At 43.7% G+C, this 72,089-nt stretch overlaps 3 protein-coding genes across 3 annotated transcripts; 2 read left to right on the top strand and 1 right to left on the bottom strand.

Annotated features, from left to right (window-relative positions):
• Window positions 1–10,176: 10,176 nt before the first annotated feature.
• LOC308169037 (cilia- and flagella-associated protein 45-like) lies at window positions 10,177–14,257 on the top strand (the record flags this gene model as incomplete). Its single annotated transcript, XM_080543672.1, has 12 exons — window positions 10,177–10,197; window positions 10,599–10,718; window positions 11,140–11,283; window positions 11,461–11,592; window positions 11,926–12,096; window positions 12,279–12,457; window positions 12,570–12,699; window positions 12,873–13,019; window positions 13,147–13,260; window positions 13,502–13,695; window positions 13,834–14,058; window positions 14,182–14,257. 12 exons carry the CDS (start codon window positions 10,177–10,179, stop codon window positions 14,255–14,257), a joined length of 1,653 nt encoding a protein of 550 aa, XP_080399798.1.
• A 1,267-nt stretch (window positions 14,258–15,524) lies between these two features.
• Window positions 15,525–22,906, bottom strand: LOC308168299 (uncharacterized protein). The gene is made up of 3 exons (XM_080542831.1): window positions 22,428–22,906; window positions 17,074–17,149; window positions 15,525–16,877 (listed from the first exon to the last, which is right to left on the bottom strand). The coding sequence occupies exons 1-3, from the start codon at window positions 22,647–22,649 to the stop codon at window positions 16,744–16,746; spliced, it is 432 nt and encodes a 143-aa protein (XP_080398957.1). The 5' UTR covers window positions 22,650–22,906; the 3' UTR covers window positions 15,525–16,743.
• A 1,394-nt stretch (window positions 22,907–24,300) lies between these two features.
• LOC308169035 (cilia- and flagella-associated protein 45-like) lies at window positions 24,301–28,265 on the top strand (the record flags this gene model as incomplete). The annotated part of the gene is made up of 12 exons (XM_080543669.1): window positions 24,301–24,321; window positions 24,576–24,695; window positions 25,119–25,262; window positions 25,440–25,571; window positions 25,929–26,099; window positions 26,284–26,462; window positions 26,577–26,706; window positions 26,880–27,026; window positions 27,155–27,268; window positions 27,510–27,703; window positions 27,842–28,066; window positions 28,190–28,265. The coding sequence occupies 12 exons, from the start codon at window positions 24,301–24,303 to the stop codon at window positions 28,263–28,265; spliced, it is 1,653 nt and encodes a 550-aa protein (XP_080399795.1).
• Between the last annotated feature and the right edge of the window lie 43,824 nt (window positions 28,266–72,089).

Raw genomic sequence — 72,089 nt, 5'->3', positions numbered from 1 at the left:
AGGTTGAGCAGGTGCCCACAAAATCCTTTATCTCTGCCTGCATGTTCGGCCAGTACAATGTCTCTCGAGCATGTCGGTAGCATGCGTCTCCTCCTGTGTGACTTGAATGAATGCGCGTAAGCATCTCTGGGCGTAGTGATTTTGGGATGATGACTTTCTGCCCCCGGAATAGAACACCATTCTGTACACTGACTTCATCTCTGTAAGGCCAGTATTCTCTGGTAATGAGAGGTGCTTCTTCTCTCACATCTGGCCAGCCTATGAGAACTGTGGACTTAAGTGCCTGCAGGCATTCATCTCGGTCAGTGTGCAGCCTGATTTGTTCGAGACGCTGGTCACTTACATTCAAGTAGTCTGCCTGGTTCACATGCTGTATCTCCTCTTGCTCTTGTTGCAGGGAGCAGATAGCGTGCCGCTGGTAGGTTGTTCCTCTGCCGGTGCATCCTGCTGTTGCTCTGCTGAGCGTGTCGCTGATGAACATTTCAGGCCCTGGTTTGTAGATGACCGTCAGACTGTAGTTCTGTAAGGTCATGAGCATGCTCTGAAGCCTCTTGGGAGCGTTGAGGAGAGGTTTGCTGAAAATGGAGATTAGGGGCTTATGGTCTGTCTCCGCTGTGATCAGGTCGCGGCCATATAGATAGTAGTGAAACCTCTGACAGGCGAAGACGATGCTGAGACTCTCTTTCTCAATCTGTGCGTAGTTCTTTTCTGTGGGGGTAAGAGCTCTCGAAGCGAACGCGATGGGCTGTCCTTCCTGCATGAGGCAGCATCCGAGACCATTCTGGCTGGCGTCGCTCTGGACTGTGATTGGCTTGGTCACATCATAGTAGCGCAGGACAGGCATGGTTGTAGCTAGAGACTTGAGTTCTTGAACTGCCGCCTCGTGTTTGGGTAGCCAATGCCAGGGGGTTTCCTTGTCCAGCAAGCGTCGCAACGGCTCACAGACACTTGATAAGTGTGGCATGAATTTGGCCAAGTAGTTGGCAAAGCCAATCAGACGCTGCACCCCTTTTGCGTCAGTTGGATTGGGCATTTCGATGATGGCCCTCACCTTCTCTGGGTCAGGCTTCAGCCCTGTGGATGAGAGGATGTGGCCGTGAAACTGGACCTCAGCTACTTTGAACTGCAGCTTCTTCAACCCTAGCCGCAGCTTGACCTCACGGCAGCGTTCCATCAGTGCCAAAAGCTTGACATCATGGTCACTCTCAGCCTCTTTGTCTGTGTCCCCACAACCCACAACCAGGATGTCGTCCGCAATGGGCTCGATGCCCTTGAGTCCAGCCAGGAGCTCGTGTTGTTTTCGCTGATACACCTTGGGTGCCACAGACACTCCGAATGGTAGCTTAAGCCAGCGTTTCCTCCCCCAGGGGGTCCAGAATGTGGTCATGAGGCTGCTCTCGTAGTCAAGTCTGCATTGTAGAAATGCATCTCGGGCATCCACTAAGGTGAATACTCTTGCCTTCGGTAGTTTGTACAGGACATCATCCAGAGTAGGCATGATGTAATGAGAGCGCTTTAGGGCCTTGTTCAGGAACTTAGGATCTATACATAGTCTGAGCTTGTCTGTTTTTTTTACAATAACCATGTTGCTGATCCAATCAGTTGGGTCTGTGACCGGCGCCATGTGGCCGTCAGCCTCGTACTTGTCCAGCTGGGCTTTGACTGCTGCTTTCATTGCAATGGGAACATTGCGAGTGGCACATTGAACTGTAGGAACCCTGGGATCTAGGTCAAAGTGGACCTCCCCGGGTAGAGATTCCACAGGTGAGTTGAATACATCACTGTATTTGTTAGTCAGCTGCTCCTTGGTTAGGGCTCCAGGCTGTGCATGTTCCACTTTGAGCACATCCTCAGGGATTGTGAACTGCATGAGACCTAGGCGTTCACAGGTAGAGCCTGACAGGAGAGGATTTTGCCTAGACTTAACTATTTCAAATGAGAGCTTGTATGTTTGACCTCTTACTCTACATTCTGTCTCAAAGATGCCTATGGAACTCAGTGTTTCCCCGGAGTACAGCTTTAGTCTAGCCTCACTTGGGCAGAGTGGTGCGTTGGGTGCCAGCCTTTTCTTGTCATGAAGGCTCATGACATTGCATGTCGCTCCAGAGTCCAACTGACATTGCTGTGGCTTGTTGTGAAAACGTAATGTTACAAACCATTTCTTCCCTTTGGCTTGCACTGCACCAATTGACTCATGCATGTATATGTCTTCCTCACTGTTTTGTTCTGAGCTCTCAGCTGTATTTTCCATGCAGTGTATCTGTCCCTCAGTGGGTCTTTTGCTTTTTTGACACACTTTAGCAAAGTGATTATTTACTCCACATGATTTGCATTGTTTTCCGAATGCTGGGCAGTGATCTCTGCCCCTTGCATGCGAGTTGCCACAGTATTTACATGCATAGCCTGCGTCTACAGCTCTGGGTGAATTGCTCTGCCTCCATTGGTTTTGCCTGGATTGTTGTTGCCTAGATTGTTGCCTAGCAACGGCGAGCACCGCTTCTACGTGCGGAGGACTCGCTATCTCCATCGCTCTCATACGAATGTCTGTCTGCTCCGTTGCACGGCACATGTCAATTGCTGTGATCAACGTCAGTTGCTTTTCTCTAAGCAATCTGCGCCTTATGCTCTCGTTACCAACACCCAGTACAATTTTGTCACGAATCATCTCATCTCTTAACTGTCCGTACTCACAGGTTGCTGCCCTTTCTCTCAGCCTGGTCACAAAACCGTCTATAGATTCTCCTTCCTCCTGTTTGCAGCTCCCGAAGACGTACCTTTCATATATTGTGTTCTTGGTAGGTTTGAAATACTTCTCCAACGCGGCCAGTATGATCGCAGCATCCCCCTGATCCTCTTCGGAAAGATTTAAGTTGTGACGGTATATATGTCTGCATTCACTTCCCATCACGGTCCTCAGAGTTGCAGCCTGGATTTTCTTGTCCTTTTCAGTTATGCCAGTAACGATGACATAGTCCTCATATTCGGCCCGGAATATGTCCCAATTGACGCTCCAATCGCCCGTGAAGCTCATGGGTGAAGGGGGTGGAAAAGTAATGGCTGCCATGCTAGCTATCGTTGCTCGCTGACTTGTCTCGTCTTCTAAAGTATCCGAATCACTTGATTCCGATCCAGACATAGGCTACTCTACCTGTACTCACTTCATATTATCTAATATTCCGCTAACGTGAGTTCAGCAGCTTCTGACACCATGTTTGTGTATGGTATGATGCAGCAATGATGACAGAGACGTGTATCAAGTTCAGCCATGTAATATCAAGATGGAGGGAACAGGAACCTACACACGGGTCATGCAGAAACAAGCAAACAAGTCGATAGCCGATGGCATCGATCTAAGTAGACCCGTAACAATGTAGTTGTCTCTTATTGTAATTATCATACAATTCTGCATTGACTCAGCAAACGTAACATTTGAATTTACTTAGTGAACAGAGATATAGAACATGCATTGATGACTAGTTGATGTTCACACAAGCAAGGAGGAATATGTGACATTTGATTGGAAGGTAGTCCCAAACAGACAGAACCAAGAACATTGTGACAACTCTTGCCAATTCTATCTCCTGACAGAACCAAGAAAATGCAGAGAAACTGAGCGACGGACTAAAAAAACGGGGGCGTTGCTGAGGGCCAATCTAACAGAAGTGGGGGCTGAAATGACAGTGAACGATTGACGGATGAGAGAAAGGGGAAACCACAAATAATAATTCTCTGTGTAACTGTAAATGAAAATGTTGTTTTTCTGTTTGGAAGCGGAAACATGATAATGACATGACAGACTACAGACTTTGATAAAGCAATTACACATACGAATATGACAGTACTTCACAATCAACAGTGTTAATCGGCCAACAGCTGAATGCACGAGCATTACACATTAAAGCAACATTTATGATAGAAAACCATTCACACTGACTCAAGAATGTCTCTGATAAATCTACTAAAACCAACGGGTGATTGACTGAGAAATATTTGATTATAAGAGAGGGATAGAACATTTAAATGTTCACAGCAAATTTAAACCTTAATGCAAAATAAGCTTATACTGTACATAGACCAACGGGGAAGTATTCAAGCCATCAGTTATGATTGTGATCAGAATTTTTTAACATACGGGTAGAATAGAACCTATCTACCTCATTAAAAGTATGCTTATGGGAATTGACTCAGATTGCACATTGACAGTGAATAAACTAAGTATTGAAGACTGATTTGGATATTAAAGGGACGGTTCACGGTTTTTCGCAACACACGTCCTAGTTTGATACCCATGGCATGAACCTCAAATGACATCCTTTTGTTTCCTCTAGGAGCATTGATGAAGGACGAGTTAACCATTTTGAGAGAAACTAAATGTCTGTCTACCTGTACTTAACAATTGTGCAATCCCTGTATCTAAAAATGTCTCAGCAGGCAAGTGCATAACTCACTAGATGGGGGGGACCACAGGGAGCCCAACCCACACTCGACTCTGACGATGAGACCCAAGCAAAGGGGAAAACACGTATTATGACAAACGATTACTGATTCCAGTACCATAATGATGACTATCTCTGCTATTAACAATTATTCTTGATGTTGTTATGAATTACGATTGAAACTAGGACAAGAGATACCGGACAGACGATGCGTGCCGAGAGAAACCGTGTGATCCTGGCCTCGTTGTGGATAAGATGGATGGCCACAATTTTATCGGTTCTGTATACGCTCTGGGTGTTAACTAACGAAACAGACTTTACTTTAACTGAAGACTCTGACACTAATCTTGTTCGCATGCGTCGTGACATCCAGGGAGTTAAACCGAATAGCGCACTAGACTCAGTTGCAGGAGTTTGCCAGTTTGTTGACAATTGTTGTACGTATTCACCACAACAGGATTAAACCTTTAAGATCAGACAATGGGGACATAGAACAATAGGGGAGAGAAAAGTAGGGGGTAAGGATTTAGAGTTTCAATAACACTGTTAAAACATTTGAGCAAGCATCATGATGGTGAATGAAATAATTTCTACTGTGAGTCTCTCAATAACACAGCAACAATACAAGAGGACAACAAGGCGAAAGCAGACAACAATGGAAGAATGTTCCACCAGCATCTCAGATAGTGCCTCATTGCGACCGGAAAAGCATGATGGTCCCTCTGTTGAAGATCGACCTAGGATATCGAAGAACCAAGACACCTAAAGAAACTGATTGACGATATCCCTATTTGTTAAAAATGTATAATTATGTAACAAACTATGAAAAAACATTTGATTTGACTTAATGATGGAAATGATACCTACTTCATTTGTAATGAGTAGTTAGACATAGTAATGAGAAACCTATTTGGATATTTTCTCCTTTAAACAACAAAAGGTTTTTATCCAAAGAAGGTGATTATTAATCAGAGTAGTTAACCACAAAGTGACCTTTTACTCATGCCAAGTCAATTGTGGAATGAGATGTTTGTTCACTTTGTCAGGCCACATGACTGAGGAATTGTATTTGTCTATGGGGAAAGTCCTTTGATGACAATTCCGGGGGAGGAATGCAAGATCTCAGCCATGTGGAAAGAAAGAGAAATAATTAAAGTTACTATCCATTAGAGAAGAAAAAAAAGAGTGGGCTGATAGGATGTGTTTTATCATTGTGCTTAGGTAAACCCTAAATACTTTAATCATTGGTGATTATCAGCAAGTTGTAATATCTAAAGTGCTGACACAGGCTGCAAACTCTCTGTCTGTAACTGGACCTGAGCCAAATATAGAGACCACGGGACCAGTTTGGCTCTAAGGACATTGGAGCCTTGTGGTGGTCAGCAAGGTGGTACGACAGGGACACAGGATGGAGACTTATATGGGTACTGATGTCAATAGGTCAGTTGACCAGAGTCAAGTAACTTAGTTGCCATAATCGGCCAACCCGTTATGGTAGGGAAGCAGAGGCAAGCTGGCTTCTAACTTTAGTATGTAAACAACATGTATGACTGGTGACTGGTGATTGGCAAGGTACAGCGGTTTCCGGTGTCAGCGGAAATCTACGATATAAGCCCGCTGCAAAGTATCATTCGGGGCGTGCCTCTCCTCGTTGCTTGCCGTGTGTTGAGAGGCTGCCCAGCGCTGTATGGAATAAATCTATCTTAGTTGTCTACTTGAGCAAATCTATTAATTATTCACTTAACGGGGAAGGAACAAATCTAGGCCGCCGCCTATCATCTGACATTCACCTACTATCAGCGTGTGTTGTACAGCTCTTCCAGAGAGGGGAGGGGGGCGCCGGTGATCTTCTGTGCTGTTCTCACGACTCTCTGTAGCGCGTTTCTCTCCGCTGTTGTGCAGCTGTAGAACCAGTTGCAGATGCCGTAGGTGAGGATGCTCTCCACTGCGCCGCGGTAGAAGGCCACCAGTATCTCCTGCTTGTTGTGTTCTTTCCTGAGGCATCTCAGGGTGTATAGCCGCTGTTGTGCCCTCTTGATGGTGCCTTTTGTGTTGTCCTTCCAGGCCAGGTCATCCCGCATGTGATGTCCCAGGAATCGGAGGGTTGAGACTCTCTCCACGCTCTCTCCGTCGATGAGCAGGGGCTGGATCTCAGACTTTTGAAGTCCTCCTGAAGTCTACGATGAATTCCTGGGTCTTTGACTTGTTTAGCAGCAGGTTGTTAACCTTGCACAGCTTGCTCAGTTGCTCTACCTCATCCCTGTACGCCGCCTCGTCCCCCCCCCGAGATACATCCCACCACGGTGGTGTCGTCTGCAAACTTTACGATGTAGTTGCTGGGGTGGACGGGGGTGAAGTCGTGGGTGTAGAGGTTGTAGAGGATGGGGCTTAGCACGCAGCCCTGGGGGGACCCAGTGCTGAGGCTGAGGGCTGTGGAGGTGTGGGGGCCCACCCGCACCCTCGGGGGGCGGTCGGTCAGGAAGTCCTTGATCCACGCACATATAGAGTGTGATAGACCCAGGTCTAGTAGTTTGGTCACTAGCCTGTCTGGAAGGATGGTGTTGAAGGCGGAGCTGAAGTCCACGAAGAGCAGTCTCGCGTAGCTGTTTCCCCTCTCCAGGTGGGATAGAGTGGCGTGGAGAGTCGTCGCTATGGCGTCCTCTGTGGACCTGTGGGCTCTGTAGGTGAACTGGTATGGATCCAGGTTGGGCGGGAGGCGTGTGAGTATGTGGGCCCGGACTAGTTTCTCGAAGCACTTCATGATGATTGGTGTGAGTGCCACCGGGCGGTAGTCGTTTAGGCAGCTCACCGTGCTTTTCTTCGGGACTGGGATGATAGTTGAGGTTTTCAGGCAGGGTGGGACGGTGGCCTGGGACAGGGACTGGTTAAAGATGTTGGTGAAAACCCCGGCCAGCTGGTCGGCGCAGTCTCTCAGCACCCGTCCCAGGACGCCATCCGGGCCCGAGGCTTTCCTGGGGTCCACCGCCTTCAGTACGCGTCTCACCTCATGCTCTGTGAGGGTGAGGCTGCTGAGAGCTGGAGAGAGTGGTGTTTGTGTTGCGGTTACCTCCGTTCGCCCCTCGTCGAACCGGGCGTAGAAGGTGTTCAGCTTTCCCGCCAGCAGGGGGTCGTCCTCTGCGGCTGTGAGCCTGTTGGCTCTGAAGTTTGTCATCTGCTGAACCCCCTGCCACATCCGCCTGGAGTCGTTGCTCAGGAGGCATTCCTCAATCTTCTCTCTGTGCTCTGCCTTGGCCGCTTTGATGCCGCGCTTTAGGTTGGCCCTGGTGGAGCTGTACAGCGGTGTGCTCTTCCCTGCGAAGAAGGCGTTGTCCCTCTCGTTGATCAGTTTTTGGACCTTCCCAGTCATCCATGGCTTCGTGTTGGGGTAGACCCGGACCCGTTTGTCCACGGTGACTGAGTTGGTGCAGTTCACTATGTGGTTCAGAACCGACGACGTGTACTGTTCCAGGTCCTCATGCTCATATTCCTGCCATAGGGTGTCATTTAGGCAGATCTGCAGTGGAGCGGACCCTTCTGGCCAGGTTCTGACAGTCTTAGTGGTGATGGGAGCACTTTTCCCCATTGTAGTGTATGCAGGAATCAGGAGGATTGACACATGGTCAGACATGCCTAGATGAGCTAGCGGACTAGCCTTGTAAGCACGTTTGATGTTGGTGTATACCTTATCCAGTGTTTTTTCTCCTCTCGTTGCACATTTCACATGCTGATAGAACTTGGGTAGTACTGCCTTCAGGTCGACATGATTAAAGTCCCCCGCTATGATGTGAATAGCCTGTGGATCAGTGCTTTGTTGGCTACTGATGACTTCATATAGTCGCGCCAATGCTACTCTGCTGTCTGCGCTAGGCGCTATATACACACATGTAATTAGCACCGCGTTAAACTCCCTAGGGAGGTATGTGGGTCGGCATTTAACTGTCAAGTATTCCAGGTCTGGGGAGCAGTGGCTACTTACAGTTTTCGTGTTTAAGCACCAGCTGTCCTTCGTAGATATAATGAGGCCGCCTCCGCGGGTCTTCTCACTAAGCAGCGTTCGGTCAGCGCGGTGCAGCGTTCGTCCCTCCAAGCTAACAGTAGCGTCCACAATGTTGTCATTTAGCCAGGTTTCGGTCAGAATAATCACACAGCTATCCCCTACGATGTTGTTTTTGGCCACCTGTAGTCTCAGTTCATCCATCTTGTTCGTCAGGGATCTGACGTTAGAGAGGAAAATGCTTGGCAAAGCTGGTTTGTTTGGGCTGCGTCTCAATCTTGCTAGCAGGCCTCACCGGCGGCCTCGCCGTTTCCTACGGTCTCGCCGCCGGCGTTTCCGCCTCAGGGAGGGGACTGTGAACCAGGGCTCTCCCGGTAGCCTTGCGATGTCCTTGTCAATCCTGTATTGCTCCAGGAAATCCGCCGTAACTATCTTGTCGTTTTGCGTGCCGACTTCTAATAAGTCGAGCCTGCTGTAGGTACTATATACACAACTGTTCCCTATAAGTACTACAAAAAAAAAGTGAACATACAAATGTAATTAAAAACACAATGAAACACCAGTGTGGTAGCCCCCCGAGCTGCAGCGTCTAAGCGCGCGGCCATCTTGGACTTACTTATATTACTAGCCCAAGCTTCCATAAGAGGGTCAAAGATACCTGCATGCATCTGATCTGGATGAAGTTGCTGTCCTCTATGCACAGTTGATGGAGGGATCAGTGTCTGCAGAGAAGGCTTGCAATGCTGATGTGATACTCAGAATAAAGGAACAACTCAAAAGCAAAAGTGAATACTTAAAATCCTGTAGCAGGACAGCTGCCCTCTGGTTGCAGTACATGGATATGGTGGACATACTTCGCAAGTTTCTGAGAGCTGAACGTACTGGCAATTGGGCACTGCACCTTGAGGCAATATCAGAAATGCTTCCTTTCATGGCAGCATCATTTTTTGGTATTTAGCAGACACCTTATTCCAAAGCGACTTACAATCAATACATTTGACTAAGCAAATGAATCATCAATCCACCAGTGACCAGTCGTAGCAGGAAGAATAATCCAGCTCAGGTTGTTGTTTTTTATTTATATATCTGGAGAAACAGAGAAACAGTACAACGGGGTCAATAGAAGTTTTTAGGGGACACAGTAGAGGGGAAAAGCGGGTGTCTTCAGGAGACGCAGTTCTGGGGTGCAGTAGATGTCTCAGGAGGAGCAGTCTCAGGGTATGACTTCTCAGGGTATGATTCTCTGAAAGATGCATGCCTTGTATAATTGTAACGGCGAAGATTGTATCGTTTTTCAACAACTACCGTTTCAGTGCAGATGAGGCATAGCCTACAGGTTTTGCTTTACTAAATGTTGGCCAGATGAATGCGTACTTGTCAGTCCATTCCTCATTAAAACTGCGGTTTTCCACGTGAATTTTACGCTTCAGGTTGTTTGAGAGTGACATTTTGCATGATTGATAACTGAAAATGATTACAATGTGTAATAACAAAGTGAAGCCAAAATATCTTGATCGCCCCCTGGTGGCTGGCTGCAGTATAGGTGTCAGGAGTCTGTTAACACTGATAATAAGCCATTAATAACATACATTTGGAAAGAAAGTTAAAATATTAAACAATAATATGCTAATTATGCCTAAATAAAATAAATAAATATAAGTCCGGCCCCCTACAGTTATACATGCCATCTGTAGGCTAGTAGTAATATGTCCATAATATTTGTTTTTTGTTTTGTTTTTGTTCTAGATGGCGTGCCGCGGTAGCAGCGTGAGACACGGTTGAGACGCGCGCCTGACGCTGCTGGGGTTGACGCGTGCGTGCAGCGCAGTAGTTTCCATGGAGACGCAACAACAACAAAACACCTTCGTGCAAACGTCCCACAGCCTACAATGATACAGGCGAAGGAACTGGTACCTGCTTCATACACCGACCGGACTGCTGTTTCATAATACTATCTCGTATTATAATAATGGTGTTCTGTTGATCTTCTGTTCAATGTTTTAATGATTATGTCATGTTGGTTGGCGAGAGAGAACAATTTGAAAGACCATGGTAGCTAACGTTTTGAATCGTGGGACACACTTCCCTGACATTCGTTGCATCATTAGTAGCTAAGTGGAGGTTTGTACATGACTCATGTCCTGTCTCATGTCCTGTCTCGCCTCCAGACACGGAGTGCCTCTGGCTCTTCATCTAAACGAGGCTTGGGCAGCTCCCATCCACGCCGCTATCGCACCCATGCCCTCACCTCCCATGTGGATGAAAGTCTCTTTGGAACCCCAAAACAGGTGAGCCACAGGTCAGGTGGGTCATGGGAGGTTAATAGCAGAGTATGAATGAATGAATGAATGAATGGACTTTATTGTCATTGCTACAGTACAGGTACCAAACAACGAAATTTAGGAGGGGTGGCTCCCCTGGTGTTAGGAAAAAAAAAAAAAAAAACTTTTAGAAAAAGAATAAAATCACAAGAAGGTAAGGAGCTGGTTTACATAAATAAAGGCTATGTACACAATCCACTGTACTATACTGCACAGATAGTCAACTAGGGTTGTCATATTGCACAATAGTATTTTTTCACGTTATTTAAAGTGTCACAGTTTGCAGGCTTGAAATGTACATGTTTGTGCCTCAGCACTACACCTCAAAGTAGGTGAGTATCAGAGAGATATGGTGGAAATTTATGTTGGATTTTTTTTCCCACCCAAGCTGTCAACCTGTGATGTGAAAGACTCTGAGAGAAGGGGCTGCTCATTACCCAGGGTCCAGCCCTGCTCTGCTACAAGTCAGAAGGCTCAGAAACCAGAGACAGTTCGCATTATTACCATGGACCTCATCCGTGACCTGAAGCAAGTATCCAGTTACTAACATGCACTGCAATTATCTGATGAACATTAAGAAAAGCCTATCCTAAAGTATTTGACTTGGCAAAAGCAGCATTGTAGCAGTAAACATGTACAACGACTTTACCAGTGGTCAAATACAAATTCGGAACAAATTTACTGTCATTTTGCCAGGATCTCAAGTAAGGATCCACCTGGTCTGTCCATAATCTTCCGGCCGACTGAGTTTAAGCGTATTGCATTAGCATCTCAAGTTCCAACCAAGGAAGAGAGGGACGCCATGTTGGGAGCCCAGAAGAAGGAAAGGGAAGACGCCATGGTGAGGAATGTTGCTCTGTGAGGGTGTGTGTGTGTGTGTGTGTGTGTGTGTGTGTGTGTGTGTGTGTGTGTGTGTGTGTGTGTGTGTGTGTGTTTGTGTTTGTATCTGTGTATATGTGTGTGTGTGTGTGTATCTGTGTATGTTTGTGTGTTCTGTTGCTCTTCTGCGAGCAACCCTTCATACATGACACAGCTGTATGACGAACTATGTCATATATCTGCTTCAACACCTACAACACAGATCTATGATCAGCTCAGCTTACCACAGTCCTGTCCTTAACAATTAGGTGTAGGCCTAAACTGACCTAAGTTTACTATGGTTAACTCTGGCTAGGATGCTGCTGAGGAGAGGAAGGCTAATATCCGTCAGGCCGACCTGTCGCGTCAGAAGAACCAGGGTCTGAGTGAGCTGGAGGCCGAGGCCAAGGACAAGGCTCAGTACCTGTTGGAGAGAGCCAACGCCATGAGGATGGAGCAGGAGGATGAAGTCAAGAAACTCAATGAGGTAGGAAATTAACTGGTCACTCTTTCACTTGTGTGGTTCATACCTCCTTTATAATATATATATTTTAAATTACTTAACTAACACATTCCTGCAGTATCTTACCTACTCACTGACCATACTCTCCCACCTCTGTGTAAGCGTGTGTGTCCTATTGTCCATGTGGGTACCTTTCTGGTCCTCAGCTGATCCTAGGTGCCCAATGCCACGCAGTGCGTGATGCTCAGATACTGGAGAAGCAGCAGATCCTGACTGAGCTGCAAGAGGAGGAGACGCATCTGGATGCCATGATGGAGCTGGACCGCAGGAGAGCCCTGGAGGCCCAGGACCAGATCGTCGAGCAACGCAAACATCAGAGGATCCAGTGAGGCCTCGTTATGACACACACACACAGACGCGCACACACACACACCAGACGTCAGTCTGTCTCTACCATACAACACCTCAACTCTTTCCTCTGTTTTGTGAGTGTCCAGGGGAAAGCAGCTGATTGTGAATCAGATGCAGGAGCGTCTGGAGGACCGGATGCTGCAGGATGAGGTGAAGGAGCAGGAGGGGCAGCAGATGCTGGAGAACCTAGAGAGGATGCAGGTGGAGGAGCTGGAGGTATTTTAGTGCAGCACAGCAATTCTATAATCATTCTGGAACAAACTAGTTGAAAACTCAGAGTGGTGTGTATGGACGTAGGCTGCGTGTGGTATATGCACTGTATGTCTGTGTGTGTGTGTGTGTGTGTGTGTGTGTGGCTGACTGATCAATCTGTGGTTGTGTGGGTACAGGCTTTGGAGAGGAAGAAGGAGGAGCAGCGGAGGCTGCAACTGGAGATCCTCCGCATCAATGAGGACAGCTTGCTGGCCAAGGAACACAAGAAGGAAGAGGAGAGACTGGCTAACCTCAGAGCCATGGAGTACACCCGCAAGAAAATGGTGAGAATACAGTACAAAATGTGTGTACTGTGTGGATCAGTGCAGTACCCCCCCCCCTCCAACACACACAAACCAATAGATTAGTCTTTGAGGTGGACAAAGACTCATTTCTGTATGACCTCTACAGGAGCGGGAGGCTGAGTATGAGGCTGAACAGAGACGCATCAAGAGAGAGAAGGAGAAGGAGGTGGCCAGACTGAGAGCCCTGCAGGAGAGAGACAGAGACTTCAAAGCTGAGCAGGTTAGCATCAAGTTCACTTATTTATCCCCTTAACACACACAACCATAACAGCCATCCTGAACTCATTTTCAGCTCAAGACATTTTGCTTGCCCAGTTGCACCAAACCCTTTGTTCTATTAGCCAACACCTATTTCTTTTGTTGTGGCGACCAGGCAAACAAGTTGCTATTCTAGTATGATACCTAATTGGCTGTAGAGGACATGGAGACATTAACAGGGAGTGTTTCTATGTGACTGTCAGGATGAGCTTCGAGCCCGGAGGAACCAGGAGGCTGCAGAGAGGGAGTGGAGGAGAAAAGAGAAAGAGCAGCTCAAAAAGAAAGTAGAGGAGGAGGAGAGATTGAAGGCAGCGCGCTTGGAGCAGGTCACCCACAAAGAGCACCTCCTTTCCATTGAGGCCGGGCGAGAGAGGGCTGAATTTGAGAGGGTGTTGAGGTATGTCCGCAATGTCACACTTTCTTCGGAAGACAAACACTGCCTTTTGAGCTCGTAAGTAAATATTACACACAGTACTAACTATAGTTGTAACTATAGTTCCAAACAGTCTCTTTGCCCTGCTTCCTCTTCCACCAGAGCCCAGCAGGTGTCCATCTCTAAGGAGAAGGACAAGGAGGACAGTCACAGGCAGAAGGTCCTTCGCCATGCGGACGGGATACGTCAGCAGGTGAGGGAGCGTGAGCTACAGGCCGTCACACAGCGCAGGGAGGTCTTCAAAGAGGGAGACCGTCTGGACGAAGAGGCCCGCCAGCGTCGCATACGCCTGGATGAGATCAAGGAGAAGAAGCTGAAGGAACTCAAGTTAGTGAATTGCAATAGAAAAGACAGAGCATTTACATTAAGCTTTCTACAGTGTGTAAACTACAGTAAGAGGCCATTTTCGATACGCCGAATCAATTCATGTTTACTCGTTTTTTCTTTCAGGGCTGCTGGACTTCCAGAAAAATACTGCAATGAAGTGGAGAGGAAGGTACATGCCTTACCTACTCTGGAACACTAGCATTATTAATGCAAATCCTAAACTTAAAAAAACAGGTGGGAAAAGTCCTAGATCCTACTTTTTGAAAAGAGAAACTGTCACTCTTTTTAACATTGACTAAAGCTACTAACAGTTGACTAAACAGAAAATCAATTGCACAGGCTGGAAACTAGTATAGCATAATCATTAGATCATTTCTGAATAAAGATGTCTGTATACATTGCACATTATGATTCATGAATGTTTTTGAAAAGTGTAAATGTAACTGTATGAATGTAAATGTAAATGTGTTCACCTGAACGTTCCAACTATTGATAGTACCAGATGACGAATTGTGGCTTAATATCTACTCATAATAAGTTACATTATCAAATCGTTTGTTTGTACAATTGTTGACTGTCCCTCACACTGATCCATTAAAAGTACCCAAGACCAACTGAACACAATTTTATTTAGACTATATTTATCTTTCAGCCAGGTCATAAAGGTCATGATCATAAAGAAAGTTATAATTTAACTAGTTTGATTGATTTGCTAATTAAAAGTAGTCAGTACATAGTACATGACATCAGCACACACAACTGGTGGATTTGTGAGGGGACAGATTTCTCATCTGTTATGATATTCCCTATGATGGTGATCAGAAGGTCATGAGTTAAAATCCCAACTGGACACTGAACACCACCACTAGTGTAGCCTGGGGTAACTTGGGAACGCCACTAGGGCATTTAGCCCTATTTCACTCCAGGGAGACTGTCCCTGTAATCTCTAGTAGTTGAGGATAAAACCATCTGCTAGATGGTTCAAATGTAAATGTAACAAGTATAAGTCAGTATAACCATGTCATGATGATTATATTTTGTTCAATCGTGATTCTGTTATGATCAGTATTATACTCATTTAGGATGTTATGTAGTAATGGTACAAATGAGTCAGCCAGTCACTATGGTGTCAGTTATATCCATCTCCTGGGCCCTGTTGTTCAAAACCTTTAATCTGGATCAGATCGAGCTAGCTGATTTCCCCTATACGGCTCGAAATCAACCAAATAGACCCTATATATATCCTAAATGATCCTGGATAGCAAAACAGAATCAGGATCATTCTGATCCAGATGAAACGTTTTGAACAACTGGGCCCTGGGTTCTATCTGTTGGTAGGTACTTAGGTGCAAGGCCACTTCTTTAAAGTATTCAAGTTGGGCCCGAGGGATTTCCCTGCACTCTAACAGATTAGGACTCTACGCAATTGAAAGCATTGAGAGAATACATCAAGGTAAATACAGGCTTTTATTTCAGACCATTCTTGACAAAGAACTGTATTATGTACTGAGATCTAATTATTCATAATAACCATCTAAATATCTAACCTACAGGAGTGTTACTGACCTGATCAAGTTGACATTGGGAAACCAAACCACTGTCTCCTCATCTCATTTACTATTTGTTCTCAGTGCCAATCACACTAAACCCAACGGGTACGTTTCTCTAAAGCATCACAGCACTAAGACTCTCAAGTCCATTGTGGGCAAATGGTTAACGGTGATTTTAGTGCTAGGAGGCTTTCAGTAAATTCAAGACAGGACAGTGGAGGTCTCCACTTTTTAAATGTATCATTTGGTCTGTCCACACAAACTTATGGTGACCTAGAAACACCACAATACCTGACACAGACCTCAGCACAAGAAGGGTGGTGAGTAAATACACATACAGGTCCCTAGGAGTCAGCCTTGGTCCCCTTGCACATACACAGACTCACACACAAGCACTGTACACGGTACAACAGAAGGTCACCTAGAACACACAGAGCCAACACAGGAGGACTAACATCTACTGGATTGACTAGAGAGCCAATATAGCTGAGGGGGGATTAAAATTCTTATTTAGATCATTAGATCTCACACATACAGTCTGTATGCATTTAAAACTCCATAAAGCTACACGCATGTGCAGAATATACTATCATTACTTAGTGTTGCTATCTATAGCCATTGGGTGGCAATATATGTTCAAATATTATATGTAACCTTTTCCAGAATATACAATAATGAAATGCATTATACAGACAGACAAAAGACAATGTAAGCTGTTCACATGTTCAGTACATCAAAATTAAGAGATTTCTATATTAGTTTCTTCTCACAACAGAGTGCAAATCAGTTGCTTCTCCGCCTATTTCCAAGGTCAGTTACTTCATTCTGAAGTCCACTTAATTACATAACAAAAAACATAAAAAGAAATACATCATTACACACAAAAACCTTCATTCTAGTGATGTAAGTAGTCATAAATATGGAATGTGGAAAACAAAACAAAAACATGTGATCAAATTTATTTTAAAACAATACAAATAAAAAGTCCTTCATTACAGTTTTATAATGGAGAATATAATAAAAAATAATTTAATGAGCGCATGTTTGAATCCCCTGTTGTGAGTAGAAAGACCATGGGAGCTGGTGAGGAACACAAGGAGAAACAGAGGTGACTGGGGGGGGGGGGGGGGTGGGTTCACATGCCATAGCCAAAGCCAGGCTGGGGGGGCTGGCTGTAGCCGGCCGGTGCTGTGTATCCGCCGTAGCCATAGGGTTGCTGGGGGGGCACAGCCACGTTGGTGCCCGAAGTGAGCATGAGTTGGGGCGTGCCTGAAACACAAGCACAGGGGATACACACGTGACCATATGCCCCAAGAAAATAACAGACAGAAAATAACAGAATAACAGACCATGTGGCCCAAGAAAATAACAGATCCAATAAACATAGCATACAGCTCCTACCATAAACAATAAACATAGCATACAGCTCCTACCATAAACAATAAACATAGCGTACAGCTCCTACCATAAACGATGGGCTGAGACTCTGTGGCCTGTTCCTCCTGTTTCCTCAGGGACTCGGAGGCATCAAGCTTGTCCACCTGTAAGAGGCAGAGAGGTGAGCATGTAGGACTCTGACACAGCCAGCAGGGGGAGCTCTGATGAGCAAGGCTGAGTCGCCATTATAACTGACCTCTGGGTTATTTCACTGGCTGACGGATGGGACCATTCCTGATAGGCAGAGATGAATAAATCAAGATTAAAATAGGCTGGCCGAGACGGGCCTTGCTACTAGGTGGGAGGGCTTTCTAGGCAGGAGCTACGACTATAGTAGGTGCTATTGGCTATACTACAGTACAGTACCAAGCTTGAATGACCATGACAGTCCAAGTGTAGGGAGTGTGACTTTGGATTAGACTAAGCAGACATAGAAACACAGCGTACAACAATGGTCCCACCATCCAGCCACCAGATGTATCTTTTTTTCAGGTGTTTGAACTGTATGTAGAGAACCAAACCCATTTAAACATGAACATGCTTCAGCTTTAGTCAATTAAATATGATTTAATATAATAATATTACAATAGATTAAAAAACATATCACAATACTACAGCTTCAGAAACGTACCCTATCATAAACTATTACAGAAATACACAATCAACTAGAAACTACAATCAAGAGAACAGGCTACAGGGATAAATTGATCATATTTACAATTATACAATTATAAACAACCATCTGCAAATAATATAATAATAATAATAATAATTTTATTATTTTGTCCTCTTGGTTAGTGAAGCAAGTCTGAGCATGATTTATAAAAGATCAAATTCACAGCATCAAGCAAGCAGAAAGAAACTCACCAGAAAAAAATTATTCAGAAATATTTGTCATGTAAAAGTAAATTTCTCTAAATCACAATACAGGGTTCAGTTCTCTACATACTTGCCGTCTACAACTACAGTAAGTTTGGTTAAGTAGGCTGTTTCAAGATCGATCAACAGACTGTAGTTCCATAGAAGGGAAAAGAAACATGCTGAAGCAGCAGTTTGGTTATTTCTCTGTTAAAAGTGCATGAGAGAGAGGCACAGAGCCACAGTGGAGGGAGTGAGAGGGTGGAGGGATGGTTTGTACGTCCAGAAGCAGGCACAGCCAACAACTATGTCTCCTAGTCTGTCCAAAGTGCTGCTAGTTCTATGGAAAGGATAAATGCATGCTTGACCTGGACAACATGGTCAATTCACACTATAGGTTTGTTGCAGGTTGCATCTCTCTCTCTCTCTCTCTCTTTCTGTCTCTCTCTCTCTCTCACACACACACACACACACACACACACACACACACACACACACACACACACACACACACTTGTCTGACATGGGGAATTAGCCTCCTGTGTTTGTGTGTGAAGTCTTTCTAATCTCTGATCTCTTGGATAAGAGCTCAGATGTGCCAGAGTTAACCTGTAGCGGGGCGTCCGGTGTCCTGGTGTCATTTTACGCACACATTTTCAGGTCGGTTCAAGGCGGTTGCATATTTTAAAAAATATATAACATTTTAAGTCATTTTTTCTGAGTTGGGTTGTCCCACTCACATTTCATTTTATTGGACAGATATAGTAAAGACAGACAGGAAAGTAAGGAGAGAGGACATGTCAGCAGGGCATGGGCCAGACTCGAACCCATGCCAACATGGGCACATGTGTGCACTGTAGACAGCGGTGCCAGACCACTGGACCACCACAGGCCACGGTTGCATATTTTCTGACTTATATATCTTCTTCACTACTTTTGTTTTCCCCTTTGCTTCTGGGTTTGGATATCGTGTCTGGACATGTGTGTGTGTGTGCGTGTGTGTGTGCGTGTGTCTGTGTGTGCATGTGCGCGTGTGTCTGTGTGTGTCTATGTGTGTGTGTGTGTGTGTGTGCGCTTTCATGTATGTATGTACTTTTTTTTACAGTCTAGCCTGGGGAGCTGTGACCAAGGTCTCTTTTACAAGGGAGCCATGCAAACAGAAGAGTAGATCATGGAGAGAGACACGGACAGTACAAACACGCAGACAATGAAGACAGTAACAGCCATGTCACAGTCAGAAACAGACAAAACACAGACAGCAAGACAAGACACAGAGTGAAAAGAGGACAGATGGAGAGAGAACAGAAGTGGGTTGATAGTACAGGCATATACAATATGACCTCAGACAAATTGCAACAGAAACTCTTTCAACTGTCCTAGTCTCATGGATATGTCCTTCATAACATATCAAAAGTCTTAAGAAATCCAAGTGGTGGAAAGTATTGAAAAATACTGAAACTGGTGATGCCACAATTTCCCCTTGACGCCCATGTTAAATAATGTTTTTATGCATGTCTTCTTGTCTGATGTCCACACAAAGTGTTCAATACTGTCCACAATCACCCAGAAACATGAGTTTTACATGAGACATGGAGTTGGATGCAGTACTATATGTGTGTAAAAGGAAATTCTTAACCCATAGATGCATACAGGTAAGTGGGTCAAGAGGAACCAGTGGGTTCGTTTTCTTGCAATATATTCGTAATGAAAGGTTTTTATAATTTCATATTCCAGGTATTCCTACAAATATATATCAGACCATCTAACCCTAACCCATTAAAAAAAAAAGATTGACCTTTTACACTTTTTAAGTATTTTTTGTATTATGAATGAATGAATGAATGAATGAATGGACTTTATTGTCATTGCTACAGTACAGGTACCAAACAACGAAATTTAGGAGGGGTGGCTCCCCTGGTGTTAGGAAAGGGAAAAAAAAAAACTTTTAGAAAAAGAATAAAATCACAAGAAGGTAAGGAGCTGGTTTACATAAATAAAGGCTATGTACACAATCCACTGTACTATACTGCACAGATAGTCAACTAGGGTTGTCATATTGCACAAAAGTATTTTTTCACGTTATTTAAAGTGTCACAGTTTGCAGGCTTGAAATGTACATGTTTGTGCCTCAGCACTAGCTGCCATACAATCCGTCCAGACTGTCCTGGGCCCAGAACTTAGGCCTTTGCTGTGTTCAGGGCCTTGACGGCCCTGTGGTAGAAGCAGTTCTTCAGTCTGTTTGTCTTAGCGGCCGGGGTCCTGTACCTCCTTTTCGAGGGCAGCCTGATAAAGTGTACGTGCCCAGGGTGGGTCGGGTCCCTGGAGATCTTGGAGGCCTTCCTGAGACAGCGTGTGTTGTACAGCTCTTCCAGAGAGGGGAGGGGGGCGCCGGTGATCTTCTGTGCTGTTCTCACGACTCTCTGTAGCGCGTTTCTCTCCGCTGTTGTGCAGCTGTAGAACCAGTTGCAGATGCCGTAGGTGAGGATGCTCTCCACTGCGCCGCGGTAGAAGGCCACCAGTATCTCCTGCTTGTTGTGTTCTTTCCTGAGGCATCTCAGGGTGTATAGCCGCTGTTGTGCCCTCTTGATGGTGCCTTTTGTGTTGTCCTTCCAGGCCAGGTCATCCCACATGTGATGTCCCAGGAATCGGAGGGTTGAGACTCTCTCCACGCTCTCTCCGTCGATGAGCAGGGGCTGGATCTCGGACTTTTGAAGTCCTCCTGAAGTCTACGATGAATTCCTGGGTCTTTGACTTGTTTAGCAGCAGGTTGTTAACCTTGCACAGCTTGCTCAGTTGCTCTACCTCATCCCTGTACGCCGCCTCGTCCCCCCCCGAGATACATCCCACCACGGTGGTGTCGTCTGCAAACTTTACGATGTAGTTGCTGGGGTGGACGGGGGTGAAGTCGTGGGTGTAGAGGTTGTAGAGGATGGGGCTTAGCACGCAGCCCTGGGGGGACCCAGTGCTGAGGCTGAGGGCTGTGGAGGTGTGGGGGCCCACCCGCACCCTCGGGGGGCGGTCGGTCAGGAAGTCCTTGATCCACGCACATATAGAGTGTGATAGACCCAGGTCTAGTAGTTTGGTCACTAGCCTGTCTGGAAGGATGGTGTTGAAGGCGGAGCTGAAGTCCACGAAGAGCAGTCTCGCGTAGCTGTTTCCCCTCTCCAGGTGGGATAGAGTGGCGTGGAGAGTCGTCGCTATGGCGTCCTCTGTGGACCTGTGGGCTCTGTAGGCGAACTGGTATGGATCCAGGTTGGGCGGGAGGCGTGTGAGTATGTGGGCCCGGACTAGTTTCTCGAAGCACTTCATGATGATTGGTGTGAGTGCCACCGGGCGGTAGTCGTTTAGGCAGCTCACCGTGCTTTTCTTCGGGACTGGGATGATAGTTGAGGTTTTCAGGCAGGGTGGGACGGTGGCCTGGGACAGGGACTGGTTAAAGATGTTGGTGAAAACCCCGGCCAGCTGGTCGGCGCAGTCTCTCAGCACCCGTCCCAGGACGCCATCCGGGCCCGAGGCTTTCCTGGGGTCCACCGCCTTCAGTACGCGTCTCACCTCATGCTCTGTGAGGGTGAGGCTGCTGAGAGCTGGAGAGAGTGGTGTTTGTGTTGCGGTTACCTCCGTTCGCCCCTCGTCGAACCGGGCGTAGAAGGTGTTCAGCTTTCCCGCCAGCAGGGGGTCGTCCTCTGCGGCTGTGAGCCTGTTGGCTCTGAAGTTTGTCATCTGCTGAACCCCCTGCCACATCCGCCTGGAGTCGTTGCTCAGGAGGCATTCCTCAATCTTCTCTCTGTGCTCTGCCTTGGCCGCTTTGATGCCGCGCTTTAGGTTGGCCCTGATGGAGCTGTACAGCGGTGTGCTCTTCCCTGCGAAGAAGGCGTTGTCCCTCTCGTTGATCAGTTTTTGGACCTTCCCAGTCATCCATGGCTTCGTGTTGGGGTAGACCCGGACCCGTTTGTCCACGGTGACTGAGTTGGTGCAGTTCACTATGTGGTTCAGAACCGACGACGTGTACTGTTCCAGGTCCTCATGCTCATATTCCTGCCATAGGGTGTCATTTAGGCAGATCTGCAGTGGAGCGGACCCTTCTGGCCAGGTTCTGACAGTCTTAGTGGTGATGGGAGCACTTTTCCCCATTGTAGTGTATGCAGGAATCAGGAGGATTGACACATGGTCAGACATGCCTAGATGAGCTAGCGGACTAGCCTTGTAAGCACGTTTGATGTTGGTGTATACCTTATCCAGTGTTTTTTCTCCTCTCGTTGCACATTTCACATGCTGATAGAACTTGGGTAGTACTGCCTTCAGGTCGACATGATTAAAGTCCCCCGCTATGATGTGAATAGCCTGTGGATCAGTGCTTTGTTGGCTACTGATGACTTCATATAGTCGCGCCAATGCTACTCTGCTGTCTGCGCTAGGCGCTATATACACACATGTAATTAGCACCGCGTTAAACTCCCTAGGGAGGTATGTGGGTCGGCATTTAACAGTCAAGTATTCCAGGTCTGGGGAGCAGTGGCTACTTACAGTTTTCGTGTTTAAGCACCAGCTGTCCTTCGTAGATATAATGAGGCCGCCTCCGCGGGTCTTCTCACTAAGCAGCGTTCGGTCAGCGCGGTGCAGCGTTCGTCCCTCCAAGCTAACAGTAGCGTCCACAATGTTGTCATTTAGCCAGGTTTCGGTCAGAATAATCACACAGCTATCCCCTACGATGTTGTTTTTGGCCACCTGTAGTCTCAGTTCATCCATCTTGTTCGTCAGGCTGGTTTGTTTGGGCTGCGTCTCAATCTTGCTAGCAGGCCTCACCGGCGGCCTCGCCGTTTCCTACGGTCTCGCCGCCGGCGTTTCCGCCTCAGGGAGGGGACTGTGAACCAGGGCTCTCCCGGTAGCCTTGCGATGTCCTTGTCAATCCTGTATTGCTCCAGGAAATCCGCCGTAACTATCTTGTCGTTTTGCGTGCCGACTTCTAATAAGTCGAGCCTGCTGTAGGTACTATATACACAACTGTTCCCTATAAGTACTACAAAAAAAAAGTGAACATACAAATGTAATTAAAAACACAATGAAACACCAGTGTGGTAGCCCCCCGAGCTGCAGCGTCTAAGCGCGCGGCCATCTTGGACTTACTTATATTACTAGCCCAAGCTTCCATAAGAGGGTCAAAGATACCTGCATGCATCTGATCTGGATGAAGTTGCTGTCCTCTATGCACAGTTGATGGAGGGATCAGTGTCTGCAGAGAAGGCTTGCAATGCTGATGTGATACTCAGAATAAAGGAACAACTCAAAAGCAAAAGTGAATACTTAAAATCCTGTAGCAGGACAGCTGCCCTCTGGTTGCAGTACATGGATATGGTGGACATACTTCGCAAGTTTCTGAGAGCTGAACGTACTGGCAATTGGGCACTGCACCTTGAGGCAATATCAGAAATGCTTCCTTTCATGGCAGCATCATTTTTTGGTATTTAGCAGACACCTTATTCCAAAGCGACTTACAATCAATACATTTGACTAAGCAAATGAATCATCAATCCACCAGTGACCAGTCGTAGCAGGAAGAATAATCCAGCTCAGGTTGTTGTTTTTTATTTATATATCTGGAGAAACAGAGAAACAGTACAACGGGGTCAATAGAAGTTTTTAGGGGACACAGTAGAGGGGAAAAGCGGGTGTCTTCAGGAGACGCAGTTCTGGGGTGCAGTAGATGTCTCAGGAGGAGCAGTCTCAGGGTATGACTTCTCAGGGTATGATTCTCTGAAAGATGCATGCCTTGTATAATTGTAACGGCGAAGATTGTATCGTTTTTCAACAACTACCGTTTCAGTGCAGATGAGGCATAGCCTACAGGTTTTGCTTTACTAAATGTTGGCCAGATGAATGCGTACTTGTCAGTCCATTCCTCATTAAAACTGCGGTTTTCCACGTGAATTTTACGCTTCAGGTTGTCTGAGAGTGACATTTTGCATGATTGATAACTGAAAATGATTACAATGTGTAATAACAAAGTGAAGCCAAAATATCTTGATCGCCCCCTGGTGGCTGGCTGCAGTATAGGTGTCAGGAGTCTGTTAACACTGATAATAAGCCATTAATAACATACATTTGGAAAGAAAGTTAAAATATTAAACAATAATATGCTAATTATGCCTAAATAAAATAAATAAATATAAGTCCGGCCCCCTACAGTTATACATGCCATCTGTAGGCTAGTAGTAATATGTCCATAATATTTGTTTTTTGTTTTGTTTTTGTTCTAGGTGGCGTGCCGCGGTAGCAGCGTGAGACACGGTTGAGACGCGCGCCTGACGCTGCTGGGGTTGACGCGTGCGTGCAGCGCAGTAGTTTCCATGGAGACGCAACAACAACAAAACACCTTCGTGCAAACGTCCCACAGCCTACAATGATACAGGCGAAGGAACTGGTACCTGCTTCATACACCGGACTGCTGTTTCATAATACTATCTCGTATTATAATAATGGTGTTCTGTTGATCTTCTGTTCAATGTTTTAATTATTATGTCATGTTGGTTGGCGAGAGAGAACAATTTGAAAGACCATGGTAGCTAACGTTTTGAATCGTGGGACACACTTCTCTGACATTCGTTGCATCATTAGTAGCTAAGTGGAGGTTTGTACATGACTCATGTCCTGTCTCATGTCCTGTCTCGCCTCCAGACACGGAGTGCCTCTGGCTCTTCATCTAAACGAGGCTTGGGCAGCTCCCATCCACGCCGCTATCGCACCCATGCCCTCACCTCCCATGTGGATGAAAGTCTCTTTGGAACCCCAAAACAGGTGAGCCACAGGTCAGGTGGGTCATGGGAGGTTAATAGCAGAGTATGAATGAATGAATGAATGAATGGACTTTATTGTCATTGCTACAGTACAGGTACCAAACAACGAAATTTAGGAGGGGTGGCTCCCCTGGTGTTAGGAAAGGAAAAAAAAAAAAAACTTTTAGAAAAAGAATAAAATCACAAGAAGGTAAGGAGCTGGTTTACATAAATAAAGGCTATGTACACAATCCACTGTACTATACTGCACAGATAGTCAACTAGGGTTGTCATATTGCACAATAGTATTTTTTCACGTTATTTAAAGTGTCACAGTTTGCAGGCTTGAAATGTACATGTTTGTGCCTCAGCACTACACCTCAAAGTAGGTGAGTATCAGAGAGATATGGTGGAAATTTATGTTGGATTTTTTTTCCCACCCAAGCTGTCAACCTGTGATGTGAAAGACTATGAGAGAAGGGGCTGCTCATTACCCAGGGTCCAGCCCTGCTCTGCTACAAGTCAGAAGGCTCAGAAACCAGAGACAGTTCGCATTATTACCATGGACCTCATCCGTGACCTGAAGCAAGTATCCAGTTACTAACATGCACTGCAATTATCTGATGAACATTAAGAAAAGCCTATCCTAAAGTATTTGACTTGGCAAAAGCAGCATTGTAGCAGTAAACATGTACAACGACTTTACCAGTGGTCAAATACAAATTCGGAACAAATTTACTGTCATTTTGCCAGGATCTCAAGTAAGGATCCACCTGGTCTGTCCATAATCTTCCGGCCGACTGAGTTTAAGCGTATTGCATTAGCATCTCAAGTTCCAACCAAGGAAGAGAGGGACGCCATGTTGGGAGCCCAGAAGAAGGAAAGGGAAGACGCCATGGTGAGGAATGTTGCTCTGTGAGGGTGTGTGTGTGTGTGTGTGTGTGTGTGTGTGTGTGTGTGTGTGTGTGTGTGTGTTTGTGTGTGTGTGTGTGTGTGTGTGTGTGTGTGTGTGTTTGTGTTTGTATCTGTGTATATGTGTGTGTGTGTGTGTGTATCTGTGTATGTTTGTGTGTTCTGTTGCTCTTCTGCGAGCAACCCTTCATACATGACACAGCTGTATGACGAACTATGTCATATATCTGCTTCAACACCTACAACACAGATCTATGATCAGCTCAGCTTACCACAGTCCTGTCCTTAACAATTAGGTGTAGGCCTAAACTGACCTAAGTTTACTATGGTTAACTCTGGCTAGGATGCTGCTGAGGAGAGGAAGGCTAATATCCGTCAGGCCGACCTGTCGCGTCAGAAGAACCAGGGTCTGAGTGAGCTGGAGGCCGAGGCCAAGGACAAGGCTCAGTACCTGTTGGAGAGAGCCAACGCCATGAGGATGGAGCAGGAGGATGAAGTCAAGAAACTCAATGAGGTAGGAAATTAACTGGTCACTCTTTCACTTGTGTGGTTCATACCTCCTTTATAATATATATATATTTTAAATTACTTAACTAACACATTCCTGCAGTATCTTACCTACTCACTGACCATACTCTCCCACCTCTGTGTAAGCGTGTGTGTCCTATTGTCCATGTGGGTACCTTTCTGTTCCTCAGCTGATCCTAGGTGCCCAATGCCACGCAGTGCGTGATGCTCAGATACTGGAGAAGCAGCAGATCCTGACTGAGCTGCAAGAGGAGGAGACGCATCTGGATGCCATGATGGAGCTGGACCGCAGGAGAGCCCTGGAGGCCCAGGACCAGATCGTCGAGCAACGCAAACATCAGAGGATCCAGTGAGGCCTCGTTATGACACACACACACAGACGCGCACACACACACACACCAGACGTCAGTCTGTCTCTACCATACAACACCTCAACTCTTTCCTCTGTTTTGTGAGTGTCCAGGGGAAAGCAGCTGATTGTGAATCAGATGCAGGAGCGTCTGGAGGACCGGATGCTGCAGGATGAGGTGAAGGAGCAGGAGGGGCAGCAGATGCTGGAGAACCTAGAGAGGATGCAGGTGGAGGAGCTGGAGGTATTTTAGTGCAGCACAGCAATTCTATAATCATTCTGGAACAAACTAGTTGAAAACTCAGAGTGGTGTGTATGGACGTAGGCTGCGTGTGGTATATGCACTGTATGTCTGTGTGTGTGTGTGTGTGTGTGTGTGTGTGGCTGACTGATCAATCTGTGGTTGTGTGGGTACAGGCTTTGGAGAGGAAGAAGGAGGAGCAGCGGAGGCTGCAACTGGAGATCCTCCGCATCAATGAGGACAGCTTGCTGGCCAAGGAACACAAGAAGGAAGAGGAGAGACTGGCTAACCTCAGAGCCATGGAGTACACCCGCAAGAAAATGGTGAGAATACAGTACAAAATGTGTGTACTGTGTGGATCAGTGCAGTACCCCCCCCCCCCCTCCAACACACACAAACCAATAGATTAGTCTTTGAGGTGGACAAAGACTCATTTCTGTATGACCTACAGGAGCGGGAGGCTGAGTATGAGGCTGAACAGACACGCATCAAGAGAGAGAAGGAGAAGGAGGTGGCCAGACTGAGAGCCCTGCAGGAGAGAGACAGAGACTTCAAAGCTGAGCAGGTTAGCATCAAGTTCACTTATTTATCCCCTTAACACACACAACCATAACAGCCATCCTGAACTCATTTTCAGCTCAAGACATTTTGCTTGCCCAGTTGCACCAAACCCTTTGTTCTATTAGCCAACACCTATTTCTTTTGTTGTGGCGACCAGGCAAACAAGTTGCTATTCTAGTATGATACCTAATTGGCTGTAGAGGACATGGAGACATTAACAGGGAGTGTTTCTATGTGACTGTCAGGATGAGCTTCGAGCCCGGAGGAACCAGGAGGCTGCAGAGAGGGAGTGGAGGAGAAAAGAGAAAGAGCAGCTCAAAAAGAAAGTAGAGGAGGAGGAGAGATTGAAGGCAGCGCGCTTGGAGCAGGTCACCCACAAAGAGCACCTCCTTTCCATTGAGGCCGGGCGAGAGAGGGCTGAATTTGAGAGGGTGTTGAGGTATGTCCGCAATGTCACACTTTCTTCGGAAGACAAACACTGCCTTTTGAGCTCGTAAGTAAATATTACACACAGTACTAACTATAGTTGTAACTATAGTTCCAAACAGTCTCTTTGCCCTGCTTCCTCTTCCACCAGAGCCCAGCAGGTGTCCATCTCTAAGGAGAAGGACAAGGAGGACAATCACAGGCAGAAGGTCCTTCGCCATGCGGACGGGATACGTCAGCAGGTGAGGGAGCGTGAGCTACAGGCCGTCACACAGCGCAGGGAGGTCTTCAAAGAGGGAGACCGTCTGGACGAAGAGGCCCGCCAGCGTCGCATACGCCTGGATGAGATCAAGGAGAAGAAGCTGAAGGAACTCAAGTTAGTGAATTGCAATAGAAAAGACAGAGCATTTACATTAAGCTTTCTACAGTGTGTAAACTACAGTAAGAGGCCATTTTCGATACGCCGAATCAATTCATGTTTACTCGTTTTTTCTTTCAGGGCTGCTGGACTTCCAGAAAAATACTGCAATGAAGTGGAGAGGAAGGTACATGCCTTACCTACTCTGGAACACTAGCATTATTAATGCAAATCCTAAACTTAAAAAAACAGGTGGGAAAAGTCCTAGATCCTACTTTTTGAAAAGAGAAACTGTCACTCTTTTTAACATTGACTAAAGCTACTAACAGTTGACTAAACAGAAAATCAATTGCACAGGCTGGAAACTAGTATAGCATAATCATTAGATCATTTCTGAATAAAGATGTCTGTATACATTGCACATTATGATTCATGAATGTTTTTGAAAAGTGTAAATGTAACTGTATGAATGTAAATGTAAATGTGTTCACCTGAACGTTCCAACTATTGATAGTACCAGATGACGAATTGTGGCTTAATATCTACTCATAATAAGTTACATTATCAAATCGTTTGTTTGTACAATTGTTGACTGTCCCTCACACTGATCCATTAAAAGTACCCAAGACCAACTGAACACAATTTTATTTAGACTATATTTATCTTTCAGCCAGGTCATAAAGGTCATGATCATAAAGAAAGTTATAATTTAACTAGTTTGATTGATTTGCTAATTAAAAGTAGTCAGTACATAGTACATGACATCAGCACACACAACTGGTGGATTTGTGAGGGGACAGATTTCTCATCTGTTATGATATTCCCTATGATGGTGATCAGAAGGTCATGAGTTAAAATCCCAACTGGACACTGAACACCACCACTAGTGTAGCCTGGGGTAACTTGGGAACGCCACTAGGGCATTTAGCCCTATTTCACTCCAGGGAGACTGTCCCTGTAATCTCTAGTAGTTGAGGATAAAACCATCTGCTAGATGGTTCAAATGTAAATGTAACAAGTATAAGTCAGTATAACCATGTCATGATGATTATATTTTGTTCAATCGTGATTCTGTTATGATCAGTATTATACTCATTTAGGATGTTATGTAGTAATGGTACAAATGAGTCAGCCAGTCACTATGGTGTCAGTTATATCCATCTCCTGGGCCCTGTTGTTCAAAACCTTTAATCTGGATCAGATCGAGCTAGCTGATTTCCCCTATACGGCTCGAAATCAACCAAATAGACCCTATATATATCCTAAATGATCCTGGATAGCAAAACAGAATCAGGATCATTCTGATCCAGATGAAACGTTTTGAACAACTGGGCCCTGGGTTCTATCTGTTGGTAGGTACTTAGGTGCAAGGCCACTTCTTTAAAGTATTCAAGTTGGGCCCGAGGGATTTCCCTGCACTCTAACAGATTAGGACTCTACGCAATTGAAAGCATTGAGAGAATACATCAAGGTAAATACAGGCTTTTATTTCAGACCATTCTTGACAAAGAACTGTATTATGTACTGAGATCTAATTATTCATAATAACCATCTAAATATCTAACCTACAGGAGTGTTACTGACCTGATCAAGTTGACATTGGGAAACCAAACCACTGTCTCCTCATCTCATTTACTATTTGTTCTCAGTGCCAATCACACTAAACCCAACGGGTACGTTTCTCTAAAGCATCACAGCACTAAGACTCTCAAGTCCATTGTGGGCAAATGGTTAACGGTGATTTTAGTGCTAGGAGGCTTTCAGTAAATTCAAGACAGGACAGTGGAGGTCTCCACTTTTTAAATGTATCATTTGGTCTGTCCACACAAACTTATGGTGACCTAGAAACACCACAATACCTGACACAGACCTCAGCACAAGAAGGGTGGTGAGTAAATACACATACAGGTCCCTAGGAGTCAGCCTTGGTCCCCTTGCACATACACAGACTCACACACAAGCACTGTACACGGTACAACAGAAGGTCACCTAGAACACACAGAGCCAACACAGGAGGACTAACATCTACTGGATTGACTAGAGAGCCAATATAGCTGAGGGGGGATTAAAATTCTTATTTAGATCATTAGATCTCACACATACAGTCTGTATGCATTTAAAACTCCATAAAGCTACACGCATGTGCAGAATATACTATCATTACTTAGTGTTGCTATCTATAGCCATTGGGTGGCAATATATGTTCAAATTTTATATGTAACCTTTTCCAGAATATACAATAATGAAATGCATTATACAGACAGACAAAAGACAATGTAAGCTGTTCACATGTTCAGTACATCAAAATTAAGAGATTTCTATATTAGTTTCTTCTCACAACAGAGTGCAAATCAGTTGCTTCTCCGCCTATTTCCAAGGTCAGTTACTTCATTCTGAAGTCCACTTAATTACATAACAAAAAACATAAAAAGAAATACATCATTACACACAAAAACCTTCATTCTAGTGATGTAAGTAGTCATAAATATGGAATGTGGAAAACAAAACAAAAACATGTGATCAAATTTATTTTAAAACAATACAAATAAAAAGTCCTTCATTACAGTTTTATAATGGAGAATATAATAAAAAATAATTTAATGAGCGCATGTTTGAATCCCCTGTTGTGAGTAGAAAGACCATGGGAGCTGGTGAGGAACACAAGGAGAAACAGAGGTGACTGGGGGGGGGGGGGGGTGGGTTCACATGCCATAGCCAAAGCCAGGCTGGGGGGGCTGGCTGTAGCCGGCCGGTGCTGTGTATCCGCCGTAGCCATAGGGTTGCTGGGGGGGCACAGCCACGTTGGTGCCCGAAGTGAGCATGAGTTGGGGCGTGCCTGAAACACAAGCACAGAGGATACACACGTGACCATATGCCCCAAGAAAATAACAGACAGAAAATAACAGAATAACAGACCATGTGGCCCAAGAAAATAACAGATCCAATAAACATAGCATACAGCTCCTACCATAAACAATAAACATAGCATACAGCTCCTACCATAAACAATAAACATAGCGTACAGCTCCTACCATAAACGATGGGCTGAGACTCTGTGGCCTGTTCCTCCTGTTTCCTCAGGGACTCGGAGGCATCAAGCTTGTCCACCTGTAAGAGGCAGAGAGGTGAGCATGTAGGACTCTGACACAGCCAGCAGGGGGAGCTCTGATGAGCAAGGCTGAGTCGCCATTATAACTGACCTCTGGGTTATTTCACTGGCTGACGGATGGGACCATTCCTGATAGGCAGAGATGAATAAATCAAGATTAAAATAGGCTGTCCGAGACGGGCCTTGCTACTAGGTGGGAGGGCTTTCTAGGCAGGAGCTACGACTATAGTAGGTGCTATTGGCTATACTACAGTAGTACCAGTAGTACCAAGCTTGAATGACCATGACAGTCCAAGTGTAGGGAGTGTGACTTTGGATTAGACTAAGCAGACATAGAAACACAGCGTACAACAATGGTCCCACCATCCAGCCACCAGATGTATCTTTTTTTTCAGGTGTTTGAACTGTATGTAGAGAACCAAACCCATTTAAACATGAACATGCTTCAGCTTTAGTCAATTAAATATGATTTAATATAATAATATTACAATAGATTAAAAAACATATCACAATACTACAGCTTCAGAAACGTACCCTATCATAAACTATTACAGAAATACACAATCAACTAGAAACTACAATCAAGAGAACAGGCTACAGGGATAAATTGATCATATTTACAATTATACAATTATAGAGGGAGAACGGTAAGGGTTCTAGGACGGAGCCCTAGGGGACCCCAGTGATGAGGGTCGATGGAGAGGACTGTGATCCTGTCCACATCACCTGGTGATAGCGATCGATGGGATACCATTCTGTAGCTATGGAGAGCAGAGAGGTCAAGAATTGGTTTCCTGATAAGAGACTTGACTCTGGCTGTCTTAAAGGCAGCTGGGACAGATCCTGTGGAAGGAGAGGAATTTATTTGGGTGGTAAGGAACAGAAGAAGGTCTTTGGAAATGGATTGAGAAAAGGGGGAGGGGATAGGATCGAGAGGGCAGGTTTTTGCCCTCTTGGATGTGACCAGTTTTAGAATATCATCAGGGGAGAGGGAGGAAAGAGATGATAAATCAGAGACTGAGTGTAGTGCAGTGGGTTTGGGAAGGATGGTAGCAGTTTTTGGCAAGAGGTAGAGAGAAAGAGCTGCTGTCATCAACCTTCTTTTCAAAGTAGTGACAAAGTTATCTGCAGACAGGCAGGAGGGAGGAGAGCGAGGTGGTGGAGTGAGGAAAATGTGGAAAACACTTTCCTTGGCTTTGCATTTTGGAATGGTAAGACTTTGCAGACTCCAAAGTAAAATGCATAGGCTAGAATCAATACTAGAAATTGACAGCTTTCTTATGCCTGCAGAAATTATGTGAGGGAATACACCTGATTAACCAAAAACTCCTGTCAAGCCAATGTTCCAGTACTTTTGATGCCCTGAAATAGGGGGTCGACGTATAACGGTTGTAATTTCTAAACCAATCAGAAAAATGTGTATTTGATTTCATTTTCTGTTGGAGTATAGAGCAAAGCAAAGACACTGGATGTGTGTGAGTGTATGTATGTATACATGCGTGCATGCGTGAGTGCATATGTGGAAACGTTTGTGTTAATGTCCCCAAAAAATGCAAGAGGGACTTAAATCAACCTTCCGATCCTTTTTCAAGGGAACACAGAAGAGCAGTACAGCTTCTGAATATTCAGTAAATGTGTGTCACTTCTATCATCAAAGGGTATACATATACTGTATGTGGCTCGTCAGGCATATCAGGGAGAAAATTCCTTCCATCCATGATGAGCAACCCGACATCATTTTGATGGATCCACATTTCTTCCTGTCTCCCTGTAAGCTTTCTGTTCTGGCTGAGTAGACTCGGTAGATCAGGGATTAAAAGGTTCTGGAGCATGGTGTAGGTAGGCATTACTATTCAGAGTCAGACATGTCTTCAGAGTCTGGAGGTTTTTTACAAATCAGTTACGCCAACCTTAAAAATAACTTGGTCCTAGAGGATGTGCTAACATGTGTATTTTTGTTATTGTCAAACAACTTGTTCTGTGTAAAGAGTTTGTGTACTTGAGAGTGTGTGTGTGTGTGTGTGTGTGTGTGTGTGTGTGTGTGTGTGTGTGTGTGTGTGTGTGTGTGTGTGTGTGTGTGTGTGTGTGCTTGCGCGTGTGCATATGTGCGTGTGTGGTGGGGAGACCAATATTTTTTGCTCTCTGGGGAAATAATAAGTTAATACTCAGGGTCAGACTAACAGGCTGAGTTACCCTCTCACCCATTACTTTATTTTCATTTCAACCATCAACCCTACTTGCCCCTCACCAGGCACGTTGTTGGCTGCAGCCCCAAATGTTTTCAGAACAGCCCAGGGACCGGTTCCACTACCCGCGATTAACTCTGATCCAGGCGATTAACTCTGATCCAGGTTTAAATAAGCTTGCGGTCGGTTCCATCAATGTAGCTCAAATAATTCGCTGCTTGGTTTCTATGCAACCAATCCTTCTGAGTAATTCTGGTCCCGAGCAGACTTACAGGCTGGTTTAGGTAATGCGTGCGTCAAAAAAGGCTCACAGGCGGAAACTACATCCCGAACGACAGTTCCTCAAGTGTCTTTTAGGAAATATGAATTCCCACTTCACACGAGATAGATAGATAGTTTGACTGTGTGATAGATAGATCATTTTATATTTTGAAAGTGTGATCGATCGATAGATAGTTTGATTGTGTGATAGATAACATGATATTTTGAAAGTGTGATAGATAGATAGATCGATATATAAATTAATTAAAACGTGTAAAAAATAAAATAGGTATGTCTATCAACTTGCATTGCTGTCATTAGAGCGGTGTGGCTGGCGCAGGGGTTAAGGCAGCCAGCTAGAGTTCCAAAGGCTGCGGGTTCGGCACTTGATTTAACTTAACGTATTTTTTTTTACATTTAACCGAAGCCTTCATGCAAATCGATTCACTATATATATATATATATATATATATATATATGTCTAAGTTAATCATCTATCAGTAATCATAAGAAAAAATAATCTATGCCAAATCCAGGGTCCAGTTAGAAGAACATCATTTACTCAGAAAGGCTTCAAACACAATTGTAATCGTGTCAGTTCTTGTAAATTAGCCTGTACCATCATTTTATAGCCTATATACTTTTTTAGATGAGATTTTTGATTAGATTCAGACAACGAAATGCAATAAAAAGTGTGTCTGAAGAGGGATTTGAACCACCGTCTTAAAATGACAAACAAATACCATGGCAGCGGTCAATACCACTAGGCCATCATGACAATATGATGGTGTGTAGCCTGCTGCTGATATCACCACAGTAGTAAATATTCATTTATTAAAATATGAACATATAACAATAACTGGGGCTAGTATGACCTACGCATTTAATCGGTCAGCAATTTCTTGCCAAACCATTTCCCTCGCCTTGTTAATTGCGGCAGTATTACACTATTTTACATCTTATTTGTCGTCTTCATAAAGATCAATCTTCATTTCGACAGTTTGACTCTTCGGGGCTCTTTATGTCTGCGTGCACGCGCCCATATCGAGGATTTCTAAGCCGGTGTTCTGTGAACACTCATGACACAAGCCTGATCCTCGTTCGAAGAATCACCTGAGGCTTGAATTCCAATCCCGAGTTGCCCGATCGCAGGATTTATTTTTTTCGCCGATATACTAATCAACGTTAGTGGAACGGCCCCCAGATCTCCAGGGCTTTTTTTTTTTTACAAAAATACATAAATAAAAATAAGAATAATAAGAATAACAATAACAACAACAATAATAATAATAATAATAATAATAATGATAATAATAATAATAAAAAAGGCCTGGATCTATTCATCTCTAATTCCGATCATATCATGCATCAAAGCCCTCGAAAATATTATTGATCAAAAATAGTACATTTTTGGGACACTTCGGGGACTTAGGCTGTGTTTGGAATAGCATACTAGCATACTACTCATAGTAGATATGACGTAGATTTTGTATGTAGTGCGTTCACACTGTACAGTATGCGAGATTTGAGTATGCGAGAAATGTAGTATGCGAGCAATCATTTCCGGGATAATTGAAGTCTGTTACGATGGACACTTTTGGCATACTGCTTCCCCAAAATGCATTTCGCGTCCAGGGTTGCAGGGTTGCGTCCAGGGTTGCCAGATGGGGCGGGTTACCGCCGAATGGGCTACTTGATTTTGAGGTTATAGCTTATAGAAAGTTTAGGCTGTAAATTGTCAATCCCATCTGGCAACCCTATGCGCTTTCAGCCTCGCCAAACTGCGTCATACACACTTGTCATACAGCTGTTGATTACATTGTCCGATAGCCTGGGAACCGAAAGCTTGCAATAAACATCATTTTTTGCACATATTTGAGTGTGCAGATGCTGCTTTTTTGCACTCTATTTGATACTCTTCAGTTGCAGCACCCCAGCTAAGTCTGATCACGGATGAGCGGTGGTATTTTCACTATACTGGGAATTAACATGGTGAAATGCATTCTTAGACCAGGCTACGTCGTCATGATTACAAATATGCCACTTGAAATTCAAGTTAATGAAAGTTTATTTGTGTCTTACACACATGTTCGCCTAGAACCCAATCACGAATGATCCCAGTATTGTCGCTTCAGACGGACAAGTTGGTTGTATTGTGCTTGCTGCAACACAAATATGTTATTGCTCATATATATTTATTTTAATCATGTTCTTTTACCAACTGCTAAGACAACAAAATAGTAAACTAGTTACTTGAGCTAGCTAAAGATATTGCCCCCCCAAATCATTTTACAACTTGTTTTTAATTATGTTACGATGTTTCTGTCGAACTCCGTAAGTGAAGGTATGTAATGCAGGGTGCGTTCGTAAAATCGCTCTAAGAGCGCCGGAGCGCACACTGGGTGCAACGTCATAAAGGGACCAGGTAATTTGATTGGACAAGAGGCATTCCATGAGTGCTGATCAGATTTCCAGGGCGAATTTACGAACGCAGCTAGCGAACAGAAGACGCAAAAAATCGTCAGATCAGATATATAAACAGGTTATTTTGGGAATATATGTGGTTACTTTCTCGCCTGAAAACATATAAAAACTTCATAAAATGACATGTTAACACTTGTAAAGCCAAAATTTCAGCTTTTAGCTAATGGAGGTTTAAAATGGAGGTTTTAATTCGCCGCTCCCGGCGAAATGCATTCTGGGAGGCAGTATGCATACTGTGTAAACGGTCGGCTGGTTTTCACATACTTATTATGAATTTAGAAGGCAGTATGCAGTATATACTCATTGAGTATGCTAGTATGCTAGTATACCATTCCGAACACAGCCCATGTGTGTCTGTGCGTGTCATTCAAACAGCAGATCTACTTCAGACATGCTAATTGACACATGTAGGTGGTGGGCCGAACGCGTTTATCGCGAAGTTTATCTTTTTCCATCTACTGAGTAAACGATCTCTTACATACGATATTAAGTAATTATCTTTAGTCTATAACAATTTGTTGGCAGCTGTATTTATGTCGGAGATTTTCACAAACTTGTTTTTTAATCGTCTGTCTGCTCAGGGACATCGCTGGTCGCTCTAGTTGATAAACCAATCAGAATTCGAGTACGGCTTCATTAGGACCCCGAAATGTAAACACTGGCTGTTAACCCTAGCAACTGACTGGATGTTAACCCTAGCAACCACGGGAAAATAACGAGATGTCATGAATTATGGAGTGTTGTATGCATTTAACAAACCGAACGGACAATATTATAGCATTTTCAGATGCAAGTTGGACCAAATGTGTACATTGTTCTCTACAGTGGGTGAATCTTCACACTGCAGAAAGCCAAATTGCAGAAAGGGCTGTAAAAAAAATATAACCTAGTAGACAGTTACATTCCAGATGTGCCAGCTACGGTAATATTGGCTACCATAGACAATGCTATATAATAATAATAATAATAATAATAATAATAACTTTATTTGTATAGCGCTTTTCCTGCAAACGTTGCAGCTCAAAGTGCTTTAATCATTATATAATCTTAATTTAATTATTTTGTAACTTAAAGGCAATATTAAAAAGATGGGTTTTTAGTCTTGACTTGAACATATTTGCTGAGGTTGCATCTCTAATGTATATGCAGTATGCCAACATACGAAACATTGAAAGAGCCCACAAGAGAAGGGAAAAATCAGTAGGCCTACAGGAGGCTGCAGGTTTTTATAGCAATATAAGTTATTTATAAGAACAAGATGATATAAACAAGCTAAGATATGACATGAACATTATTAACAATATGATATAAACAAGCTAAGATATGACATGAACAAGATATGAACAAGGCATCAATGGGTCAGGGTCAGCCCTGCCAGGTCAGGTCCAGAAGATGTGCAGTGCAGTCCAGGGCTGAGCATCTGGGGTTACCTTGGTAAACAGATTAGGAGAGTTTTAAATAAACTAGGCTATAACTTTGGAAGCTTTACTACTTTTACTATTGTTGTGGGAACAGTGAGGAAGATAGACATAGGGGAAATGCTGGTCTATAGTCTGGGACCCTTTCCTGCAGCAATTGCGAACATAGATGGCTCTCTTGTGAAAACAAAGCCAAATTAATGCACTTTCTAGAAGGATCAGTAAATCCACCAGCCACCGTAGAAATCCCTGATGGCTCAACCTGGGTGTGGGATGCAATGGCACTAGTACAGGCTATGAAACCCCAAGATACATTTGGAAGATTTGCCAACAGTGCACTAATGTACCTGATCAATGCAGCCAAAGTGAGTAAATCTAAAGTGGTGCATTTTGTCCCTGACACCTACAAAACACTGAGTATAAAGAATGCAGAACGAGGTCGACGAGCAACAAAAGGATGTCAGTTGATTGATTGATTGATTGATTGATTGATTATACTTTATTGTCCCCGAGGGGAAACTTGTCTTGGGCATGGTACTTTCATGCTTCAAGTGCAACAGAGACGATACATACAACATACAGTAGGCAAAGTAAACAACAGGACAGCAACAAACATTGAGTGACATTGGCAGCAGTTTCCACCTGGACATGGCATCATTTGGTATAAATATATATTGCACATAACCCTTCAAGTGGTGTTTTCGAATATTGCACATTGCGCAGTTGACAACAATATATTCAGCTGACCAGAAGACTTTGGTCCAAGTTCTTGGCTTGTGGCCAAAACAAAGAAAACCTACAACAGTTTCTTTTTGAGACATGGTCCAAGTCCAGTAAAAACCAAATTCAAGACATCACTTTGATTGTTGGACATGGGTCTGAGTGTCATGTGATCAGAGTCAACAGCAGTGGCACAGAACTTGAGGTTTTACCACTGCTCACACTGTTCTCAATACAGGAGGAGGCAGACACCCTGCTGTTGCTTCACTGTGAACATGCCTCACAGTATAGCTTACATGTTGTGATCAGCAGTCCTGACACAGATGTGTTTGTACTGGCTATCGCTTTCTGTAAGGAAATAGGAGCAAACCTGTACTTCCACACAGGGAAAGGGACAAACAAACACCATACACGTACAGAGAATACACAGCCATCTTGGTGATGAAGTCTCTGATGCGCTCATTGGATTTCACTGTTTCACCGGCTGTGATACAGTGAGTGCACTGCACGGCAATGGAAAAGTGAAGGCCGTAAAAACACTCCTGTCCAACAAAGAGCATTGTGCTACTTTCCAAAAGTTGGGAACAGCTTTTCAACTGCCAACAGAGCTTTATGAGGAAATTGAGGCATTTACATGCGACCTCTACGACCACAAAGGCTGTAGGGATGTACATTTAGCTAGGTGTCAAATGTTTAAGAGTGGGAAGTGCAATGACCGAAGTCTACCACTAAATAAGGATGCCTTGCACAAACATAGTCAGCGGGCAAACTACCAGGCAGCCATATACAGGAGGTCCCTTAAGAGCCAGCCAGACATCCCTCCGCCAATGAGCCATGGCTGGAAGATAGAGGGAGATTTCTTTGAGATTGACTGGATGTCCCTTCCCCCAGCCCCAGTCGCAGTTTTAGAGCTTGTATACTGCTCCTGCAAAAAAAACAAAATGTGTGAAAGGGAATGCACATGCAAATCTAACAACCTACCATGTACAGACATGTGTCTGTGTTTGCACTGCGAAAACACACTAGTGTTATAAATGTTCTCTAACACTTGAATCTTTGTCTAGTCTCGTCAATTATAGGCAAGGCAAGTGAAGATACACTTAGTCTTGGGTTTTGTCTTACCAGCTCACCTCGTAAAAGTGAGACGATTGACAATATCAAAAACATGCTTGCACACACATATAACATACTCACACACAAGTTAATGTTACTGGTCCCAATTTGGCACAATTATTATTGACATAATTGAGAATAGACATAGTTGACATTGGTAACTTAGCTATTGTACCCTTTAAAGTTAGATAACTAGCTTGTTAATTAATTAGCTTCACAATCGCGGGTGACGATAGGTCGGATTTTTCACTAAAATAGCATATTAGAACATGTTTGTATTGACACAACATGACATGGACTTGTTCATTAATATGTGATATAAATTAGTATGACATGCACATCTTACCTGAAACATTACTTGACAGTAAAGTTATCCGAAACAACTCAGTCTTCTCGTCTTTACAGATAATACTTTGTTTACGTCTAGTTCCGTATTTTGAAGGAATACCATTGGCAGACGTCAAGTCAGGTGATGCTTTAACGGGTTTTGATTGGTTAGCGGCATAGTAGCCCCAAGCATTCTCCTTATTAACTTATGGATCGTAAGTTTACTTTTCATAAAACGTCGATCGAAAATCGGCTGCCAACAGACGGAAACATGTTCCAAAAAAAACTATTTAGCTTATATGAAAAAATCAACTAGTCCGTAGTTGTAGATCGATCATTTCACAAACGAAAGCAGATAGACAGCTTCGGCCCACCGCCTAATGTGCATTTTCTGTGAACGCGCAAGAGAGAGCAGAGCGGTTAGTTGGCATCTGTTGGTAGCTAGCTATGGACATTACAACTTTTTCCCGAAAAAATCCTAAAGGCTATGAGGCACAGGCGAGACAAGAGGTGGTGGAGGAAGAATGAGTACCTAAGAGTTCCACTGCTACTGTACAAGCTCAGGTTGGTGAAGAAAATTAGCTTCAGCTAGCTAGCTCTAGCTTTTGTATAATCTGATATTGGTTGGTGTGTTAAAAAATTGGTCATGTCTATGTATAAAATAAGTTGATAAATAATGTGTTTATGATCCAATCATTACATAAAAGGGTTAGGGTGTGGTGCCTTCTCTTATTTTTTCTCAGGGTTTTACTCCTGCTGCTGAAAATAGAAAACAAAGTTGAATGAGAACCTAGATTGCACTCATTTTGTTTATTTACATTTTATGTTGTGAACGCCTATGCGCCGTGTCTTACATATTCCCCCCCTCGCGCCGAAACGTGGGCTGGGCCACGAAACGTGGGCAGTTGCATACTGCCCACACACAACCAATGTGTCTCACTAACACGTACACACACACACAGTGACAAAGTCCCGGCGTCACTGCTGTTTTTGAAGCTACCTACAAGAACCCGAGCACATCACTCACCCATAAACTGACAGTAATTGCAGTTTTTTCCCCCTGTGTTTTAAATCTGACAGTGGCCGTGGCCACCATCACATCGCATTTACAGCAGCCAAGGAGACATGAGGCCCTGGGAATGCCTGGCTGGGACTGACGAATGCTTTAACTGGATCCCTGCTGCCTCACTATGTCTCTGTGTGTGTGTCTGTTTGTCTGTGTGTGTGTGTGTGTGTGTGTGTGTGTGTGTGTGTGTGCATGTGTGTGTGTGCATGCGCCTCATGTTAGCCTTTTTTTTGTCTCCCCTTAGAGAGAGTGGCAGAATGTGTCAAGAGGGTTTCAGAGGGAATGTCGCTTGGTATCTGCATCTACTCCTAATCCTACTGCCATGAAAGGGGGATTTAAAACGGAATACAGGCAAGAAAGAGAGAGTGAGAGAGAAAGAGGGAAAGATACATCTCCTTATGCCTATACATTTGACTGTCCATCTGAAGGAGTGACTTGTTTCATGGCAGGTGAACTAATACAAATAATCAACATTCCCCTTTCATCAGTTGTCCCTGAAACCCTGAAAACTGATTATCAAGCCCTTACTAAAAAAGAACGGCCTAGACCCATTTGTACTGAACAACTACAGACCCATATCAAACCTTTCCTGTACACGAAAGATAATTGGAATAGTTGCCCACGGACAACTTAGCAATTATTTGTCCCTAAATGATCTGATGACTGTTAGGCTGCCGCAGGTCGAAGTGACACCATTCCCATGTTTTGCTCACATGTGGGATATGTCACATGTAGGTGTAAGCAGGATATGTAACATGTAGGTGTAAGCAGGATATGTCACATGTAGGTGTAAGCAGGATATGTCACATGTAGGTGTAAGCAGTAAAACAGCACAGTGAATCTGACATTCTCAGATCCGATTCAGGCCTCATGCTCAAGCCTCTTTATCTTCAAACTAAAAAACAGGTCCGAAATCTAGACTCTGATCTAAACTTCAACAGCCATATAAACTTGATAATTAAATCAGCCTACTATCACCTGAAACACATAACAAGAATGAGAGGTTTCATGTCTGAACAAGACCTTGAAAAACTCATCCATGCATTTGTTTAGTAGACTTGATTATTGTAATGGTCTACTAACAGGCCTATCTAAAGGAGTTGTTCGTAAATTGCAGCTCATCCAAAATTCCGCTGCTAGGGTTCTAACAAAAACGAAAAAGCTTGAACACATTACACCAATCCTGAGATCCCTAAACTGGCTATATCCTTGTTTTTAAGTCTTTCAGCAGCAGCACAGCCCACAAGGGCCACAAACTACCAGCCATTCAGCTCCTCTACTCTGAGAGGTGAAAGAGGAAGGCTGGGAAGATCATCAGGGACCCCAGCCACCCCAACCACACCCTGTTCTCTCTGCTACTTTCTGGTACAGTTTCTACCCAGAGGAGGAGGAACGGCTCGCAAGATACCGGCGCTACTGACTCTACCTGCCTGCAACGCTGCGCGCCACGCTCTCGTTCTCCGTTTGTTTGTTTTCTCCTGTCTAGTCTTTGTGTGGTTTCATGTTTGTCAGACATCTCCTAAACATCAGTGATGGGCAAACTCTCTTTGAGATTCGAGCCCAAATAAAGAACGGCCATGAAATTGGAGATCGAGCAGTGAGATCCTACCAACAGCAGCTGGTGAAAGAGGGAACATGTCGGCAACCATTCAAAATGTTCTTTTATTCTGAAAAATAAATTTCAACATTGTTGAAAATCAATGACGCACTTGCTAGTTAACCCAAAATATTAATGAGTAATCCCCACTTATCTATGTGTCATTGATTTTTGAACAACGTTGAAATGTATTCATATTTTTCATCTTTAGTTGCTGTGTAGCATCTCTCATTGTTTGCAGTTGGAACATTTAGGGCCCTATTATGCACTTCCTAACTTGCCGTCTTAAGTCTTAATTAAGACGCACCGCCAGGTTAAGACCTACCGCCACCCTTATTATGCGCTTCATACGCGCTACTGCTATTATGCAGGTGTCGATAGGCGCCCACACATAAGACGTAATACTCCCGTGCATATATTACTCATTGTGGGAGTGTTCATATGTTAATGAAGTGCACTAGGCGCCGCTGCTATTATGCGATCTGACTTTGCTCCTAGCGCTAAGAAGTGGTTTGAAAAGTTCTTAAGTTTAGACTTCATGCACGTTTTGAAACACGAGCGCGCCTCCGCGGTTTGCGCATGCATGTGGGCACACATGAACACACACGTGGCTCCACGGCAAGACGTCAATTACGGTCACAGTATAAATGCTTTATTTCAGAAGGGAGAGGCCAGCGCTGTACAGTATGTTGCCTCCGCATACTGTGCACATACAGTACGAGCATGCCGTGCGTAATATAATGACATCAACATCTGTCATTCCTGCAGTCTTCCAGCGACCCCTCTGTAACACTTCTCAACTCACAAGCGGAGGTATTGCCGTGTTTATTCAGAAAATAATCATGCACGAGCTTGTTACTTTCTTCTGCAGAGAAGCGCGCTGACCTCCTTCTTAGGACTTCCATAATAGCATAGCGCTAATGACTCAACGCAGCCGGTTCTTAAAGGGAATGGCACCTGGCACGCTGATTGGGTTGATTGAGAAGACGCCCAAAACACACCCATGACTAATTTCTTTGCTTAGCGCCGGGTTTTAGGCGCCCACTACCGCACGCATAATAGCAAAGTGGCCTTGACCACGCCTCCACGTCTTAAGTTTAGATCTACCGCCTCGTCTTATTGCTTAAGACTTATGAAGTGCATAATAGGGCCCTTAAACTTCCACTGTTGGATGTTCAAACTTTGAACACATCTGGCCCTATTATGCACTTCTTAACTTGCCGTCCAAGGAGACATGAGGCCCTGGGAATGCCTGGCTGGGACTGACGAATGCTTTAACTGGATGCTAGTTAACCCAAAATATTAATGAGTAATCCCCACTTATCTATGTGTCATTGATTTTTGAACAACGTTGAAATGTGTTCATATTTTTCATCTTTAGTTGCTGTGTAGCATCTCTCATTGTTTGCAGTTGGAACATTTAGGGCCCTATTATGCACTTCCTAACTTGCCGTCTTAAGTCTTAATTAAGACGCACCGCCAGGTTAAGACCTACCGCCACCCTTATTATGCGCTTCATACGCGCTACTGCTATTATGCAGGTGTCGATAGGCGCCCACACATAAGACGTAATACTCCCGTGCATATATTACTCATTGTGGGAGTGTTCATATGTTAATGAAGTGCACTAGGCGCCGCTGCTATTATGCGATCTGACTTTGCTCCTAGCGCTAAGAAGTGGTTTGAAAAGTTCTTAAGTTTAGACTTCATGCACGTTTTGAAACACGAGCGCGCCTCCGCGGTTTGCGCATGCATGTGGGCATTAAGTCTTAATTAAGACGCACCGCCAGGTTAAGAGGGCCCATCATGTCTTTACAAGGGAACAACTGCATGTGTGGGGAATTTGTCTAAAGGTAACATTGTGAACTCATGTCACAGGTTTTCCCTGAGACCTTTAACTCCACCCAACACAGATAAAGATCTCTCTGCACCCCACTCCACACAGATGACCAGGACAGGTGGTTATACAAATATGTATTTATTATTGCTGACTTGAAAAAGAAAGAAAAGAAAAACAACATGTACAGGGTCTCCCATACCCTCCCCAACCACAGTTCCTAATGGGGGCAGAGGGACTTCCCTTCCTATGGGGATGGCTGGGAAGGGTAGTCACACAACACAACACTGTGAATACACTGCAATCTAGTGCTGCAGTGAGAGGGGTGAGGGGTGTAACTCTGGTGCTCTTGTTTTCGCTCTAGCTCCACTCTCCTTAAGTGAGTGAGGTGCTACATTGACAGACAGTCCTCCACTGAGAGGTTATGGCACATAGTCACATTTCCAACATGTGGTTGTTCCACTTGAATGTCTATTCATGGAACATGATGGCCGTTGAGATATTTAGCATCATAGCAACTCATCTCTGATTCTTGAGGGTGCCAATCTGAATTATCATCAGCATTAATGGCATGATTGGTTAGGACTAACCTTACTACCTGTGAGTGGTAAATACAGATTATGTTTTTAGTTGAAAAGATGTGGTAGGCTTTCTTACTCCTTATTTGAAAATGTCTGGGTCTGCATCTTCGAGCGTATGCGAGTCCTCTCACTGTCCCATAATGTGTAATGCAGCACGAACTGGATAGATTGCTATTCACCTGTTGGCCTCTTAGAAGTCAATATTTTTAAAAGGATGGTCAATTCGAAGTTAATGCTGTTTAGAATATGCCACATTTGAATGCAATGCATTTAAAATAAATGCCCCCTTTGAAGTCAATACTTGTCCCATTTGAAGTCTACACCTTTTAAAGCCTGTCCTCTTTGAAGTCAATGCATGTCCCCTTCTGCAGTCGATGCATTACAAAGGATGTAAGAAGTGCAGTGGATGCAGTCTTGAATGATGACTTTGGTTTGGTTCATTGTGACTTCAACATGTGTTAAAGTATTTTCCTTGTAGTTCAGCCAATGGTGTCCCCTATTGGATATTGGCTGATTATTGAGTGATGTGTGTTTGTGTGTGTGTGTGTGTGTGTGTGTGTGTGTGTGTGTGTGTACTGTGTGTGTGAGTAAATGGATTTCCATCTCTCGCTGTCGTGTTGGAGCTGACCCATATGGATATTCTTCTCATCTAGTGTCTATACTGGGTCTATAGCCCTGTAACGAATGGAGCTTTTGGCCTTGTCTACCGTGACAGTGGCTTAACCGTATCAGACCTAAATATTTCCTTAAGGTGTGTGTGTGTGTGTGTGTGTGTGTGTGTGTGTGCGTGTGCGTGTGCGTGTGCGTGTGCGTGTGTGTGTGTGCGCATGCGTGCGCGTGTGCGTTTGCTAGGTAGGGATTAAGTTGATGGTGAGTTTGTGTAAGAGAGTAACAGCCATTCTATTTTTGCAAATGGTAGTTCAGGCTCAAGTCAAATTACAACATGAAGACATAAATACATTGCTTAAAGGGGAAATCTGTAATTGATACATACACCTTTGGACTTCAATTAATGATACATAGCCAATTGATTCTTTAATAATATAACTTCACCTCATGAGCTTAGTTCAACTGTCTTAACCTATCTGTCTTACCCAACATACCAATCAATCCATTAATCAATCAGATGTGTTTGTATTGTCTAAACGTGCTTAACAACAGGAATAGGGATGGGAATCGAGAACCGGTTCCAGTTGAGAACAGGTAAAACATGTTTTAACACATCTCTTCTTAAAGATCCTGGATTTCACAATTATATTGAAATAGAGTGGGCATCCTTCTTAGAAATAAATGATTCCCCAGGGTTATCTCCAACTGTTCTGTGGGAAACAGAGAAGGCAGTATTAACACTAGAACAGCCATGAGAGGTCATTTGACCCCTGTGAATAAGAAAATGGTATATCTTTGCATTCGATAACATTTCAGGACTCTCCTTTCAAGACTTTTCCTAGATATGTGCGTTCTACCACCCACTATCCTTACATTTTCAAAATCACATCAGGATAAGTAAAGAGGGGGTCATTTTAACTGTGTAGCATTTAGTGTTCAGGTTTACTTTCAATCACTTGGAGATTAATTGTAACAGACATTTAAACCAGAGGTGCCCACATGTTTGCACCCCACTGTACTGTAGGACTGGATGACTTCTATCAGCTCCCAGCTGTCTGAGAGAGACTAACAGAGATTCCCCAAGGAGAATAGGAGATGGTTAGTGTGTCAGAGAGAGAGAGAGATGATTCAGGGAGAATGGAAGACGGCGGGGGTACATAGAGTTATATTTAAAGCAATGTGCCTATGGGGGCCTGCGTCCAGTCACTGTCTCTTAAATATTACATATCTTATGGCCTAGAGATGTTGCTGGGACTAGGTTGGGGTGAATGGAGGAGAAGGAGGGGATGAGGAGAAACAATTGCGCATGGGCCGTGATGGCAGAGAGATAGACCCTGCATCCAAATAGTGGAAAAAAGATATCCTCCGCTCCTCCACTCATCTAGAATTCTACATAGATTTAATAAAATCTTCAGCAACAGTGTGCTCTTTTGGGCCACCTATTTTAACATCATGCATGCTTCCATCTTTCACTCTTTCTCCTTTTGCATGTCAATCTGCCTATCTGCCTTTCCACACCGATGAAGCATCTTAAATATCATATCAGGGTTTATTTTTTTCACTTGTCCTGACACGATGCTCCTAGCCCCAAGGGTGACCCGTATAATGGAGTATGCTCAGGGCGCAAGATGCCCCAAATTAGCCCATAATAGTAAAGGGCGCCTCCTGTGGGCACAAACAGGTACTGTACCCAATAATACACAATAGGTACTGTGTACACATTCAAAAGTACATATCTTTTGTTCTGGTGGATCTAGGGGGCTGCCCTTTGGAGAGGCTGAAGCAGAGAATACCTAGTAACAACCCTCAAAGGCCTCTTTCACACCGGCAGTTCCGAACGCCGGTTCGCGTTCGCGTGCCGAAACCTCAGAGCGTTGTCGCTGTCTGGCGAACGAGCCTGCGTTCATACCAGTGTATCGTTCGCCAGACAGCGCCAACGTTCGGAGGTTTCGGCACGCGAACGCGAACCGGCGTTCGGAACTGCCGGTGTGTAAGCCCTAAAAGTGTCACACCTGTCATAGGGCTTTCACACCGGCAAAGAACCGTGCCGGTTCGCGTTCGCGAACCAAGTCTGGAACCGGCTGGCGCGTTCAGACCGAAGCTCAATTGGTTCGGAACCTGAAAAGTTGGTTCGCAAGTTAAAAAATAGTGGTTCTCAAGCGAACCAAAAACGCGAACCGTGACGTCGTCAGAGGGTGTGTCCATATTCTATCAATAAAATCCAGCTGGAAATACGAGAAAAGAAGGAAAAGGAGAACGAAGAGAGAACGACAACATAACTAAGAGACAAAGAAGATACAAAGAGTAGATAAAGAAGAGATCAAGAAAGACTGGAAAATGGACAGAAAAATCGTGAATTGGTCTGCCGCGGAAACACAGTGTTTGGTGGCTATCTGGTCATCAACAGAAATCCAAGACAGACTGGAGGGCAGCACAAGAAAGGATTTATGATGAATTAGTACAAGAGTTGGCGAAGGCGGGGTTAGGACATCAGAACAAGTCATAAACAAACTAAAGAAAATTAAGAAGGATTACAGGGATGCTAAGAAAGAGTTGTCCAAAAGCGGATCTGGACGGGGCGACACATGTCCAACCTACGACATGCTGGACAGTGTAATGGGTCAGCGACCAGCAAACCAACTGACTGGGGCCCTGAACTCAGCCACAGCTGCCACAGCCACCACATCTGAGGACGATGCATCGCCTGGACCTTCCACAGATCACAGTAGGTTGACTGCATACCACTAGTTGAAAATTAAGTTAAGATATTCTATGTTATGTCGATCAAACATTGGAATAGCCTAATTCATCGTATAATAATAATTCATCATTCAAAACTGAAATGTCGCCACGTTGACTGACAATCAATTAATCAATTGGATATTTATGTAGCGCAAAATCTCAATCTCAGTATCTCAATTTCTGTAAGCTCGTGTTGACGTCTTAACATCTTACAAAATGTGCTCTGTTGGCTAATGCATATAATGTTCATTTTGGGGAAACGTAGGCTATGCTATAATCATGCCATCAACTTTCATGGCCAAAGTTTCCAAGCGGTTTATGTTTTGGAGGGACAAGTAGGCAACGTAATATTTTAGATAACCAGCAGGCTGACTGTTCATTCGCCTAATGTCTGACACGTAGCCTTAATGTCTTTGTGATGTAATAGCGCCTTCAGAATCATCCGCCAACTCCACCAGAAGTGGTTTGGACCCTTCAGATCTTGAAGAGCCTGCCTCACAACCCAGGAAAAGGAAAAGCAAGTATTTGGGCCTAGACCCCCTCTCCTTCTATTGATGATGATGTATGAAGATTGATGGCCTATTACACAACCTTATTTTTCCAGTATCCTTTATATTTTCCAAACATATTTGTCATCATGGCTGGCATCTGTCCTGGCCTCATGCACCACCTGGTAAAATGATTTCTGTATTGCTTACTACCTGTTTTCTGTTACCCAGGAAAGGAGAATATTGGCAATGACGACCTCATGGCATTCCTGGAGAGGGCAGAGGAGAGGGAGGAGAAGGCAGAGGCGAGGGAGGAGAGGAGAGAGGCGAGGGAGGAGAGGAGAGAGGAGAGGGAGGAGAGGATGCTTGAGCATATGGAGCGGTCCACCAATGACCTGCTGGGGCTGGTGGAGAGGATGGTCTGTGCCATAGAAGCCAGCAGCAACCGCCCTTAAATCTTTATTTATATTTGTTTTACATACAATCTGAGGTCCAGCCCCTGCTCGTCGATGGAGGGAGCGTGGAGAGAGTCTCAACCCTCCGATTCCTGGGGGTGCACATTCAGGAGGACCTGTCCTGGAGGACCAACACAGCAAAGACCTAGGTTCTAGGCCCTGGACAATCTAGACAATTTGATGGCAGCTACTATGAATGAATGAATGAATGATTGAATGAATGAATGAATGAATGAATGAATGAATGGTCTTTATTGTCATTGATATAGTACAGAAATTTGGGAGGGGGGGCTCCCCTGGTGCTAGGAAAAAAAACTAAAAACAAGAAGGGAAAAGAGCTGGTTTACATAAATAAAGGCTATGTACACTATCCACTACTATACTATACAAATAAAACACTGTGCTGTACTCTATGCTATGCTATACCTATTCTAACATTTCCTATCTCTGAACCTTATGTACCCGAGGGTTGTCATATTGCACATAGTGTTATTGCACATTCATTTAAAGTGTCGCAGTTTGCAGGTTTGAAATGTTCACAGTTGTGTTTCAGTATTGCACTTGATTTCAATCTAGTAGCTGCCATCAAATTGTAAACATAAGTGCAATATTGAAATACAACTGTGAACATTCTAAACCTGCAAACTGCGACACTTTAATGAATGTGCAACAAATACTATGTGCAATATGACAACCCTTGTGTCCATAAGGTTCAGATATAGGAAAAGTTAGGATATTTATAGCATAGCATAGAGTACAGCACAGTGTTTTATTGTATAGGATAGTGTACATAGCCTTTATTTATGTAAACCAGCTCTTTTCCCTTTTTTATTTTACCTGTGGCCCTCTTGTTTTTAGTCTTTTTTTTTACAAGCACCAGGGGAGCCCCCCCTCCTAAATTTCGTTGTATGGTACCTGTACTGTATTAATGACAATAAAGACCATTCATTCATTCATTCATTCATTCATTTCTTGTACATATTACTTTATATTTGATACATGTTTAAATATGGGAAGAACTTTATAGACACATGTACACTTTCTGTTATATTTGTGTTTCTTTATTTATTGGGTTGAAAACCATCTGTCTGATTTTGTTGGGGGGGGGGGGGGGAGAAATATAGAAAAGAACAAATGTACAGTACAAGACTAAGAAGACAGTACGAGACTAACAAACAGCTACTTCCCCTAGGAAAGTTTATTTGTATAGCACATTTCATACAACAGGGGCAATTCAAAAAAATGCTTTACATGTCTTAACAAATAATGTCACAAATAAACTTGAAACTGTAATCTGTCCATCAGTCAGAGTTTAAATATTCAAGCAGTGCAGCTCCATCCTGTTGATGTTCCGAGAACACACGAACAGGTGGCTGCACATTCTTTAACAAATCATATCACAAATAAAATACTGCATCTGTCCATCAGTCTGAGTTGAAATATTCAACCAGTGCAGCTCTCACACCAGCTCCTTCCTGTTGACATTCCTGGAACATACGAACAGGTGGCTGCACATGCTCCATCACTGGAGGGTCTGGCAAGTAGCGGTCCCCATGCTCCTCACAAATGTTGTGCAGTACACAACAGGCCATCACCATTTTTTGGGTGAGGTCCAATTGACAGTCATTCCTCTTTAGGAGACACCTCCATCTACCTTTCAGCCTTCCAAAGGATGTCTCCACAACTGCCCTAGCACTGTTTAGCCTGCCATTATAAATGTGTTGCTCCTGGGTCAGTCGGCCTGTATCAGCAAAAGCCTTCATCAGCCAAGGTTGCAGTGGGTACGCAGGGTCTCCAATTAGGTAGCGTCCTACGTCACGTCCTGAGATGTTTGCGGTGTGCTGATTAAAAAATTGTCCATCAGTAACAACTTCCCACAAATGAGACTACCTCAGAACCCGTGCATCATGGACACTCCCAGGAAAACCAACACAAACATCCCAGAACAGACCCTTGCCATCAACAACACCCTGAAGTATGATTGAATGCCATCCCTTTCTGTTATAATAGTCACATGGGAACGCTTCAGGTGCTATTATGGGGATGTGGCTGCCATCTATCGCTCTAACGCATTGAGGTGCCCTCCACCTGTTGCCGAAAAATGTAGCCATCTCCATCAATTTACGGGAATCAGGGGTCTTAATGTGGTCAGGAAGCAGCACCTTAAGGCACCATCTGCTGGTGGGTTTATGCAAACTGGTTCTATTCCATTTACGGTAAATGATACAGGGGCGTGGTCGCTAATTATAATGTGTGGATCTTTGACTCTGAAATATTAAACATCATTTAATTGTTGGTGAGGAAGAAATCAATGCGAGAATATGAGTGGTGAACTGGCAAGAAGAAAGAGTGTTCTTTAGCGATTGGATGTTGCAGTCGCCAACCGCCAAGACCAAAATCATTCATGAACTCTTTTATTGTTTCTGTGGATTGCCAAATATGTTTATTGCTTGAAATGTTAGATCTGTCAACTGAGGGGTGAATAACTGTCTCTAAAGTCTCCTCCTTATGATTGGACAATTGGAAATGTTGAAAATAGAGGAAGAGTTGTTGTTGATTGATGTTTATGATGAGAAAACGTCCTTCAGAATCTGTGATGGTGGTGTTATGGACAAATGAGATATGTTTGTTTATTAAAATGCAGACACCTCTTTGTTTTGTGTTGTGAGCTGAGAACATGTGACTGAATTGCGATGATTTAAATGTATTGTGGTCTGATTCTAGTAGATGTGTTTCTTGTAGGAGGCATATCTGCTTGCAGTTTAGTCAGGTGATTCAGAACCTTTATCCTCTTCGCCTGAGAGCCAATTCCACAGATATTCCATGTTACAAATTTAAGTGATGACATTTTTAAATAATTAACCATTCTATTGTGATTTATAGTTTATAGTAAATCCAACCATGTTCTAAACTGTGCAAACCAATTTACTGAAATTCCATCCAATTAATTGATTACATGTGAACTTTGGTTACATGTACATTTTTTATGATTTGGCCACATATTTGAAACTTGGTCAGTATTTCCATAGCACCTTTTGTTAGCAGTGGCTACAATTAACTTAAGTCAACATTGCCTATTTCAACACATCTGAATTATCTTGGTTTCATATGATCATTTCTGATGATCATTTCATATCGTCACCATGAAAACGCATATGGGTGTGGTCCACTAACCACTTGGAATGTTGATCCAGAAGTGGCCCAGGTGTGGTTTCCTAAACTGAGCCAGTCCTTGGCCAGATACACTTACTACATCTAAGCCTCCAGAACCCCCCCCCCTGGCCCCTATCTGGAAGATTTATCAACTGATAACTGATAATCTATATACTGTAGCAGTAACCGTCTGTTCTTTTTATGGCCCACCTCCAAAGTTAAGGCTTAGGAAAGGCAGCCAGAACCGGTCCAATTCTGGCACAGGGTACCAGACATGGGTCAGATCTGGGCCACCATTTCTCTGCTGACAGGGTTGGGTGGAGTTGGTGAAATCGCAATGACATCATTATAGTGCCCCCTAACGCTTATGTCGGTACATAGATCATTGGTGTGTGTCCTGGCTCGTAGACCGTTACACAGGGGTTATGTATAACCCCTATTGTTACTGAAATGCCACTGCTGTTATTAGAGCAGATTTATTCACTATGCCAGGGGATGGAACCACTATTCCAGTGTGTGTGTGTGTGTGTGTGAGAGAGTGTATGTATGTGTGCGCGTGTGTGTGTGTGTGTGTGAGAGAGTGTATGTATGTGTGTGTGTGTGTGTGTGTGTGTGTGTGTGTGTGTGTGAGAGAGAGTGTATGTATGTGTGTGTGTGTGTGTGTGCGTGTGTGTGTGTGTGTGTGTGTGTGTGAGAGAGAGTGTATGTATGTGTGTGTGAGTGTGTGTGTGTGTGTGTGTGTGTGTGTGTGTGTGTATGCATGCACATGCACTCACATTTTTTGTGATTAATGTATTGTGCTGGGGGACAGAACTGCATTGCCAGTTTGTATTCATGGGTATGAATCATCCCAAAGTCACTTTTCCCTAACTTCATCTGAGCCAAATCTGTTTACACAACTCATATTTGGAAAGAAATATATGTAAATATCATTGGTCTATGAATCAGGCCCAGAGGTTATGGATGCTGTCTGTGTGTGTGTGTGTGTGTGTGTGTGTTTATATGCATGTTTCTCTATTAGCAGTGTGTACTTCAGTGTGATCACTGGGTTTTTCTACAGGGACATCTTCCTGCTGTGTCCTCTACAGGGACATCTTCCTGCTGTGTCCTCTACAGGGACAAGGTTGCTGTGTCCTCTACAGGGACATCTTCCTGCTGTGTCCTCTTCAGGGACAAGGTTGCTGTGTCCTCTACAGGGACATCTTCCTGCTGTGTCCTCTACAGGGACATGGTTGCTGTGTCCTCTACAGGGACATCTTCCAGTGCCTTCAATATGTCCACATTGTGTTGTGATACAATCTGACTTTGTTTTTCACTGATCAAAATAAAACTATTTCCCTTTCACTATTTCACTATCCTTAATTGGGTTTGCAACAGTATGATACAGCAAAAAAGTGCCTTTATTTGGTTTTACTACAAAGCACTAAAGGCCCTTGCACACCAATGCGTTTTTATGAGCGTTTTTTACGTCCGTTAAAAAAATAAATTAGAACTCATGTTGTGTCAACCACGCTTGCACACCAATCCGTAATATTCGTCCGTCCCAAAAAAAACCGCAACAGGTTCGATTTTCTGGGTTTTTCGCGTCTGTCAAAAGCGTTTTGAGAGTAGTTTTTTTTTTTTTACTCTGGCCACCATACAAATGTACACTGAGGTAAACAATGAGAGACACCACTGAGGTAAAGTAAAGTGAGACTAGATAAGAGAAAGAGATGGATAAAATAAGAGTGGCCTCTTTATGATGTGTGGTTCCAGTATTGCTAGCAGCGAATCAAAATGGACCACCGACATCCTGAGGTAAACCTGGAAACGATCTGGATAATTCCTCAGATCTTTTATTAGCAGGTGAAACTCCCCTTGCTGCCGACGAGTTCTGAGGATGGGGTGGATCCAATATTTCCTTTTCCTTTTCCTATTTTCAAGAAGTGAGAGGAGCACAAAATCATCCTCACTGCTTGAAGACTCCATGTTGCGTATTGCGAAAGGGTTAGGAGAGGAGAGGAGAGTAGGAGTGTCAACAGACCCTGAAAGTTCGCAACGTAAAAAAACGCAACGGACCGGTGTGCTAGGTCTCTGTGCGTAACGTTTTTTTCGGATGACGGATTTAAAAATACGCATGCGTAAACGCACGCATTGGTGTGCAAGGGCCTTAAGTATAAGTATAAGGCAAATCCAGCACATTCTTGTCCCACCTTTTTAACACCCATAGTTGCCTATGAATGGTCAGTGAAAGGCCCCTAATTAATATTAATCTATACTGACTGTGTCACCCAACAGCTGCGTGTACATTGAAATCCAGTGGTGTGCCGTCAGGGCCAGCAAGGCCTTCTCTGCTGGCCTAAACATCATCAGAATATACATTTTATTTTAATATATTTTTTCCACAAATATGTATTAATGATTCCCCGTAGTCTATTCTCTTCATTTCATAGCTTTCCTCTTGGTTGCGCTGCTTCCAGTCTCCGATTGAGATTTGGAGGGCTGGCCTTTATGTTAGAGCTTTTATCCAATCAAAATGTGTTGCTAGGGGGCTCCAAAATCTGCCCGCCTGCACGATAAACGGTGCCGCGAATACGACCTGTAACTTAACGTTGGAACGAGAAAACCTGTGGCGTTCCTAGTGGAAACCTACGTAGATGCGAGCAAAAGCAACAACGGCGCCTGCTGTAAGGCTAAATGATGTCAGCACCCAGCATGTCTTTTGATTGGATACGCACTATTGATACGCACTATTGATATTCACTATTGAGATGCAGCGTAACTATGCCGGTAGATGTGAAACTTTTGAAAGTGCGCAGGGAAACGGAGCTCCACAACGAAAGCTTTCGTTGACTGATCGATAATACTGATCGATTGTGTCCTGTTTTTGGGTAAACAATAACTTTCATTTAGGGGACACGATAAAAGCGCAGAGTCCACAAACAGAGGAAACTACGTTGAGCTTCTTTCTTTTCTGGCTGAAAACAACCCAGATTTACATTACCACCTGTCCACAAACAAAGTGTTTACTGGGACGTCAGGCAAAATACAAAACGACCTGATTTTTGCTATTGCTGAAGTGATGGGAGAAGAGATCAAAATGGAGATTAAAAAGGCACCCTTTGTCGCTATTATGGTGGACGAGACGACAGACGTGGGTAATGTAGCGATCTTAAAGATGTTAGTTTAACACCCTTCATTGTAAATGCGGATTTATTGATTAAAAATGCTTCGGAAATATTAATATAACTCTGTTGTACTTGTCTGACTATGTTAAGGTGATGCAACGCCCGGTTATACTGTGTTTCTGTCTAGTTTCTAGAGCCATGGCGTCATAACGATGGTATTAAGAGGTAGAATAATTCAGGTAGGAATGTGTCGGACATCACTGAAGGCCTAGGTGTGAAATGCACCGCCCGCCACTGTTGAAATCCAATGGGCTCGTTCCCACGCAGGGCCGAGGCCGGACACAGGTGTATAGCTTAGCTCAGGGTTAGCTGACAGCACCCAGGTAGATGTTAAGGGGAAATGGCTTACCTGGCTCCGATGGTTCGTGGCGTGGTCCGCGGGGGTACTGAACAGCCTGCAAGCGTTAGTTCGCGTGGTGTTCCTTCCCATTCAGTATTTTGACATATAACAGACAACAAACAAAACCGGACACGACACAACACGACTTCGGGGGTAATCCAATATTCCCAAATAGTAATTGTCTTGATAATGAATGTCCACGACATGTTCTCTTAGATACGGCGTCTCAATCAGTTCTCTTCACTCAACTCTCCTCTCAACAACTCCCCGGTAGCAAATGAGCACCTTTCAATATACCTTTCGAAAGCCCGCCAACAGGCAAGCCACTCCCCCATGTACCCTGGGTAACTAATCATCACCCCCTGAGCCTACCATTACAACCAGGAACAGTTGGATCGTGACAACTGCATGACGCCAATGACGGCACATTGTCCCACAATGATCCCCACAGAAAATAAAATCCACTCAGTGAAATTATGCGCAACAGTTCTGCGCAACGAGTATGTGATGTGTCACTAACCCGGCTCAGAGAAAGTGACAAAATAGGGAGACAAGTCGAGGGTAAAGGTAAATGATTATTTGATTAATAACTAAAGCAAAATAAGTAATTTAGAAATGGGATGTGATGGTCAGTTTTATCAGTTGTTTAGGGTGTGGGTGAGTGATCTGTATGTGGAATGTTGTAAGGGTGAAACAAAGGAACAAAAGGTTGCCACTAACAGAAGAGTCAAAAAAGGATATCCTGTATGGAGAGAGAGAGAGAGAGAGACTGATCCCCAACGCACAACCTAAATAGGCACAGGTGTGCTACATCAGCCAATCAGGCCTCCTCTCCCCACTGCCATCCTGCAACACAATCAGAACAAGACAGCAGTGGAGGGAGGAGACCGTAACACCCCCCCCCCCACCCCCATAAAAATTGGGGACCAAAAAGTACCCAAAATAATTTCAAAATACTAACGTCAAAATTACACAAAAATCTAAAATGTGGTAACCATAACCACCAGTTCAACAAATAGGTGCCCGCGACAAGGCATCCGCCACCACATTTTCAGAACCCTTTATGTGACGGATGTCCAGGTGGAACGCCTGTAAGAAAAGGCACCACCGCAAAATCCTCTGATTAGGGCACTGCATAGAGCGTAAAAAGGTGAGAGGGTTATGGTCCGTAAAGACCACCAATGGTACTACCCCCGAACCCACATACACCTCAAAATACATAAGAGCCCAAATAAGAGCAAGGGCCTCCTTCTCAATGACCGCATAGTTTAATTGATAACTATAACATTTTCGAGAGAAAAAAGCAACAGGCCGATCCACCCCAGAATCATCCCCCTGCATCAAAACAGCACCAGCGCCCACATTACTGGCGTCAACCTGCAGGGAGAAAGGTTCTTGAAGCCGAGGAGCAGCCAGAACCGGATCGGATGTCAAAAGTTGTTTAACATTATCAAAAGCCATTTGGCAAAGAGACGTCCACTCAAACACTACTCTATTCTTAAGCAAGTTGGTAAGTGGGGCCACTAGTGTCGAAAAGTTTCTACAAAACCCACGATAATACCCCACCAACCCAAGAAAACGCTGGAGTTCCTTCTTAGTTGATGGGGCAGGATAGAGGTCTATAGCGGTGACCTTAGCACGCACAGGACGCACTTGCCCCTGACCAACCACTTTACCAAGGTACGTTACTGTAGCCTTAGCAAACTCACACTTTGCTAAGTTCACAGTTAGACGAGCTTCAGCCAAACGGTCAAAAAGACTACGGACACGGGCCAGATGTTGCTCCCAAGTGTCACTAAAAATAACCACATCATCCAGATAGACGGCGCAACCCTCCAGACCAGCAACAACACGATTCATCAAACGTTGAAAGGTGGCTGGGGCATTACGCAATCCAAAACTCATGACAGCGTAAGAATATAACCCAGACGGGGTTATAAAAGCAGAGATTTCTCTCGCCCTAGCTGCCCGTGGCACCTGCCAATAACCCTTCAACAGGTCAAACTTACTGACAAATGCAGCAGACCCCACTTGGTCCACACAATCCTCCATTCTAGGAAGAGGATATGAATCCGGCTTTGTGACACTATTCACCTTCCGGTAGTCTGTACAAAATCTAAACGTACCGTCTGGCTTATTTACCAAAATACATGGAGAAGCCCAACTAGACAAAGATGGCTCAGCGATGTTATTCTCCAGCATATACTGAATCTCCTTATCTAGCTGGCAACGCTTTTCAAATGAAGTACGATAAAAGCGCTGCCGGATTGGCTCTGCAGCTCCAACATCAATGTCATGTTCTAACAGATGAGTACGGGAAGGCGTGTCAGCAAACAAAGAGGAATAGTCATAGATCAAATTGGCCAACTCAACATGTTCCGATGTAGGCAAGTGAGCCAAAAGTAACCAAGGCAAACCAGGTTGGCAAGAGACTCAGAGTTTTTAAGTCTGCCTAGCAAAACACAATCATCAGGACCAGCTACACCTTCCTCCCCTTCCTGCGCTGCCACCACAAGGCCAGGAGGAAAGCTGGGCTTTTCCACACCACCCACCAACACGACTGGTTTAGAGTCAGGAACCTGAACCAGACCAGCTGACACCGATGGACGAGCATAGTATGCTTTAAGAAGGTTAATGTGACAAAGTTGAGTTGCCTTTCTCCTATCAGGAGTTTCAACTAAATAGGTTTGATCAGAAATGTTACGGACAACACTGTAGGGACCAGAAAACTTGGCCTGAAAAGGGGAACCAGACAGAGGCAACAGTGCGAGGACTTGATCACCTGCGCGGAAATCACGTTGCTCTGACCGGCGATCGTACAATCTCTTCATTTTCCCCCGGAAGGCTGTTAACTTCTCCCTTGCCAACATACCAGCCGCATACAATCGTTGTCTAAAACTACTGACATAAGAAAGTCAATTCTGAGGAGGCTCAGAAATCTTCCAGTCATTCATCAACACTGCCAAAGGACCACGTACTGTATGACCGAAAACCAAATCATTTGGGCTGAAACCAAGGCTCTCCTGAGAAACTTCCCTTGCAGCCAAAAGTAACCAAGGCAAACCAGGTTATAAAGCCTGCACCGTTGTATCCTATTCCTGCCATTAGTACACCTTTTGAGCACTTGATTGTTGACTGTGTTGGTCCACTGCCTCGGTCTAAGTCTGGCTGCATCTATTTGTTGACTGTGATGTGCCAGATCACTAGATATCCAGCAGCATATCCTTTACGTACTATTACTACAAGGTCTGTCGTAAGGGCCTTAACTCAGTTTATGTCTGTATTTGGTATACCTAAGATCATTCAGAGTGACCAAGGATCACATTTTACATCTCATATGTTTGCACAAGTTTGTAACACTGCTGCCTCAGAAGCTGTACACACGTTGTGTTCACCAAGATATACAGCAAGGTGCTCAGGAACAGAATCTCTGAACTGCTCTAACACAATTAACTGACACAACTCCTCATAGCTGGTAACAGATGAGGCAGAGCACCACCGATCAAACTGTAACATCAAATCACAGACAAAATCAACATGAGATTGCTCGTTACGCCGCTTTGCAGTTCTAAAACGTTGGCGGTACGCTTCCGGAACCAATTGGACAAACAATAGGAACTGCACTCGTATCTCGAAAACAGCATCACATAATTTGTCCTACTATTCTTATTATTCATGAGAATACATTTCATAACATGCAAGTATTGTATAATAATGACAGATCCAATCAAATATGATTCCCGATTAAACTGTACAACATATTTGAGTAGTTGTTGTTTTGCAAAAACAGATATCTCTATTGGTTTATTATCCTAAATCATGTTTTTTATGTGTGTACTCCTGGGAACTCTTCATTACATTAGATTAGACTAGATTACATTCAACTTTATTGTCATTGACAGAGTACAAGTACAGAGACAACCAAATGCAGTTTGGCATCTAACCAGATGCAAATAGTACAAAATCCATTAATGTATGGACAGTGCATGGTGTATGGTATTACAGTGAGTATAAGTAAATGAGTATAAAGGCAGTATACATGCAATGAATATGAATATAAAAAGTCAATATATGTGCATGAATGGTAATAGGATACAGTAAATATATGTACAGTGTGATATGTACAGGACAAGGGGAAATATATGTACAGTTAAGATATGTTCATATATAATACGTGACAGATAATATTCAGACTTATTTTACACAACATTGTCCATTTCAAAGTGTTTCTCCAGTTTCATCCTTCTGCCAGCGGAGTTACAGTTGCTAATTTCTCCAGTTTCTGTGCGTACGGGTCCCAGGACCCAGTGAAGGAGTGCAAATTTCCATGCCAAGTTGTTTTTTATACGTCCCAACATTTGTGTCAAAGTTGTGTACGCATGCTTTATAGCGTTTCTACATGATGCCCCTGGTGAGTTAAAAAAGGTGTTACCATGCCTAAAAGCTGCTGCGTAGTATTTTGCACATCAAATATTCTTTCAAAAGTCCCAGAACCAAAACAGCAAACAGCTAAATTAAGTGATAGATTAAATATACACAAATATAAAATATATATTTAATATAAATTACCAGAAGATTCAATAAGGTAATTGTATATGTCCGGATATGAGACTTCAGGCCATTGGGTTGAGTCATTCGTAAATCACCTCAAATTTGAATTTACCACCAGTCAAACTAAAGGGGCTGTTTTCCCCTAAAAAAGGGGCGGGGCATGACGCAAGGGTAAAACACCCTGATGCTTTGCTCTGATGAATGTGATGCAGTTTTCACACTACCGCTCATGAGAAGAATAGTGGTGGTTGTATCATGTTATGAGTATCCTTGTCCTCGGCAGGGACTGGGGAGTCTGTCAGGATCAAGACACAATGGTTGTGATAGCCTAATCCACAGTGTGTAATTGATTGTTATGCAAACCAGAGACCTATAAAACAAATATATTCATTTATAAATCACATGATTGACTCAACTTATTGACTCAACTTATTGACTCAACTTATTGAGTGACTTATTGAAGACATTTTTGCATTTCAGCATATTTTTCGGAAGGTCATAGCAAAGGGAGTGAATACTTATTGACATTTCAGCTAAAAATATATTTTCACTTTGACATTATGGGTTACTTTATATTGTGTAGGTCAGTGATAGAAAATCTATTACATCTATTTTAAAGTGAGGTTGTAACATAACAAAATGTGGAAAAACATTTGGTTTGTGTAGTGTGTGGCCGATCCATCCTGGTGGGTTTTGAGGGCCTGTTTAAATGTTGGGAGGGTGTTGGCCTGTCTGATGTGGTTGGGGAGGGCGTTCCAGAGGGACGGGGCTGCGGCTGAAAAGGCCCCATCACCCTTGGTCCGGTGCTTATGCTTATAGCACAAGTAATGCATTGAATGCAACTCCAAGCGCTGAACAATAGTAAATAAACCAACCATAGGGACAACAGTGTCGATAGTTGTCCTTAGTTTGTTATTTAGGTGATTTACCAGATCATCACATGAAGAGGGTTGAATAATTGCTGGAATATGTTCATATAAGGTTTACAGCAACCATAGGAGTAAGACACCGTTTTTTGACAAGGCGTTCTGTGTTTTTCTGTGTAGTACAGGCTATTAGGGAAAATAATATGCAGTAATGGTCAGACATGGGCAAATCAACAATGGAGGACACTCAAGGGACTATGGATGAAAATTAGCCTTCTGGCTAAATCTGGCGTATTTATCTAAATCTGGCGTAATCATTTTAATGTTCATTAATATGCATCGTCCCTTAACAAATAAAAAAAATAAACAATAAACTAATTGCTTGAGAGGCCTGTATGAAGTTATAACCAGCACAGGAGTCTGACACTTGAGTATAGTAGCATGATGCTGAAATGAACAAAAATCACGCAAAGTAATGTCCCTGCTGGCAAGAGCAGTTGTGAGTTGCAGTCCCACCGCCATTTTTGCCTTGTCTACAGGAGTGGGAAGAACTAAGTCCGGGGGAGAGGCTTCAATGAGAGTGACTGGTCCATCCGTGCAGAGCCAGGTTTCAGTTAAAAACATACAGTCCAGTTTGTGCTCCGTAATAAGGTCATTAATAAGAAAAGTCTTACTAGAATGCCATGTTCAATTTCTCTGGGCTGTTACTTTGAGTCAGATTGCTTTTCAAAGAGACTGATATTAAGTTGTTTTTATTAGATCCTAAGACTGGTCTATTGCTGACCATTTTATTATTAGGGTTGGGGATGATAGTGCCAATAGAACAAACAGTAGGGTTCTCATGTGGACTTGTGCAGTCAAAAGTGTTAAAAAATAGTCCTATATGTGCTCAGCAAGACCCCGGGAGAGATGTTCATCATCATAAATGGTATAGGCTTGTGGAGCAGATTCATGCTGAGATGAATATCAATTACAGGCTGTTAGCAGTGTAGGTTGTACAGCGATCCTGGCATGCGTACCCAGTGTTACTGTAACTGTAACTTATGTTTACGGAGGAGTAAACACACAGTAGGGCATCAGTACTGTTTACTGGAACACACTCTCCATCTCTCTCGGAGTCTGGAGGGAACTTTATTGACACACCTCTTTATACATCACAGTACGTGCATTAACCCTTTGTTGCTAGAACATTTACACAATTTAGAGCAATGTTAACACAAGTAATATAGTCTATGGTCTAGGTTTTGGGCAAGTTGTTTAGTACCCCTTAAGTTGAGGTGCTAGCCATTCGGTTTGTAGAGGTTGTGTCTGGTCCAAAAACAGTCAAAATGGCTAATGAAGCCAAGCCCAGTTGCAGTGCAAACATTTTAAAATAATTCATGAAGGCTGTAGAGACAGTTGAAATGCTCAGTGCTTTTTGAAGGGCTGGGAATGGGGCCAGAGAAAACATAGGTTTTGCCCAGGCTCTCAATAGTCTGTGCAGGAGACTCCAGTTGATCACGGGGTGACTGATTGTTTGTTCATGACGTTGTTGGTGCCAACATGTACAATTCATGTATAGAGGCCTGGATTTCCTCAGGTCACATCTCAACAGGGCCACGACGAGGGTAGGAGGTTTGCACGGCGGCGACAACAACATTAGTCGAGCGATTTGATCGCTCTATTTCATCGGTATTAGCTCTTATTTCAATATCCAGATATTTTAGAAATAGGCTAAACGTGTGAAAGTATAAGAAGATTGTTAGCTTTCAGCGTTCAAAACTAGCCGGGGAGAATCTCACACTGGCAGCATTCTTCTATTTCTCTGTGTCACCCCCTCTCCCCTCCTCTCATCTCTCTGTATTCCCACATCTACACCCTGGCCTCTTTATTCCCATCTGTCCTAGGGGTTGTGAATCTGTGAACGTGTGCTTGTACTGTGGATGTGCATGTGTGTGTGTGTGTGTGTGTGTGTGTGCATCTTTTGAGAGATCCAACCAGTACATGTGTTAGTTCTTTAAGTGTGTGGCTATGTTTCTGAGGCTATGTTGTTGCTGAGTTTGTGTGTTTCAGCTTGTGTGTGTGTGTGTGTGTCTAACAGCCTGCCATGTTGTATTGCCTGCTTGCTAAGGGATGGCAGGGAGTGGGCAGCAGCAATTTCCATTAGCGATGGATGGGAGGTTCAATTAGCAATGGACAGTTTCTACGGAGGTACATTCATGCAAATACATCCCTTTCCTTTCTCTCTCTCTCTCTGTCTCTCGTTCCTCCTCTCACGCAGGCTATAACACATGCGCTTCCTTCAGAAATAACAACATCTGTCCCGGTTTTTTATGCTCCTCCTAATCCTACTTGTTTTAGATGTTTTCCATTCTGAACTAAATCTGAGCCTGTGAATGTGGTAATACCTCACGTGAGACACAGTAAAGTGCGGGAAGGGGTCATGAGAGTGGTTGTGAGGAGAGGAGAGAGGAAAGAGATGTTCTCAATAATGTATTTGAACTGTGTGTCTAACCCCTGAACCTTTGAATCAGTAGTGTCTTTAGACTTTCAAAGCCATTTTCATTGCTTTCATACCACATACGTGACGGCAGTCGGCAACCGTGAAACCTCATAAATCCCCCAAAATGAATTTGTTGGTTTATTTTCATAATACGCAAGTTTTGAATGTAAGTCGCTTTGGAAAAAAAGCGTCAGCTAAATGGCATAATATTATATTATATTAAGTACCCACTTGATAACAAACAACATTTTTAGGATCACTAAATACTAGGGCTGTCAATGGTAATGCTCATGATTAATCTGGAAACCTTAACGCATTTAAAAAAATTAACACAAATAAATCATATTACCAACTACTACCTTTCGCATGCTAAGCGAGCGCTAATTCCCCTTCCTCTCACAAGGACAAAGTGATCTCAAGAATGAATGGTATACTTTAACCTGTGTTAGTTTATGTCGGACCTAAAGTATAAAAGTATACTGTATTCTATGACAGCACTTGGAGAATGAACACAGTGATCGGTTTGAAGAAAACAACTCTCTGAAAGCAAGACCTTTGACAAGATTTGTCAGACCTGATTCCTTGGAGATGACTCTGTAATTTTCCACTTGCTGAAGTAATGAAAGTCGGAACAGCGTCAAGGATATAATACATTATAATAATAAGGTCTACCATGACAATGAATGGGGGAAAGTAAAGGAAGTTTCGACTCCAAAGGTACCTGGTTCGAGACTGGGTGGAAACAAAGTTTTTCCCATTCACCTTTGAGGTGGAGCAGTTACTTACAATAGGGCTCGGCTCAACCAACTAAAATCCAGGCGAGAACAGGCGGATGCAGTGTATCTGTGCAGTCTGAGGTTTGGCAGTTAAGTGCAATTCTGACTGCATAGCTTGAGACCTTTTTATTCGGCAACTTAAGAGATTCTTATCTTACTCACAAATCATCCAAACTAAGAGATGTTATAATAAAGCAAACATTTTTTTTTGATATTCCTCTAACCAGTTTGTGATGCATTTCTTAATTACAACACCACACATGTTTGTGTTTTAACTCCCCCAAAAATACAAATATAAAAAGGGAAAAAGGAAATACTAGTGCTTTTAACTTGATTAATCATGATTAAACAAAGCCTATTATTGTGATTAACTTGATTAACATGTTTAATGTTATGATTTTATTGTATTTTATTTATTAGGATCCCCATTAGCTGATGCAAAGCACACACAGACCATATATAAGAAATGATCATAAAAAAACATATAAGAAGTGGAATTAAGAAGAATTACATCAACATAACATCACAAAACATCTAACAAAAATATATAAATAAATACGAACCAATGCTCACAGCCTCAGTTTTTGGTGAGCGTAACAAAACACATAACAAAAAAATAACCATCTACAAATTCTGCACACAAAAATAAATGACAAAAATAGGGTAAAAAATGCTCAGTTAGGAGTGCCAGTAACTACACAAATCGAGTGTGTATGATGTGTTGTTTCACTTGTTTTTTGAAAGTGATTTTATTCTGGGTTTTTCAGATATGACCTGGTAGAGCGTTCCATTCAATCATAGCTCTATACATCACTGCACATTGTTTCGATTATGTTTTGTTTTTTGGAATTGTGTAGTTACCACTGGTGGCATGTCTGGTGGGGTATGTGTGTGCATCACAGCTAAGTGTAAGCTGCCTAAACAAACAGACAGGAGTTTTCAGAACATTAATATGTTTTACAAATGAAAGAAGTGATGCTTTTAACCTCTCATCAACTTTAAGCCAGAAGAGTCGATCATGCATGAAGTTTATTTTGGTTCTCATTGTGCACTGCAGGGCAAGCCGAGCGGCCCTGTTCTGAACCTGTTGTAGACTTGTTTTAGTGGTGCCTGACCAGACCACCGGGAAGTCATCTAATTGCAATAATACAAGGGTCTGGAGGACATGTTCGGTTAGATGTGTTAAAAAAGAGAAAGAGCATCTCTTGACTACAGATATGTTTCTTCCCATCTTTTGCACAAGTGAACTGTACGTGCTCAATAACACCATTGCTCATTGCCAAATCCAGCTGTGGTTTATTTCTTAATGAGTGTTTTCAGAATCAGGCTCATCACGGCTCTTCTAGTGTTCTAGATTTCCATTCTAAAGAAGGGGTCTAATAGAAGCGGCTCTTATAGTAGGTGAAATAGGCACGGCTGTTGTAGTGCCCTGGCCTATGCAACTGGATATTGGACTGACGCCAGGTGGTGAGAATGGGCACTAAGATCTCCGTCCTTCTAACCCTTAACACAGGTGCCCCCCAAAGCTGCGTCCTGAGTCCCCTCCTCTACTCCCTGTCCACCCCCCACTGGGTGGCCACACACAGCTCCACCACAGTAATTAAATTCACTGATGACACAACAGTGATTGGCTTGATCACCGCCAACGACGAGACGACCTACAGGAGAGATGTCGACCGCGTCAATATCTCTGATGACCTCACCTGGGACGTGCATAGCAAACAGGAAGGCACATCAGCGCCTCTTTCACTTCAGGCGGTTAAATAAGAGTGGCATGGGGTCGAAGACCCTGCAGGCCTTCTACAGAGGCACAATAGAGTATATTGACTGGGTGCATCACTGCCTGGCATGACAACTGCTCTGCCCGCAGAGTAGGGTGGTGCGGACAGCTGAGCGCATCACCGGATGTAAGCATCCAACCATCCAGGACATATACAACAAACGGTGTGTTAGCAAAGCCCGGAGGATGATCAAAGATCCCAGCCATCCCTTCCCCTATCTTCCCCTAGCTCACCCTATGTACACAAACTACAGTAACCTTAAGCTCGAAGCCACTTTCCTACTGAACTCTCTATTATCACTAGTGGCACCACTAGTCTCACTATCATGTCTTTCCACTTTACTATGCCCTGTTACAAAGACATCTTGAATTATGCTTGAACAATTATGCCCAATGTCTTGTTCTGCAATGCAATGTCAGGAACCGAAACCTAATCATTTTACTCTGCCACACTTGCGTAATGTGACGTCACAATAAACTTGAAACATGAAACACAGTTTTATAAATTGAATGAGGCCCTGGGTATCTTCTCTGATGATGCTCTGTCAGGGCTGCACTTCAGCCATCCTCAGTTGTTGTTTGTTTTGTGGTATTTATGCCTAAAATCATTACTAATTATCAGGAAATGAAATGGATGTTCAATTGGATTGAAATCTGAAGATTGACTTTGTTAGTCAAGAACATTCCTCTTTTTAGCCCTGTTACATACAGTGTTGGTTTTCTGTGTTTCATTTGTGAAGTCGGCCTACTGGTTGGTTTTGTGTATTGTGTTGAGTGTTGTGTTTTTGTCTCCCCCTCCTGTTGTCATTCTCCTAAAATCACAGATGCACGCTTGGTTCCAGTCCCATCATTCCACACCTGTTCCTTCATTATAAATAGCTCTGTGTCCTCAGTTCTCTCTCTCTCCTGTTTGAGCTGTGGCAGGGCTCTGGTGGGTAGAGCACTTGTTTATTTTAGTTTTCTTCTTTGTCTTGTTAATTTAGATGTTTATGTGAAAGCTTCTACTTGTTATATTGCTTTTTGTACATTATGATTTGATAGTACTTTAAGTAGTATTCTGTATTCTGTTTGTTAACTATTTATGTTTATTTGTGCACACAGGGGCAGATGACTAGTTTAGATATCCTGGGTTTACATCCTGAGGATTTACTTGCTGTCTAGCACCCCAGTTTAGACTGAGCACCACCCACTGTATTTTGAGGTGCACCTGTAAAGGGCACCTTGCACCTGTAAAGGGGAGGTGGGATTATTTTGGATTACGGTTTTTATTTGGTGCCACTCTTAGTCCTCTTTGTTCCCTGTGTTGCTTTATCAATAAATATTCATTTATTGCATATTTGGTTTCCTGGTTTTTGTGTGACCCTCACTTGTCCAATCTGTTGCTTTATGTTGTGCCCTGCTACCCCAAGTCACCAGGGGGCGTAACAAGCCCTGTCATTGTCTTAATGTATGATGTAGTGCCATCCAAAGAATTCGAAGGCATTTGCTTATACTCGAGCAGGCAAGATCAAATCAAATCAAGTTGTGTTCGTATAGCGCATTTCTCAAGATGTGATTCAATGCGCTTCACATGATGACAGAACACGCAAGGCAAGGGTAAAAAACCTGTAAACTGTGCATCCAGGAAAACTCCCTTGCAGCCCTCTATGACTACTACCAGAGCGACTACTACCAGTTTGTCTTCCAGCACACAGTAGCGGCCACCAAACACCCCCAACCCCTGGGGGACCCCAGCCGCCCCACACACCCGACCCGCCCCACCACCAGCACGCCCAACCATAATAGGCCTGCACCTGGCTAGCCAAACCAGATGCCCTAGCGGCGGAATAGACCAAGCATGCGAGGCGGCCCCCGAGGAGAGGCCCGAGGACCACCGGCGCATAGCAAGCAAGCAATGGTGAAAAATCTGTACACCGTGTATCCAGGAAAAATTCCCTGCGTCTTATCAGTGTACACACTGTCCACAAATAATTTTAAATCATTTCTACGTCGTCGGAACTGCTTTGTCCAGCACGGGGCACAGATCCTGGTACAGGTCCTGGCGCTGGTACAGCCTGGTACTTCAGCACCCAGGTACTCTTTCCTGCCAACAGAAGATCTCAAGCGCAATTATGATGCAACAACAACAACACAACCTGTTGCCGGTCCTGGTACAGCCTGGTACTGGTCCAGGTGCCACTGACAGCTATCAGCACCCAGGTCCTCTTTCCTGTCAACAGAAGATCTCAAGCGCAATCATGATGTAACAGCACTGTAATCATAGTTCTATAGTCCCCAATTTTGCCAACTTTCTCCCTAGTTTCAAAAGGCGAGATTGAATAAGTAGGTTTTGAGGTCTCGCTTAAATATTTCCAGAGTTTTGTACAATATCAGGCTCTCAGGGTGTTCCACAGTCTATGAGCATATATACCCTCCATATCTATTGGTCCTGGCTTCTGGTACCATCAGAAGTTCAGTGCCACTGGGCCTCAGGGGTCTACCTGGTGTGTATCTTACGAGCATGTCTATGATGTATTTGGGTGCATGGTAGTGGAGTGTAGTTCAAGTCTATTCTATAGCTGACAGGGAGCCAGTGCAGTGATCTTGGGACTGGTGTGATGTGTACTCTTCGTCTGGTCCTTGTAAGGACACGTGCAGCAGCATTCTGAACTAGTTGACTAATCACTTTTTTTGGTAGACCTGTCAGGAGAGCATTACAGAAATCTAGCCTGCTAGTGACAAACACATGCATTCGTTTTTCAGTGTCTGCCTGGGAGAGAAAAGATTGTACCTTAATAATGTTTCTTATATGATAGAAGGATGTTTTTATAGTATTATTAATATGGGTTTCAAAGTTAAGACCCGAGTCAATTATGACACCTAGGTTTCAGGCCTGGCACTTACTGTTAAGTGCCAGTGTTTTCAAATGTGCAGATCATTTCTCTCTCCCAGCCTTCTCACCGATGATCAATACCTCCATTTTTTCTTGATTGAGTTGGAGAAAATGTTGTGTCATCCATGCATTAATATCAGCAATACAATCTATCAGGTGGTCGACCATCATGTAGTCATTGGGAGTTACTGAGATATAAAGCTGAGTGTTGTCAGCATAGCTATGATAGCTAACACTGTGCCTCCTGATGACAGAGCTGAGGGGTAGCATATATAGGCTGAAAAGCAGCGGTCCGAGAATGGACCCCTGGGGAACTCCACAAGGCATGCTGTACATTTTTTTGTTATTGCCACCAAGGTCCACGAAGAAATCTCAGCCGGTAAGGTAAGTCCTGAACCAATTTAAGACTGGACCAGAGAGGCCGACCCAGTTTTCAAGTCTCTTCAAGTATTTTATGGTCCACCTTATCAAAAGCTGCACTCAGGTCTAAAAGTACAAGGATCAAGATTTTTTGGGAGTCCGCATTCATTCAGATGATGTTTCTGTAAACTTCAGCTGCTGCTGTCAACAGTTAGATCATCAACTAAGAGACTAAGACATAATGTATGTATTCATTAATGGATTATATAATTTAAGTGATAAGTTCATCCTGTGATGATACCTGTACTTTTCGTTAATATTTGTTTTATTTTTAACACTAGGAAAGCCGTGAGGTGTCATAGGGCACCAGTGAGTACAAAAACAAATCGACCTTTGACTTTTCTTAGATATGTGCGTTCTACCACCCAGCATCTTTACATTTTCAAAATCGAGTTAATATAAAGTGATTTTGCAGTATTTCTGTGTGTGTCTGTGTATTTGCCTTGGAATTCGGCTGCCATCTTTTTCTCCAAGGCTGCAATTCTCTTTTATATCAGCAGAGGTAGCAAGGGGACACACACTGTGCTCAAACTTCAGGCTTCAGTGCTGAATTAGATACAGTGGATAAGACTGATAAGTATGTAACATAATGTGTTTATATATAGGCTATATATAGCAATAGAGATACATAATATATGTATATGTACAGACAGTTATGAAAATGATAGGGTTAGGGTTAGGGCCAGGGTTAGGGTTAGGGTGAGAGTTGGGGTCCAACACCAGATTAGGGAGGGTAGGGTGGGGGTTGTGGTTAGGGTGAGATACAGGTCCGGGGCCTTGATGGAGATCAGGGTGGGTGATCCAGGGAAGGGCCCCGGTTTATGTCACGTTTCCGTGGGCCCTTCTTTCTCTTAGAGAGAGGCCCCGGGTCCCGAGGACTATGGGCCCCTGAGCTGGGCCCCGGCTGGGCCACCGAAGGCAAGTTGGGCCACTCTGTCTCATCCAAACTAACCCTCAGTGTAGGAGTTTGGAGAGCAGGGGTTTGGAGAGCAGGCCGCAAGTGGCCCTCAACCAAATTCACCAAATTGGTGGTTGTGGTACCCGTCAGGCGCCGCCCGTATCTGGACCTCCCAAAGGTCAATGCTTTATCCAGGGCTAACTGGTCAAATTGGGGTAGACCCCTAAGCCCCTCTGCTAACACAGTGTCATAATGGTCCTTGAGGATGTTCAAGTTGTTAAACATCCACTCATATGTGTTGAGTCTGACTCTGTGGTTTGTGTCAGGATGGGGAGATGAGGGTTTAATAAAGAATGTTAATCTATTAACTTGTCTCATCATTCCCACTGGAAACTGTCCTGTTTCCAGAGATCTACTGATCACTTCAGCATGGTGAGTAGCCTGGAGTAATTTAAAAAGTTGTTTTTCAGCTCTGGGAGGTTGATGTTGTTGTTGTTTTTTTTGCAGACACTGCGCTTGAGGCCCTCCGGACCCCCCCCCCCCAGACAGACGCCCCTGCCGAGAGGCCCGTCTTCATCGTTTAGCCAAACTAAAAGAAGGTAAGAAGATAAAGGAAGAAAATATAGGCCTAAATTCGAGGGCTGCTGACTATGATTCCTGTTATTCCTGTCAGTATCTATTTGTTTTTGTTTTTAGAAAAACATTTTTTTGCCTTGAAGCAGGGGTGGAAAGAAGGTCCCTCTCATACAAAGGACTCTAAAGGTACACCAAATTCACATTGTGACTTGAAGAAACACACAAAGGTGCTTTTAAAGTGCAAAACTCACTCCACACTCACTCTGCGATTTGAAGAAACACACAAGGTGCTTTTAAAGTGCAAAACTCACTCCACACTAACACACACCACACACTCCATGTGTAAGGGAGTCTCAAAAGTTGGAGAGACCTAATTTCCCCTCCCCCAACCATGTGCAAAAGGCAATTGTTTGTACAAATTTGTTTGTGCAAACTACTGGCAGAAATAAATATTTAAAAAGTAGATATGGGTTATCTGTCCCAAACTGTCAAGAATGTTTTAAAAGTCAAGCAAGACTGATATCATAAAACCAAAAGGCTAAAAGAAAGAAAGAGCTCCAACGTTTACGGCACCATGTGCCTTCATCAGGGAGAATTGGACAGTTGTCTCCCAATCCCTTCAGATTTGTTGGAGCTGAGGGTTTTTTTTCACAGCGGGTTTACCCAAGTTCCATGCAATAGTTATAAGATATTATGATATGTGTAGCCTATGTACAGTTATGAATGATACACTGCACAGTATGTACCTATCAAGTTATGTGGTGCATGCATAGCTACCGCAGCAAAGTGATTGCAGTAGCCTACGTTTGATTATGCCTGTACTCATCAACGAATATTATATAACAAACGGATATTTATAATATTGTATATAATGTATTTTTTGTATATCACTGTAGACCACAGTGCTAGACCACTGGACCACCTCAGGCCACCAGTAATAACCATAATTGTGGATTACTATTTACAATCAGTAGTCTCCTAATCTCACTACAGTTTGAGCGAGACTGTAACTACTTTTGTTTCAGCCCATTCTTGCCTATAGACAACTGTACAATCATTCATATTGAGTTTATTCACCCAATAAAGTAAAGATGAATAATACTGCCCTTCACCTTATTATCAGATGTTCAGTTATGATTAGACCTGTGTCGGCAATGATAATAATAC

Source organism: Nansenia antarctica (assembly GCF_963989245.1).
Source record: "Nansenia antarctica genome assembly, chromosome: 12".
Lineage (NCBI taxonomy): Eukaryota > Metazoa > Chordata > Actinopteri > Argentiniformes > Microstomatidae > Nansenia > Nansenia antarctica.
Note: the sequence above shows the minus strand (reverse complement) of the source record. Positions and strands in the feature narration are given on the sequence as shown.

What these genes read in the sequence shown, in the direction of transcription:
- LOC308168299 (XM_080542831.1), bottom strand. Translation starts at nt 22,649, where the DNA reads ATGGATGAACTGAGACTACAGGTGGCCAAAAACAACATCGTAGGGGAT. An exon ending in GGTGCTTAAACACGAAAACT is followed by an intron (nt 17,150 to 22,427) that starts GTAAGTAGCCAC and finishes TGCCTCTTACAG; the next exon opens with GTGGACAAGCTTGATGCCTC. An exon ending in GTCTCAGCCCATCGTTTATG is followed by an intron (nt 16,878 to 17,073) that starts GTAGGAGCTGTA and finishes CTTGTGTTTCAG; the next exon opens with GCACGCCCCAACTCATGCTC.